We start from the raw sequence: 72089 nt of genomic DNA, 5'->3' as shown, positions 1-72089 counted from the left end.
TAACAGAGGAGTCACTGCTTTAGTGGGGAGGGGGGTGATAACAACCCCTTTTCAGAAGTGCCAGACACTCCAGTTGTTAATGCAGACACGTAACATCTGCCTTTAAAATGTGTGGACACATTTATCTAAAACCGAATTCAAGTGGCAATACTGTCAACTGGTAGACATTTCCGCATACATAAACTAGCCAAGACTAAGAAATATTTGCGGCCAAATTAGACACACTCTGGTTCCCATTATTCAGGAAAGACTCAGCTCAAACTATTTTCTATTAGCCCAGCTGTATCATTTTTCTGCACCATATACTTTTTATTTGTAATACACCTGGCAAGAATATGTGGCCCCCCCCAACAGTTTTCCATTAGCCCAGCTGTGTTACTGTCATGCAGCATAGACTTTTTTTTTTGTCAATATACCTGAAAAACATCAATTTAAAGTGAACTAATAACCCAGATATTCCAAGTAGTGCTACTAGAAGCCTCTGCTTCTATCTATAATCCTGCAGAGCATGCTGACAGGCAGAGAGCCATGACTAGTCACAATCCAGATGACTAGTTCCCGGCTCTCTGCACGTTTTGCGCGCCAGAATAAAGGACTTTGAGCAGCTAAAGCTTCTCCAGAAGACACAGGGCACATGGTAAGGCAGCATTTTAGCAGATCTTATGGGCACTGCTAATAGCATTACCCGGAAAATCTAGGTGATTAGTTTGCTTTAAGGCTACATTCACATGATGTACTATTGCTTTCCTATTGTATATGACCTGTTAACTGTAAGTCCAAAAATGAAATTGTGTTGATAATTACTAGAATTTTTTTTATTTAGGCCATTTTCACACATATTGCATCACAATTTTACGCTGAGAGTTCCACAGTGAAATCTGCTGCAATGCTCTTTAGTGTCATCTCCTATGAACCTACATTCTCACAGCAGATTTTTATTCTGCCGCAAGAATGTAACCCACTTCCACCAGGCTAATACACTATCTGTCCGTACACTGGCCTGCTTCTCTGGCTCCCAGCTCCCTGAATTTCCATCAGTGCACTGTCCCACCGGAGCCACTGATTGGCTGAGCGGAACATCAGGGAGCTGGGAGCAAGAGAATTTGGCTAATCTACATAGTCCCGTAGGAAATGCATAGGGAAGTGTTTTCACACATGAGCACTGCATCACCATTCTCAAGATCTAGAGTCCCAGCAGTTGTACCCCTAACTCTCAAGTATGTTTCCACTAGCCTGTGGATGGTGGGACAGGCTCTTTAAATGTGACATAAAAATGGCAGCTCCATTATGTCTATGACAGTAACAAAATTTCGCTAAGAGTTTTTTTAGTGTCAAGGATCTCAGAGTTAAAGTATGAAACATGTTGCGATGTGATGTGAAGTGAAGATGGTCCCTTATGTAAGCAATCAGTCAGGTTCTCAGGTCATAGACTACTCTAACCCCCAAATGCAATCTTTTGATAACACGCTAGACAATGTCAAGCATTAAAAATGCATGAATATCCAGCTTGTTTGTGGACATTCTGCACTTTGATATGTGGTTCTTTTGTTTTCAGTTTTTTCTTTACTGGGATATATTTACAGCTTGCATGAATGCATCTAATTCCCAAAATCAAAGTCAAACAGTTTATAATGCCACCATTAAAACTACAACTGCAAAGCCTGTAGAAAGTGTTATTTCCTGTATCAAATGTATGATTTCATCTTTAATACGCATAAATACTGTTTCCCATTATCGCGAAAAACTTTTATCTTCTAAATACCTAGAAAACACATTATCCCATCACTGAATAATGTTCAATATTTAAAGGTTTACATAAATGCATAGGACCGCAATTATTTTTTTGCATTACCCTTTAGAGTTGTTTGTTATTTTTTGTCAAATAAATCTTTTCATGAGTACAGATCTCTTTTATGAATATCATGTTTTATTTTTTTTATTTTTATATGTCCATTAGGATTTCTGTTTGGGTGGGGAAAGGGAAAACAATATTTGTTATCTCAATGTGCTATGATGAATAACATCTAGTGGTAATTGGGTATCTCAAGGGTGAAATGTCACAATAGTCTACAGAAAAAAAAGAGTAAAAATGTATTTTTTTTTTGCATAATAAATAAAAACAAACTTTGAAAACCCCTAAGATAAAACAGTCTTGTACATCTACAGTAGGTCCTAGAGTATAGAGTATTTGAAGAGTCTGTGCTAAACAACAGACATGGCAGCAAAGTTAACAAAACTAGTACAAAAAGAAAAGTAGTTCATAATGGAAGCAAATAATACCAAAAACTATTATCCTCCATTCTTTCTTCTTCTACACAGTATACACTGGACATTAAAGCCACTTTAAGAGCTGATGATCCTTCAAATGATTTGCAAACAGATCGGGTCAGATGAAGTGAAGCTCTTAAGATCTATTGGCCTGCTGAATGAATTCTGTTAATTTTAATCGGCTATCTCAACCCCTTTTACAACCAAAGCTAGTCTAGTATTCTGGCTCTGAGGACTCAACTTCTATATTAGCAAAACAATAAATAATTGTTTTTTGTTTTTAATTAAGAATAACAATGTTTTATGAAATGGCAACTTATTCATATTAGGGCAGATTTATTAAAGATGCACCCCTGGTGTACGCCATGGAAAAGGCACAGATTGTTACCTTTTCTGTGGTGTATGCCAGCCATAACCTCCCCTCACTGATTGGTGGAAAGAGGGACTGCAGCAAGGCGGGGAGGAGGCGTGACTTTCTCCTATGCCTAATCTATGATGGTTTACATGTGGAAACCGGTATAAACCATGCAAAAATCTACACTTGCTCTGGGAGACTCCTCCACCGATCTAGCTAAAGAGGTGGTAAGTCTGCCACTGGAAATGAGGTTTACAACCTTTGGCAATAAGGCATAATGCCCATGATTACTTTTGAAATTCCACTGCAATACCACTTGGAAATCACCCCACAATCCTGTGAGCACAATATGGTTCCATTTTTAGGGCTGGGTTCACACACAGTATATTTGCTCAGTATTTCGGTCCTCATATTGCAACCAAAACCAGGAGTGGATTGAAAACACAGAAAGTCTATGTTCACACACTGTTGAAATTTAGTGGATGGCCATAATTTTATGAAAAATAATTGGTGTTATTTTTATAACAATAGCCGATGTTTTAAAATAACGCCAATTATTTGAAATTAAATGACGGACCACTGACGTGGAATGCCTGTAAGGGACTCTCCCCCACCCGGGCCACATCTGTGATTAAATGCGTAGAGCAGGGGAACTGTACAGATATGCACCGCTCTGTAATGATAGTGCCGCACGGCTGCTTCATTACAGCGTGGCGTATATCTGTACAGTACAGTTCCCCCGCTGTCAGCATCTTATTAGAGATTATGCCTGGGTGGGGGAGAGTCCGTAACAGGCATTCAACGTTAGTGTTCCGTGATTAACACAGAACTTGGGAATGTAGCCTTACTGTCATAACTTTCATAAACTACATCAACTAAATCAATTTATTATTTTAAGTTATAATGGGAAACAGGACACTTCTAAACACAGGAAGTCCAGTGTCCAGTGGTCATCTGTACTCACAGACAAGCAGTCATGTGATTGATGGACACATTGAGCGGTGACACTCTGTAAAGGTCAGACTTCATATTGTTTAGTCTCTTTTTTTTTTTTTTTTTTTCAACAAGCACAAGACTAAAAATCTGCCTTCGGGAGACTGGACTTGGATTTCTGGTATGTATAGCTTTGTTTTACAGCATGATAACAAAACACAACAAAACAAAAAATAATGTAAGTGGCAAACTTGCTTTATATTATATCACATCTACTGTTGATTTAGTTTTTGAAAAGTACACTTTGAGGCTATGTTCACACTGCGTATGTTTCCGGCCGTAGTGCGAACCGCGAATATACACACGTAGTTTTGAAGTTGATGCGTTCGCTTGAAAGTATACGATATACGCCCGCACAGTGCACACTACGTATGAGCTTACGGCCGGATCGTATACGGTGCCGTGAAAAATGAACAAGACCATTGTTTGAGGACGGAAATGTTGAAACTCACGGCCGTGGATTTCCATGCGGTCCCGTATAAAGTACTTATTTCAGCCAAATTGAACTTGATTTTTCGATCCAAAAGGTTCTGTGTGGTTTACGGGGCTAGGCGAAGATTTCCAAGTAAATGACCTGTTTCAGATCGCTTCGAAACAAGCTAGGGAAGCATAACTCTACTACGGGCCTATGTTCGCAGTTCGTACGCATCCGGCCGCATGCCTATTTTCCCACTCCCGTAGTTTCAACCGCACATGTACGGCGGCGTACAAAATGCGGCCGGACTCATACGCAGTGTGAACATAGCCTAAAACATAATTAGGAATATTTGCCAAGCTAGAGATCTCTCCAAAAAGATCACTCAACTGTAGACAGCTATTTTGGGGTTATTGCTGTTTGTCGGTTAATAGCAGGGTGTTGGCTGACTAGTGAGAGGCCTGTTGTTGCGGGATAAAAGAGGTTAAAGGGAAACTGTCACCATGAAGATGCTACCATAGCTATTGGCACCATGTTATAGAGCAAAAAGAGCTAAACAGACTGATGTATACATTTATGGAAAAAGATTCAGTATAACGTAATTTATTGATTGAAATCTCTGATGTTTCCATGCTAAAGAGTTCAATCCATTGAGTGACACCGCCCACTGGACTCCTTAACATAGAAAGATCAGGGATTTCACTCAACATGTTACAAGTTATACTGAATCTTTTCACTCAAAGATATATATCAATCTGCTCAGTTCTTCTGTTGTCTTGGTGACAGGTTTCTTTTAAGTTTCTTTTTGAGAAAAGTGTCATAAAGACATGTGGAGGCTAAATGGCTTGTAAGTTTCTACACGTCTCCACAATTAACCTATGTTATGTTCTCACTATGTGAAAATGACAACCATCTTTGGTGGAACATGGCATTGGTAGATAGAAAGAGACATGATGTTCTAGATGTGCTCTGTTGCATTTAGGTCTGGTGATTGGACAAGCCAGTCCATAGCTTCAATGCCTTCATTAAGCAGGAACTGCTACAACACATAACACCTGGCATTGTCATACATCAGAAGGGACCAAAGGCCCACTGAAGCTACATACAGTATGGTCTCACAACAGGTCTGAGGATCTAATCCTTGTAGTCAGGGTACCTCTGCATAGCACATGGAGGGCTGTGAAGAAATGCCACTCCACACCATTACTGACCCACTGCCGAACCAGTAATGCTGGAGGATGTTGCAGGCAACAGAGTGTTCTCCACACCGTCTCCAGACTGTCACGTCTGTCACATGTGCTCAGTGTGAACCTGTTTTTATGTGCTAACAGCATGGGGCTCAAATGTTGAATCTGCATATCTTAGTGTTCTTTGGAAATAAATGCCAATCGCCCTGCATGATGTTGGCTGTAAGCACAACACCGACTTGTTGATGTTGGGCTCTTATACAGTTTGACCAGCCATATGGACATCTCTGGCACTTTCTGTCTTATACTCTTCGGCTCTCCTGTTCCTCCTTGCACAAAGGACAAGGTAGGGTCCTGCTGCTTGATTGTTGCCCTTCAATGCCCCCTCCAAGTCTTCTGGTGTACTGGGCTCTCTCCTGGTGTCTACTCCATGCTTTAACAGGCAACAGACAACTTCTGTTGGTTATAGACACCGCCCCATGCTACCACAAGGGATGAAAGCAATGACAAAATGCAAAAGTGACCAAAACAAGATTAGTGACCAAAAAGGATAAAAATTGAAACATGGGCTGTGACCACCACCTGCAAAACAAGTTTTTTTTTTTTTTTTTTTCATTTTTTTTTTTTTATAGAGGTTATCTTGCTAATTGCCTGTGATTTCTACCTGATGTCTGTTCCATTTGGCACAACTGCAAAAGAAATTGATTTACAATCAGTGTTGCTTCATAAATAGACGGATTGATTTTACAAAAATGTGACTTGAGGTTTCATTGTGTGGCTTAAGTGTTCCCTTTATTTTGTTGCAAAAAAAGAGAACCTGTTGAGCCTCATTTAAGAATCTTAAAACACAGGACTAGCCAGATATCCCTCTGGGAAAGGCCCAGCCAAGGGGTGGCTCCTGTAGGCAAACCACCAAAACCACCATATTAAGTGGCCTTATAAGTCAATATAATGTGATCTGTTTCTTTTATTCCTTTATTTTGTTGAGCAAAGTAATAATATATTGCAGTAGACTTACACTATCCCCTATAACAACCATTATGGTAGGGTATACTAGGAATACTAATATGGCAGTCATAGAGGCTTTCAGAAGACCTTTACAATCATGACAACGTATTGGCTTTCTATAATTGTGCATTGTGGGAGTGATTGGAGGCTGGACAGGTGTGGCAATTGGCATTGCTATTTACAGTGGCACCTAAGGGGATCTGAGTTATCTCCAGTGCTGGCAGCTGATAATGGGTGTCAATAGACTAGGTGGTGGCTGTTAATATTAGGCTAATATGAAATAATTTCGTAGTGTAAACTATGGGATAACTCTAAAATTCCACAGATGTAAAGCTAGTAAAGTTTACTGAAAGGAAAAGTAAATCAAAGACCGAAAAGTAACCTTATGTTCATATACTTGTTAAATGACTGTTTTTTACAGTCTGTTATTACTAGAAATTGGATTGCTTTTAAAACTAATGTGGTCTGTCGGGCAAAAATGAGTGAAACCGCAAAGCCTGGAGGAGCACTAATTACTTGTTTTAATTAGAAGCAGATTTCACAGGAGTAAAATCTCCCCGTAGTCCTCTTTTTTGGTAGGTGTGGGTAAAATGAAGTAAAACAAACCAATAAACTCTTCCTTGCCTGAAATTAGAGCAATGTTGGGATTTCTACTTGAGATACATTTACTCCACACAGATTTCAAGTCTCTGAAGAATAACGTCCAGCAACATAGACTTTTCATTCAAAGAATCCTTGCAATCAGTATTACAATGACGCCTCTTATTTTATACTGCTACATCATAAAAGTTCTTTTTGTTTCATTTACTTCCACAAAAAGAGCCCTAATCCATTCCCTTTCAGGCGAATTCCAGGGGGACATACTATTCGTCAGAGGACTTGAAATGGCCCACTCAAAAAACAGCATGCCGAGCTTTGAGCTTTTCTTTCCATGTCACTCCAAAAAGAACAATAAATTGCACTTTCAGTCCCTTTACCAGTAGGGTAAATCCTTTAATAATAACTAAAAATGCATTTTATCAACCTTTATTATCATCAAATTAGACACCATCAAAGATTAGCAAAAAAAAAGTTAGCTTCTGGGATGATATGGCCAATGACGTGCAACATTACTGAAGATCTTTATAGTGCAGAGAAACTGAATTATAATGAATGTCATCTCAAAGAAATGACATCAAGTCACAGTACGCCCATATTATCAAAGGAACAGCCAACTAAATGCCGCATTATTGACTGTAAGTTTTTTTTTCCAGGAATAATTTTTCGTACATAGGAAAAAAAGTTGTGCTTTGGAATACTGTAATAAAAAGACAATATTTAAATGAGAAAAGTATTGGGTGCTTATGACTGCTGTGTTGGCCCCATTGTTGACATTGCTGAGCATCTCGCTGTGGGTGGGATAATAGTTCCGCTGGTGTGATTGACAGGATTTCTCTGAAACATCAGTTCTGAATTATACCACAGCCCCCATATGGGGATGACTGGGAACTGGGAAGATTATATTTTTTTTTCCCATTTTCAATGAAAGATGCAACAGATAGTGGTCAACTAAATAAATAACGTGCCCTCTATGTCCAGCAATTCTTTAAGAGCCAGTAATCCTCAATAAAACATAAAAAACACATAAATAAATGGCCTTCCATTTACTTATGCTGATGTTATGTCTGCTCTTTTTAACCAGCCTCCTCTATTTTCATCTGGAGACAGACTAATCTCAGGAGAGTTCATCAGCATGACATCAGAGCTGAAACTGGAAGAATGATAAAAGGGAAAGGACTTTGTCCCCATTGCCTTCAATAGGCATATTTAGTTTATAAATGTTGCCTATTGCAACTTCAGAGCACGTATTATACCTGGCATAGGTGAGTTTTGTATATTAAGTGTGTGACTGTGGTTTACTTTTCTATTTTTGTGTGAAGTTATAGATAAATATTTACCTTCCATTAATAACAAATAACAGAACAGCAAAGACCACAATCGAAGTGCTGGGAAAATGGCTCTTTCATGCAAAGCCTTACCAGACTTTCTAAGATGCTGAAAGGCAAATGTGGCTTGCTATAGTATCATCTGAGAGCAGGAAGGGAATTTTTAGGTTACTATTCACAGGTTATTGACAGGTTACTATTCACAGGTCTCTATTACGGCTTCATATCATTATCCAATTTTGATATCCAGCTTTTTCAGGATGAAACGAGAATCTTGCAAGCTGTGGCACTTTTTTAGCGCAAGATAGGGGGTTAGAACTCACTAAATCCCTATATGTTTTGTTACAAAGCTTTACTGGGACCCTGAATGCAAAATCTGTCTAGCTATGCTGAAGTATGTATCCAGGATTTGTTACTAAACAACTTCACTGGGATTTGCACATGCTTTTCCAGGCTCATGGATAGCATCTCTGACAAGTTATTCTAAGACATGTAAATTTATATATGCATAACCTGGCAGATCCAGCATTCTGCAGTCTGGGAAAGCTGGATAACACCCTCAAGTATGTAAATGCCGGCCCCCTTAACCCGCCATCGCTGAAACATAGTTTACCTGGTCCACGCCCCGGCTTCATCTGAGCCTCCCAGCTCCCGGAGGTTATGACCAGCCAATCAGTGACTGCATCGAGGCTGTGCACTGATTGGCTGAGCGGGACCTATGGGGAATGGGAGCCTTAAATGCAGCCGGAACGTGGACCAGGTAAGGTATGTTTCGGGCGGCAGCAGGTCAAGGGGGTCGGCATTTACATACTTGCAGTGGGATGACAATCCAGCTGTGAGTATGGAAGGTATCCGCAGCGGATTTTGCTGCAAACTCACAGCGTGAAATCTACTGCAGATACGGTACGTGGAAACCCACCTTAAAGAGCTTATTTTGAGGTGTGCTTATCATTTATTAATTGCAGTGGACTTTTTTTTCACATATTTATAGGGGGAAATTTATCAACAATTGTAGTTGTAAAAAAAAGGTTTGACTTTTAAAAAAATGTATGGCGCTTATGCTGACACCAATTGTGGGAATCATTAAGAACCACTGGTAAACCTGATTTACCACATGCAACTGTATTTGTCACAAAATTGTCACATACTGACCCAACACCAGGGCTGATGTATTCCTCAGCGTAAAAAAAATGAATATGTGGTAAGGGGTTTAGATATATGCCTGAGACTGTTTAAGTTGTGTAAAATTTTACAACAATTTTTGAAAAAAGTTACATGCAGCAACAAGCCTCTGGCTCACCTACAGTCTGTTATTCACACTGCAGCAAAAGACCTCATACAAAGGAATTATCTGAGGTGTACGCCAGCTGTATCCCCTGCTTGTTTGATTTATCAAGGTTTATGCTGGGAATCAGGCGTAAACCAGGCAATAATTTAAACCCTCCTACTGAACAGGTGTGCATTTTTGTGCAATTCTTGTGCTAATTGCAGGTCCTGCCAGACTTATGCTGCGTTTACACGGAACGATTATCGTTCGAATTTTTGCTAAAACGATCGCATTTGAGCGATAGTCGTTCCGTGCAAACACAGCAAACGCTCAAGCGACGAGTAAAAAATCTTTCATTTGATCTTTCAACATGTTCTCAAATTGTCGTTCGTCGTTCGCTAAAAATTCGCAGATCGCTTCTTGTAAAAAGTCTTTCAAAGATTCACCCTATGAAAAAGATGGGCTTAAGCGATCTTAAAAACGATCGCAATAACGATTTTTCTTACAAATTTTCTAATGATTTTTCTAACGATTTATTCGTCTAAACGCTGATCGTTCTAAAAACCAAATTGTTGCTTTAAAATTGTTAACCGATCAATTGGGCGAATTATCGCTTCCTGTAAACGCAGCATAACAGAGAGGTGTGTGCCTTAATGAATCCAGCTGCGTAATTGGGGATGGAGCCTAGTTTAATAAATAACCCCCTAATGCATGAGTCTTCAAACTGCGGCCCTCCAGCTGTTGCAGAACCACAATTCCCAATGTGTCTAATGCTGGGTTTACACGGAACGATTATTGTTTGAATTTTTGCTATAACGATCGCATTTGAGCGATAATCGTTCCGTGTTAACACAGCAAACGATCAAACGATGAGTGAAAAATCGTTCATTTTGATCTTTGAACATGTTCTCAAATCGTCGTCCGTCGTTTGCTAAATATTCGCAGATCGCTTCGTGTAAACAGTCTTTCAAAGATTCACCCTATGTAAACGATGGGCTTAAACGATCTTAAAAACGATCGCAATAACGATTTTTCTTACAAATTTTCTAACAATTTTTCTCTGTCTAAACGCTGATAACGCTTATAAAAACCAAATTGTTGCTTCAAAATCGTAAATCGTTTGATTGGGCGAATTATCGTTCCGTGTAAACCCAGCATAAAACTGCACTTTATTAACCCTTCAAGACCGAGCTCATTGATGCCCGGATGTCTGGGTCTAATTAATGCAATGTTCCTCCCCGCCTTCTAAGAGCCACAGGGCTTTTATTTTTCCAACTACAGGGCTGGTTGGGGTGTCATTTTTTGCGCCATGATCTCTGGTTTTTATTAATATAATATGGCTATGTACACACAAAGTGAAAAAAATATTGAAAAGGCGGCCGATTTTTATATTTAAAAAAACTTCCATTTTTGCCGCGATTTAACTGACTGCAATGGCAATGCATTTAAGTCAAAGACGGACTTCCAATGCACACAGTGTATTGAATAATGGAAGTTTTTGCCGCGGACGTCAAAATAATGAACATAAATCATTATTTTTGGACGTCTTTTGCAAACAGCCTTTTTTTTTTTTTTTTTTTTTAGTAGTTCACACACAGTTTTTCTTTTGTCACCGTTCTTTTTAAGTTTTTACTATTAAGTTCAATGGAATTTTCAATTAAACTGCATCCAACAGCAAATTAGTAATCCCAAACTAGAATAATGTGCTATCATCAGTCATTGCACTAAGGGGAGGTCAGACAGCTAAATAACGTCTGTTATTTTAGACTCAAAATAACGGACGTCATTTTAAATGACGGAGCTCAAAAGATGTTGTGTGAACATAGCCTATTGGTGTAACAGAAAAATTTTGATTGCTTTTTATTAATTTTTTCTAAAACATAATTTAAAAAAAATCAGCAATCCTGGTGTTTTTTTAAATTTTATTTTATTTTTTCCCGTTTACTCGGTTTACTGTGCGGGAACAATAATGCTATATTTTAATAGATCAGACAATTCCGCATGCTACAATATATAATATGCTTTTTTTTATAATTGGCAAGGGGGTACTTTAAACTTTTATTGGGGGGTTATAAGGGTTTTTTTTTTTAAATACTTTTAAAACTTTTTTTATTACACTTTTTTTTTTTTACACTTTCTTTCACTTTAAAGTATGCAATCAATAGATTGCATATACTAATCTAGGCTATGCCTGAAATCTGAAATATACAAAAAATTTAAAAAATAAACAGACTTTCGAAAAACAAAATCCACAGCTTCTGGATGGATAAAAAAAAAAAAAAAACAACCCAAATTGGAAAATGAGCAAGGTTTCTTTAATTTAATTTAATCTTTTTATCCAGACATTAATGAGGAAATTTAAAAAAAGTGCAATTCTTAGCCCATATAAGCTTAGACTAGACAGCCTAAAGGCTCTTTTACAACAAAAGATGTCTGATAGATTATCTTACAGATTTTTTTCAACCAATGCCAGAAATCGATTTGAAAAGAGGAGAAACCTCAGTGACATGGCTAGAGATTTCTCATTCATCATCTGATCATTGGCCCGTTCACATGAGCCCATTATTAAACTTTGGATCTCCTACCATTGAACAACACATGCTTTGTACAGACTGTAATGACTGGAGTCGTAGATCCACTGAACGGCCGCTAGCATTGGTGTAAGCTGCACCAGGGAGCACTGGGCTTCACAAGAGCCTGCCAGATGGCAGGATGGATTTGCTACTGCAAGCGATCCCCTGGTCACTAACCCTGGCTTGGCTTGCTAGAGGTGGTAGACGAGGTGCAGCTGGTGACATGTAGTCAGGACAGCAGGCGGGAACACAGCAGGTGGGATTCATGGATAGGAACCAGTAGTCACGGGCAGGAAAGCTGGAACCACATTGCTAGGTTAGCATAAGCAGAGGCTCAAATAGGGGGGTCAGGGCAGGTGAGATCATTTATAGGGAGGTGCTGGTGTAAGTAACCAATTGGGGTGTCCTGCCTCTTTAAGACTGAAAGAGCCGGGGCACCCTAGGAGGCAGGGATGCACATGCCAGCCAGAGTGAGTGGGAACCTGGCCAGGTGAGGTACCAGGGAGGGACAAAGAGATGGCGGTGCCGAGCCCCAGCAGGAGCCGTCTGGATACACAGCGCAGGGAAAAGCGGGTGTGGCGGGAGACTAAAGCATGCTCTGACACAGACGTTGTGTCTACGACTACAAAGTTGCTTAACATCATATACAGATTAATATTTTGATATGTTTTATGTAAAAAAAATGATAATGAAGAACAACTTTTAAACAGCATAAAAGGTTACAAAATAATCTGACACAAATTGTGTGACATGTACAATGAAAGAAAAAAAAAAAACCCTAGACATCAGAGCTTCAACTGTAAATAATGGCCTATGACATACAGGCAAGAAAAAGCAGTACGCCGTTTCTTTTTTCTCCATCTTTAAGCCACTTTCTGTAAGTTTGTGGCTCGTTTTAAACCATGGTAAAATGTTATTTAAAAAGTGTCTTTGGATGAAAAGGCATGGTAAGTCTAAAAGGAAATAAATTCCTAATCCTCTAACCCTTTGACTTTTGCATCTTGCTGAACAGCACTGTGCTTTCAACCATTAAACTACCTTAACCTTCTGAAAAGACAAATCAGTTTACATTGATTGAAAATTTGCACAAAACCACATAGGATTTCATTGATTTCTACTTACACACTGCATTACAGACAACAGGCGGTCAAGATATTTCCTAACAAGCAAACAAGATTTCTTTATTTTGCTTTTGAGTTTTTTTCTTTTTCTGCATTTTCTTAGTATACATTATAATTTATTATTTTTATTAGTATACAATATAATTAACGTTCAGTATTATTGTGCTTACTAGAAATCAATATCTGGAATTTTCATTCTCTGGCAATTTAATATAATGAATTTGTAATATTTTATATTGTATCGTTATTCAGACTTATTTTCTGAGCATATCAGCAATGTTTCTTGCTCCCCATTATGGTCGGCAGGAATGTTTGAAATGGCCTAAAAGGCATGTAGCTTCATGCATGCAAAGTTGCATAAACTGGACACTGATTCTGACAAAAGAAAACATGGGCTAGGTTTACACACCGTCTTTTTTTGGCCGTTTTATGACTGTCTTTTTGGATGTCCGTTATATTAGGTAGGGGGAAAATGTGGGCTGCATTATGGGCTTGCAAGTATTTTTCGGCACGGATTCCAGCCCCAACACACATCCTTAACACGTCCGGTTGTGTATGGAGTCATAGAAATAAATGGGTCCGCATCTATCCACATTTGTCGGTCCACAAACCGATTTAGCAGATGTGCGAAAAAAGTTTTACTCTTTGAAAATTTCTTAGTAGCTCTTGGAAGAAAGGATATGCAAAAAAGCTCTCTCCACCAGCTAGCACCTTGAGAAGATGGTTTTCTCTTCAAGTCAGTGTTTCACTCCAACCAGGCGTCATAAAACATGGATAGGTATACTGTATACTGTATACTGTATATGCAAAGCCAAAAATCTCTCCAAAAGAACTACTCATCTGCAGAAACCTGTTTAAAGTGACACTGTCTCCCCCTTTTTGCATTCTGACTTCTCTACACTGGTGTAATGGGTAAGTTTAGCAGTTTTCATACCCTATTTATATCAAACGTCATGCTGCTTGTTCAAGTAAAAAGTGGTATTTTATCAACTGCAGATTGTGCTAAGTGGGCGGGGCTTCTCGGCATTAGTGCCACTTAGCCCCACCCACAGCACCATCATTGGCCCCGCCCCTCAATGACGTAATAGGCGTACGGTGTATGCCCCACCCCCTCTAGGTAGGTCGGCCCATACCAATGGGTGTTGAGAGGACGGGGTGACGTCGGTGACATCACAGAGGGGGAGCAGCGGTGGTGCTGTGGGCGGGGCTAAGTGGCACTAATGTCGAAAAGCCCCACCCACTTAGCTTAATCTGCAGTTGATAAAAGATCACTTTTTATTTGAACAAGCAGCATGATGTATGAAAACTGCTAAATTTACCCTTTACAGCTGTGTAGAGAAGTCATAATGCAAAAAGGGTGTGACAGTGTCACTTTAAAGGCCAATATCTGCTCCACTGTCAACCCAAAACAACTGTCAACAGATTGGTAACTCTTGTGGAAAAGGCTCTGATTTTGTTTGCATACTTCTTTAACCTCTTTCCGACATATGACATACCGGTACACCATGAAAGTCAGTGACTTCCCACAATATGCTGTAATGTATGCCATATTAAGCAGGGGCTCTATGAAATGAGCTCAGGAGCTGAGCTCACTTCATAGAAATTGAGGACTGGCTGCTATCAGCGGATGGGTCCTCAAGGTAAATAACGGGCAGCAGCAAGTTAAATGTCAGTGATAGGAATGGTACCTGTCACTGACTAGTCACAGGGCACTGATAGTTTTCCCTGACTGCAGGAGGTAAAATAGTTACCTCTGTGCAGTCTGATCAGCAGTTTGATCATAGAGTCTGTCTCAGGCAGACTTTATCAATAGAGCGCCAATAATATTGATCAATCCTATGCAATGACATAGCATTGAACAGTATAAGCAATCTAATGATTGCTTGTAATAATCTCCTAGAGTTTTTAAAAATATATGATCTGCCTTAATAAAAATCCAAATCACCCTCACCTTTTCTTACTCTACATATTAAAAAAAAATTGAAAAGTAAGTTTACCAGATATCCCTGTGTGTAATTGTCCAATCTATTAAAATGTAAGGCTATTTTTCATGTGTGGTAGACAGCATAAGAGAAAAAATTAAAAAAACAAACAGCCTAATTGCTGATTTTTTTGGTCACATCATATATTATAAAAAATATATATAAAAAAGTCTACATCAAAACTAGAGGTCATGGCACAAATAAAGAGCCCCCAAACAGTCCCATTGATGAATAAGTAAAAAGTTTATAAGAGTTAAAGGAGAGGATTGTATTGCCCCTCAGAGTTAGACAAATCCCCAGTATACACTTATTACGGGAAATGCTTATAAAGTGCTTTTTTCCCTGCATGTACCACAGTCATGGCCAAAATTTTTGAGAATGACACAAATATATTTTCATATGATCTGCTGCCCTCTGGTTTTTATGTGTGTTTGTCAGATGTTTTTATCACATACAGAAATATAATAATAGTGGGAGTCTGATAGGGTATAGTTTCGTTTAGTTGCAGTTGCTATTACAATGAAAAAAGTGGAAAAAAATCTAAGTGCAAAAATAGTGAAAAAAAATTAGCCAAGGTGTAAGTGATTACACGGGACATAGGTCACAAAGTTCCTTGGACCCAGGAGGGTGGAAAAAAGACATTTGACAGTGGAACCAGCAGCAGTAATAGTACTGTATTGGACCCAGTGTGCAGGAGGGGGAGGAGGAGGCAGTAGCACTTGATTGCAAACAGCCCAGTATGGTTAAAAAGAGACTATTTGAGGAGGAGGAGGAGGCAGTACCTGATTGCACTCAGGGCAGTATTATTGAGAACAGACTAGTCATGGAGCAGGAGGATGGTCAGCCTTGGAGTGGTGGCCTGGGATTCCTCGCTGATGATGTTGGTTACCGCACTTTCCAGAACACGGACGAGTGGGATGATGTCCTTGATGCCTGCTCAGAGTCGCGTCCTCAAAAGGGATCAACAATTGGCACAACATGTTCGAAGAAACCTGTGCACTATGAGGTTTATCACATGTGCCATACAAAGTGTATGACGCAGCTCTCCCTGCTGCACTGCAGAGACAATGTTCCTCCCATTGTCGGCTACAACACTTCCCACCGTTAGTTGACCTGGGGTCAGCCATTCATATATCTCCTCCTTCCTGATGGTCCGGAGGAGCTCCTGCCCACTGTGGCTTCGTTCACCCAGGCTCACAAAATGGAGGACAGCCTGAGAGCACCGGGCCTGACATCATTGTTAAGACACCAGGGCAGGTTGGACTGCAGTCAAAGCGGTGGATGGTTGCAAGCTGGTGGAAGCAGAACTTGTGCAGAACTGGCCCCCTAAAGCATCGGGGAGGTGACAGTGGTAAGAATGGGCTAACTTTCTGGTGGACTTCTGGGGGAATGTTGACCCAATGGGCAGTAACAGACATGTACTGCCCTTGCCCATAATTAAAGGACCAGACATCAGCACTGGGGTGCACGGTCTTGGACACCAAGATACCCAATGAGTTGCCAACATTTTTCTACACAACTCTGCAGTGATGGGACAGGCGATGGGGCAGCTGATGGGACTTTTTTTTTACTTTTTTTTGTTTCTGGGACAGTGAAGGGACTTTTTTTGTTTCTGGGACAGTGATGGGACTTTTTTTTTTTTTTTTTACTTTTTTTATTGACTTTTTGTTGTTGCAGCTAAACGGGGTTCTTCTATTTTTTTAACCTGATTTTAAAGATATGAACTGATTTTACCTTAATAAATTCGATAAGTTTGAACATTGAAGTTGCTTTCATGTGTCTTGGTTAATACTCACAGACAGCTGTCACATTACATTTTTGATTAGGCAGCCCCCAGGTATATCTGAGGGGACTAATTTAAAGTGACTCTGTGATGCAGTTATTGTCATAAAAACAGCTTTTAATCCGGCAGCTCTGTGTCTTAACGGTCGGGGCTTACATTTGTATATGCATTAGGCTGGCACACCCTCTCTGTCCTTCCTCCCCACCCTCCTCATCATTAGGAAAGCTCCAGGCAGATTGCTTTCTATTCCCCACCTGTGTGTATAATGAACATGGGCTGGATCGTTAATACACCTGTGCAAAGCTCAAACAGCAGTAAATGTTCCTGGATCATTCCTAATGATGAGGAGGCTGGGGAGGAAGGATGGAGAGGAGGTGCCAGCCTAATGCATATACAAATGTAAGCCCCAGCCGTTAGACACAGTGCTGCAGGATTAAAAGTTGTTTTTATGACAATAACTGCATCCCCTGCTGAACGGACCCCAGGACAGATCTTGGATTAAAAGTATCTATCTGAAGGTACAAGTGGTTTGGGGGGGGACAGATTGTGAGTACAGAGTCGCTTTAAGGTCTCACCCTAACAGGGGTGACGTCACACATCTTGATATTCACAGAAAACCAGAATACAAAGGATTATAGAAGTAATAATCCCTTGTATCCTGGTGTATTCTGTGAAAAAAGTACAATTTTGCATCGCCGTTGATATTTTTAACAGATTCGTAACTAACTAAAGTAACTAAAGTTCCGGTACTTTTTCAAAGTTCATAAGGAATCTGGTTCGTAACGGTTCGGTTCGCTCATCCCTATTCAGGACCTCTGCAATTCTCCCTGGCATGCTCTCAATCAACTTCTGGACCAAATCCTGACTGACAGCAGTCCATTGTTGCACAATCAATGCTTGCATTTTGTCAGAATTAGTTTTTTTTTTTTCCCACCCGTCTCTTGATTGACCACAAGTTCTCAATGGGATTAAAATCTGGGGAGTTTCCAGGCCATGGACCCAAAATCTTTATGTTTTGTTCCCTGAGCCATTTAGTTATCACCTTTGCTTTATGGCAAGGTGCTCCATAATTTTGGAAAAGGCATTGTTGATCGCCAAACTGCTCTTGGACGGTTGGGAGAAGTTGCTCTTGGAGGACATTCTGGTACCATTCTTTATTCATGGCTGTGTTTTTAGACAAGACTGTGAGAGAGCCAATTCCCTTGGCTGAGAAGCAACCCCACACATGAATGGTTTCAGGATGCTTTACAGTTGGCATGAGACAAGACTGGTGGTAGCGCTCACCTCGTCTTCTCTGAATAACCTGTTTTCCAGATGTCCCAAACAATCGGATAGGGGATTCATCAGAGAAAATGACTTTACCCCAGTCCTCAGCAGTCCACTCCCTGTACCTTTTGCAGAATATCAGTCTGTCCCTGATGTTTTTTTCTGGAGAGAAGTGGCTTCTTTGGTGCCATCCTTGAGACCAGGCCTTGCTCCAAGAGTCTCCGCCTCACAGTGCGTGCAGATGCACTCACACCAGTCTGCTGCCATTCCTGAGCAAGCTCTGCACTGCTGGTAGCCTGATCCCACAGCTGAAACACTTTTAAGAGACGGTCCTGGTGCTTGCTGGTCTTTCTTGGGCACCCTGGAGCCTATGGCAACAATGGAACCTCTCTCCTTGAAGTTCTTGATGATGCAATAGATTGTTGACTGAGTTGCAATCTTTCTAGCTGCAATACTCTTGCCTGTTAGGCCATTTTTGTGCAGTGCAATGATGTATGCACGTTTTTCTTTAGAGATAACCATGGTTAACAGAAGAGAAACAATGATGCCAAGCACCAGCCTCCTTTTAAAGTGTCCAGTGGTGTCATTCTTACTTAATCATGACAGATTGATCTCCAGCCCTGCTTAATGCTTTAATAAAAATTTTCGGCGGACTTCTCTAAAATAAGACCTTTTTAAGAGCATTTTTATATTGCAAAAAAGACCTAAAGTATAAAGATAAAATGTTGGTTTTACCATAAAGTGCACTGCACAAAAATGAAAATCGCCAACTATTTTATTATTTTATTTTCAAATGTTCACAATGTTTATGCAGCAGTTAAAAGTAAGATTTAATAAAAAAAATTACAATGTTTTCTGCAAAAAAAAAAAGTTATAATAACAATAAGCTATCAAACAGCACTGTACATGGAAAATTAAAAGAGCTATGGTTCTTAAAAAATAGAGACGGAAAAGTGAATTTGGCAGGGTAATTTGGGGTGGTACCTAATTTAAGAGTACGCTGGTCTTCATAAATGCCCCCCTTAGACTTTAAAAAAAATTTCTATAGATCTAGCCTCTGTAACTTTAAGGGCCAGTTCACATGAAGTAAATTAGTCGGAATTAATTGAAATCCCACCTGATTCAGTGCCACCGTATTTACTTCGTGTGAACTGGCCCTTAAAGTGTACTTGTCGTTATAACCTTCGTAGATGTGATATAAAGCAAGTTTGCAATTTACATTCATCATTTATTTTTTAGTTATCATGGAAAAAAACGGCACTTCCTGTTTTCTGACTCTTTTTTTCTCAAAAAACAGGTAACAGTCAGAAAACTAGATGTCCTGTGTATCCCACGCCATCTGAGCGCTCACAGAGAAGGCAGTCATGTGACTGATGGACACATTGAGCTGTGAATTTCTGCACCGGCCGGAATTCCCAGGCACCGCCCCAGCGTGAAGCACTGGGGCGAGCCCGCCTGCCCCCTATTGTAACAAAAGCCTCTCCCGTCTGTGACGCGGCTCAATTAGAATCAATGGAGCCATGTCACAGAGGGGAAGGCAGATCATCACACTGGGGGCAGAAAGGCCCACCTCCAGTGCCTCAGGCCGAGCTGATGCCTGGGAATAGACTGGCAGTGCGGCAACCAGGCTGAGGATCAAAAAAAGGACCACAGAACAGGCATCACCACACCGGCGCCGGTCTATTCATGTAAAAGCCTTGAAGTGATGTACTTAATGGTACATTTGCTTTAAGCCCTATGCTGTGAATACTGTGTATGGGACATTACTTCTGCAGATGAGAATACTTTAAGTAAGTGTTGATTTGCTAGATCAGCTTACAGTCGTGGGTTGGCCTGTCTATAAGGACCCGTCCTCAAGTGGAAATTTGCATAAAGATCATCATTTCATAAATCAGTGTGTGTGAACAGCAATTTAATTATTGTAGAAAAATATTGTAAAAAATGTCTATATGGTAATGAGATGGGAAAAGGCCAGGTTGCAGCTAAATAACTATTAGTGGCCTTTAGTGGTGTTAAGCATAAATTATATGCTTTTGCTCTGTTTTGTACACATAGTTGACCTGTTTACATACACTGCTAATGATGTATCTCCCATTAGCCTACATATTTTAATTAGTCTCAAGGTTCTATAAAGAACATATACAGAGAAATGCAGCTGATAATTTTTTATTTATGCTACTAACAGTAAATCATCCTCATAACAAGGTTCCCATGAGGACACCCCACCCATGGACCGTTATGGAGTATCTGTGAGATTCTATATGTGAGTTATCATTCACAACTTTATGATCAGAAAGTACAGAGGCAGTAATTGGATGTAAATGTATTACAAAAAGAAGCATAATGCTTAATAGTTGCAGGATCAATATTAAAAGGCTTGACTTGAAGAACAGAACAACTTAATAAGTGGTGGTTAACTACCGCACAAAAGGTTTCCAACTGCTCCCCGTGGCACCACTCTGGGCAGGAGCTCTATGCGAGCATTCTCTGTTCTCTGCAGCTACTCAATGCATAGTTAAAAATTCTATCAATGTGGTGAGCGCGGTGGTTTGCAACAAGTGCAGTGCTAGCTGGGTGCAGCAGTATATATCCCATGGCAGGGTGACCATGCTAGAGCCCCTAGTGTACCATGCACATTCCTTCTCAATCAGTGATACAGAGTGCAGACGAATTACTTCTGACACTAGGATTCTGTGAAAGAACTTTACATTCTACTAAGCAGTTCTTACATTCACAATCACAGAAAAACTTTGCAGATCTCCCTTAACCCTTTGAGGACCAGGCCCAAAATGACCCAGTGGACCGTGCAAATTTTGATCTTTGCGCTTTCGTTTTTCCCTCCTCCCCTTCTAAGAGCTCTAGCACTTTCAGTTTTCTATCTACAAGGCCATGTAATGGCTTATTTTTTACAGGAATAGTTGTACTGTGTAATGGCATCTTTAATTTTACCATAACATGTATGACGGAATCCAAAATATATTATTTATGAAGATATAAATAGGTGAAATCGTAAAAAAGAATGCAATATGGTAACGTTTGGTCGGTTCCTGTGTCTATGTAATGCACTATATGGTAAAAGCGACATGATACTATTACTCTATAGGTCATTCTGAACACAACCATGCGCAGGTTAAACAGATTCTCTAATGTTAATTTTTTTTTTTTATGAAATCCTTTTTTTTGGGCAATTAAATATTAATAAAATGGGCCTATTGTGACGCTTATAATGGTTTTAGTTTTTTACCTACGGGGCTGTATGGGGTGTCATTTTTTCCGCCTTGATCTCTAGTTTTTAATAATACCATATTTGTAAAGATCAGATGTTTTTATCACTTTTTATTAATTTTTTTAATATATAATGTAACATCAAATCGGTAATCCGCGCACTTTTTTCCCTCTTTTCGTGTACGCCGTTCACAGCTCGCAATGACGCTTGTTATAGTTTAATAGATCGGACAATTACACACGCTATGGTATATTATATGTTTATTTATTTATTTATTTTTATATGTTTTATTTATATAATGGGAAAGGGGGGGGTGATTTAAACTTTTATTGGGGGAGGGGTTTTGGGGTTGTGTGTTGGTGTTTTTAACTTTTTTTTTATACATTTGAAGTCCCTTTGGGGGACTTTTACATACAATACTTTTATTTTATACACTGATCACTGCTATGCCATAGGCATAGCATTGATCAGTGTTATCGGCGAGCTGCTCATTGAGCTTGCCTGTGCAGGCTTAGTGCAGCAGATCGTCGATCGGACCACACGGAGACAGGTGAGAGACCTCCGGCATTCCGTTTTACCGATCGGGACTCCCCCTGTCACTTACACTTAAACGCTGCGTTCGCGCCGCGGCATTTAAGGAGTTAATGTCACGCTGCAGCGCGATCGCTGCAGCATGTCATTAATGGTGAGGTCCCGGCTGCTGATTGCAGCCGGCCCCCACCTGCTATGACGCGCGCTCCGCTCCGGAGCGCGCTTCATAGCTCATGACGTACCGGTACATCCAGGGTCGTCTGGGGACAGACTTCCAGGACGTACCGGTACGTCCTAGGTCGCCTAGGGGTTAAAGAAGTCACCATTTGGGAGTGACTATACGCGTAGGGTTCGGTCCAGTGTAGCTTACAGGGTCATGGGTGACTACTAGTGATGGGCAAGCATGCACGCCCGAGCTTGGTACTCAATTGAGTATTAGGGTACTCGATGGTACTCGTTACTCGGACGAGCATCTCGTGATACTCAAGGAAATCTCATCATCTGTTTCCTGTAAGTTTGGGCGCTATTTCTCAGCCAATAAACATGCAGGAGACGCTTTGGTACATCCTGCGATCACGTGGGACCCATACATGTCGATAGCAGCGATTGGTTGGCCAGATCAGATGACCCTGCCATATAAAACGCGCAGCCGGCAGTACTCATTTTAGACGCATGCTGTGAGAGATTAGGGACAGAGTTGCTGCTTCTCAGGGAGAGCGTCAGTGTAGGATTTAGCGTTCCAGTAGGCAGGCTATATACTAGCAATACAAACAAACAGCCCTTTTTTAGGGCTTAAAAGCGTTTTTTAATACTATTACTACAGACTGCTGGCTGGGAGTTGCAGTACTGCTACCACGATTTCAGCAGCACACTGTGGTGACTGGCTGCTGGCAGGAAGGGGACATTAGGTGTTGCATACAGACCCCTAAGAAGTGCTCAGTGTACCCCATTTTTTTTATTTTGGGGCTGGTGGTGCTGCTGTACTACATTGTATTGCTGGAATTTGTAGTACACCTGCATAGACCTTCACTGCTCATTGAATGGGGGTGTCAGAGAGTGTGTCTAGGTCCAGCCACTACCACATTGTACCGTACAGCCCCCCCTAAACTAGTGGGTACTACACTGTATTGCTGGGGTTTGTAGTTCACCTGCATAGAACTTCACTGCTCATTGTAAGGGGGTATCACAGAGTGTGTGTATAGGTCCCACCACTACCAGATTGTACCGTACAGGCCCCCTAAACTAGTGTGTACTACACTGTATTGCTGGGATTTGCAGTACACCTGCATAGAACTTCACTGCTCATTGTAAGGGGGTATCACAGAGTGTGTGTATAGGTACAGCCACTACCAGATTGTACCGTACAGCCCCCCCAAAACCAGTGTGTACTACACTGTATTGCTGGTATTTGTAGTACAACTGCATAGAACTTCAATAGAAAGTTAACCCAACTGCTACAGTCAAATTGAAAATCGAAAGGGTGCTGGGGGTAGAAGGCTACTTGTTGGCTACTGCTGGGCCTTAACTGGCATTCATGTTGACTACTGCTAGGCCTTTACTGGCATCCATGTTGACTGCTGCTGTGCCTGCCCTTACCTTCCTTGTCTTGTCCATTTCAAACCATATTATCTGTGGATGTCATCTTATCTTCCAAGTGTCCTATGCCATTCTTTCACCAGTACCTTCTACCTTTTTTCAATGTTGTAGCCGTTTTTAAGACAGGATTGACTAGAGCAGTAATGGACATCCATGTTTACTACTGCTGTGCCTGCCCTTGCCTCCATGTTGGCTATTGCTCGAACTTCACTGGCATCCATGTTGACTACTGCTGGGCTTTTACTGGCATCAATGTTGACTACTGGTGTGCCTGCCCTTGCCTCCATGTTGGCTACTGCTGGGCCTAAACTGGCATCCATGTTGACTACTGGTGTGCCTGCCCTTGCCTCCATGTTGGCTACTGATGGGTCTTAACTGGCATTCATGTTGACTACTGGTGTGCCTGCCCTTGCCTCCATGTTGGCTACTGCTGGGCCTTAACTGGCATCCATGTTGACTACTGGTGTGCCTGCCCTTGTCTACTTGTTGGCTACTGCTAGGCCTTAACTGGCATCCATGTTGACTACTGGTGTGCCTGCCCTTGCCTCCTTGTTGGCCGTCCATCCGGGGAAAGCAGTTCAACATGAAGATTCTTGTTATCTCCTCTCCTCCTCCTCCTCCTCCTCTTCCTTCAATTCTCAACCAGCAGCCAAGTCTCCTTCCGCCATGCAGTGTCTGGCCTAATTATTGGGAGGCTCAATTGCTTCCTCACTTTTAATGGTTTTCTGTACCAGACAATCTGCGGATGTTAACTTGCGGGTGTTCTCTGCCGTCCTTTCATTTTTTAGCTCGGGGCCTCTTAAGAAGACTGTATTGTTATTCTTCGTCCCTACCTCCAAAGAGATGCCTATCACGGAAAACTGCATAAGGGTGTGAGGCACAATCTAGCCATAATCCGGCTATTTTAGTTTTAGGCGCAGCAGCACTGCCATGGGTAAGCGCCAACAGGCGGTGCTCAAACTGATGAACAGCACCTTCTACCTTCCTTGGATGTTTTAGCTGTTTTAAAGACAGGATTGACCAGGCCTTTTACCAGTAGCTTCTTTCCTCCCTTGGATGTTGTAGTAGCCTTTTTGAAAGCAGGATTCACCAGGCCTTTCACAAGTACCGTCTACCTTCCTTTGAAGTTGTAGCCTTTTTAAAAGTCGGATTGACCAGGTCTTTTTAATACACAGCCTACATACATAGCCTCTTGATTAAGCGAGCAGCGAAACGTGCGTCAAGGCGCACGTGGTATAGGGTTACTTTGTACCTATGGGTGAACGGGTGGTATGGTGAGGTGTATGGACTGCAGAGTACAACTCTACTACTTTATGCTTGTATCTCACTAATATATTTATTATTGCTAGTTATTAGGATTAGTTCTAAGCACTTGAACTTTACTTACCTCTTGCAGTTCTTTAACCAGTTACTTATTTGTTTTTCACCTCCCATATATGTTTTTTACACTTTTTCTCATTTATGTCCAGTGCTATACATGTACGATCTGACATTCTATTCTGAGTACCAAATCTTGGTTTGTACAATTATGTATTTATGCTATATATTCACCACCCCCGGTTGAGAGACATCAGGTGTACCCTTGATGGTGACTGACAGCTGGCCTAGCCAGTTAGCTGGCTGTCACAACCCGGGTTCGTGTCCATTAAATATCCCAGCCCCTGGACTCACTCCAATTTTTGGGTGGGCTCACTTGCTTCCTCACTCACTTTTAATGGTTCTCTGTGTACTCAATGCCATGCAGTTGCTGGCCTAATTTTGGGAAAGCTCACTTGCTTCCTCACTGACTTTTAATGGTTCTCCGTGTGCTCACTGCCATGCTAGGTCTGGTATAATTTTTGGAAGGCTGACTGGCTACCACTTCTACCTTGTTCACTCAGTCCTCAACGCCATGCTGTGTCAGGCTGAAATTTTTGGTTAGTTCATGATATGCTACCTCTGTTTCAATGGCTGAGTTTTTGGGTGGTCCATATGCCTACCTCTGTTTTAACCCGGCTGTTGCACAGAATTAGGCATAATGGTGCCATTAGGCAGCCTCAGAGGCATGCATACATGCTGCCCCTGCTGTTTCCTGTCCATTTCCGTGGTGTTTCTATCATTTTCTGAGGTAGACAGGTTTTCACACGACCTTCCCTCTACCGAACTTGGGTCCCCTGCAAAAATGCTTGAGTCTCCCATTGACTTCAATGGGGTTCCTTACTCAAAACGAGCACTCGAGTATCGGGAGATATTCGTCTCGAGTAACGAGCACCCGAGCATTTTAGTACTCGCTCATCACTAGTGACTACCTTTCCATGTGATTTGCACTTTATTGTTCTCACTGTTTCTCTTGATTTCTTTCTTTTTTTCTTGTACTAGTTGTTGCTTTCTTTTACTTTTTTCTTTATTTGGGGACATTTATATTATACTATTGTGTGTGGTTATACTTAGCACTAGCACTTTATTGTGGTATTAGTGATTTGTTTATAGACAATAGGTTTCACAGCACATGCTTCAGCACTTGCTGTTTTGCAATTGCCCACATCCATTGGTCTGTGTGACCCATGAATGCAAGCAGCTTGCTAAAGGTGGGGACACAGTAGCGTGGCAAGATGGGCATGGTAGTGGCTGTGGCTTTTACCAAATTAACTTACTTCCATACATGTGACACTGCAAAAAGAAATTCTGCATTGACAAAATTCTTCAGTGTATGCTTCTAAGTAGGGATGAGCAAACTGAACCGTAATGAACCAGATTTGTTACGAACTTCACAAAAAGTTTGGTTTGTCACCAAACCAAACTTCAAGAAAGTGCGTAACGAATCTGGGATATTTGATATTCGTACGCATATCTCCTGATATTAATATTTGATCGAATATTCAATCCCATTAAAGTCTATGGGAAAAAAGTATTCGATTATTACAAAACATCTATTCGACCACTTGGAGGTCTCCAAGTCCACAATGACACCTCAGGAAATTATGCCAACACCACTGGAATGCAACTGGGACAGCAGGGGAAGCATCTAGCACCCGAAAATCGCTGGTAATAAAGTCTCAAGTCGATGTTATACAGGTGAATTACCTGTTTATTAACACGGCTGTATTATGTAGCACGTAGCACTTGGTAAATAGAGTGCCATATAGTAGAACAGCAGCCTGATTGTACCACCCAGTGTATTTATGTATGACGTAGCAGCACATAGCACTGGATGAACACTCGTACTACTTTTTTTTTTCAGATCGAGCAGTCTAGCACGTATCAGCAGCACAAAGCACTTGGTAAGCAGAGTGCTTGCACTACCCTTTGTAGATTTGCTACTACATATTTGAATGGAAACACCCAGTAGCCTTGTTTGCTGTCACTGAATGGAAACACCCAGTAACCTTGTTTGCTGTCAATGAATGGAAACAGCCAGTACTCTTGTTTGCTGTCAATGAATGGAAACACCCAGCGACCTTGTTTGCTGTCACTGAATGCAAACACCCAGTAACATTGTTTGCTGTCACTGAGTGGAAACACCCAGCGACCTTGTTTGCTGTCATTGAATAGAAACACCCAGTAACCTTGTTTGCTGTCAATGAATGGAAACTCCCAGTACTCTTGTTTGCTGTCAATGAATGGAAACTTCCAGTGTCCTTGTTTGCTGCAATGAATGGAAAAACCCAGTACTCTTGTTTACTGTCAATGAATGGAAACACCCAATAGCCTTGTTTGCTGTCACTGAATGGAAACACACAGTAACACACTTGCTGCCACCAATTTTGGGATGGTTTATATGCTACCTCTGTTTTAATGGTTCACTGTGTGATCAATGCCATGCTGTTGCCCAGAATTTGGCGTAATGGTGCAATTAGGCAGCCTCAGAGGCATCCATGCATGCTTCCCCTCCTGTCCCATATGCATCCACAGGTGTTGGCATAATTTCCTGAGGTTTCATTGTGCACTTGGGGACCTCCAATTCGTCGAATATTGATTTCCAGGTCCCAAGGATTTTTTTCCCATAGACTATAATGGGATTCGATATTCGTTCGAATAGTCGAACACCGGGAGCTATGTGAATCTAATCCAATCGAATCCAATATTTCACTATTCACTCATCTCTAATAACCAGGTAATTCGTGTTAGATGCTTCCCCTGCTGTCCCAGTTGCATTCCAGTGGTGTTGGCATCATTTCCTGAGGTGTCATTGTGGACTTGGTGACCTCCAAGTGGTCGAATAGATGTTTTTCAATAATCGAATACTTGTTCCCATAGACTTTAATGGGATCGAATATTCAATCGAATATTCGAATATCAGGATATATGTGTACGCATATCGAATATTCGAATATTTCACTATTCGCTCATCACCATTAGCAAGGTTTGTTTTAGGTTCGGTTCGTACGAATCCGCACTTCACGAAAGTTCGCCGGATCTAACCGAACCAAACTTTCGAAAGTTCGCTCATCCCTACTTCTAAGCAGTGTGACAAGAAAATCAGCAGTACAATACCCAAATATAGTTTAGAGTGCAAAGCAAGGTATTTCTTAGCCATACGACAACCTTATTCAAACAGCAGCTGGAAAACAGGTACAGGGATTAGAGCCATCCCCTCTAATTAGAGCAAAGCCCCTAATAAAATAGGCCCCTCTGTGTAGCATGCCCCTATATAAAATAGGCTCCTATATGTAGCATCCCCCTAGATAAAATAGGCTGCTCTGTATAGTATTCCCCATATATATGGAAACGCCACTACTTCTGTTAGGAGTATGCATAGGGAGGAGTCGTTGTGACAATTTCAGACAAGGTTCTGCCATTGGTTTAGCCCGATGATGTGTTTTGCCGACGCTAGAATGGTGACTACCTAGTTTACAGCTTTGGCAAGGCCCCCATAATGGTGTTTAGATGGCCCTGACTGGGATGGTGCATTAATAGACCCTGTCCTGCTTAACAGCTTAAGAAGCTTACAACCCCAATTATATGACCCACCTCAGCAGATAACAGGGTCCAATGATATTTGGCACTGCTGCTTTTTACAGATACAGATGTAGTGCCATAATAGTGCTTTATCTTGGTAGCATAGTCAGACCACCACAGATACTGTAGGTACGGAGCAGACAATTTCCAGCCAGCTGCTGTCCAGGGAGCATAGCATGTGTGAGGTAATTGGCAATTAGCAATAAGTAGCAATAAATTAGCAATCAGTGTTGATGATTTAGATGCAGAAATGCTGCAGACTTGCAGCAGAATTCACAAGTGTGAATTATTAAAATCACAAGGGAGAATTTAAGAGAAGGAAAAGGCTTACCTCTGAACTGACCGTAGGGATTGGCATCTCAGGGATGCATGCTTTGGCAGCCATCACTGGTAATCCAGTCTGTTTATGTAACGACTTGAGTCATAGATCCACTGTACCACCGCTAGCGATGGCATATACCGCACCAGGGAGCGGAGACAAAGGGGCCGCTGATCTTCACCAGTTCCCGCCGCAAGGTGGGATGGGCTTGCTGCAGCAGGCGACCCCCAGGGTCGCTACCCTTGGCTAAGCTTGCTTACGGTGGAGGACGAGGTGCAGCTGGAGACACATGGGCAGGCAGAAACTAAGCAGGAATTGCGGCTAAAACCGCAGGCAGCAGGAATGCAGCAGGACACACGGTGGGAACTGCAGGCAGCAGGAACACTGCAGAACTAGCAACTGAAACTGTAGACGGCAGGAACCACGGACAGGAACAATGTAGAGCTGGGGCCACACGCTAAGGAAAGCATGCACAGGCTCCAAAAAAGCAAGGACAGGACAGATGCAGGTATATATAGTGTGAAAGGGGATTTGGTGCAAACCAATCAGGAATGCACTGTCCCTTTAAATTCAAGCAGAACCGGCACGAGCACCAGGACCATGTGGGAGGAGACAGCAGAGGGGGCTGGGGATTCCCAGGACCACGTGCCGCCAAGGAGAGGACAGCAACTCAAGCCAGGGAAGACAGCATGGCCGTGGGAGGAGGTACATTCTGTGGTTGTTACAGTACCCCCCCCACACCTTTTGGCCTCCCCTTCTTTCTTGTCTGAAGGAATATTTTGATGAGACCAAGATGTTGGCTTCTGACTCCGGGGTTCTCTCTTTAGGGCCAATACCTCTCTAGTCGACTAAGAAGAAGTATTTTTCCCTTAACATTCTTCATTGCCAGGCTGTCCTTTATGGCATCGATGTCATCGGAGACTGCTTGCAGAGGAGAAAGGGAGGATTTACTGTAAAAATGGTTGAGGGCCACTGCTTTCAAGAGCTAGACATTAAAGTAGTTTGGGATGCGCATGGTGGGAGGCAGGCATAATTTATAGGTGAGCGGATTGATGTGCTTCAGTACCGTGAATGGTCCAAGGAACCAAGGAACTAGGGATATTCAGCCGTACATACTTGGCTGATAAACCGACCTTTATCTCCTGGAGCAAAATTTATGACAGGCCTCCTCTTCTTGTCTGCCTGTACCTTCATCTGACCGGTTGCATATACTAGGGATTGGCGTGTCCCCAGATGGACTTAAAGGGAATCCGTCAGCTCCCGGACACTACCTGAGGTGGTGACAGCGTGCTGTAGCTGACAGTCCCCCAGTAAGCATGGTGCCTTTTTTGTAATTTTCAGTGCAGCAGATTATGTACAATCTTATGTCTCATACTGTCACAGAGCAGTTGTTCATGCCACACTTGTCATGCATTCTCCTCCCTCTTCATGAAAAATCAATGCTGCCCGGCTTCCTGCTTGCTCAGCTGTTAGATTGCAGATCAGTCCTCTGTAGGCAGTTTATGTTTGAAAGAATCTTTCCTCTGTAATGTGTTGGATTTGTGGTCTAGGGGTAACTCACTTGTCTAGAGACTTGACAGCAGGTCATTCTCTGGTTCGAATCCTCTGATGGAACTTAGATTGATGTCTTTTTCTCCTCATTATTGTATCATTTTTAAGGCTATGTTCACACACACACAGTATTTTTGCTCAGTATTTTGGTCAGTATTTTGCAACCAAAACCAGAAGTGGATTGGAAACACTGAACGGCTATGTTCACACACTGTTGAAATTGAGTGGATGGCTGTCATTAAATGGCAAATTATTAGGGTGGGTTCACACTGGGTTCACAGTCAAATGCATCCGTTTTTTGGAATCCGTTTTTTGCAAAAAATTGATCCGTTAAACGGATGCTGAAAACGCAGTGTGAACCTAGCCTTACTGTTAACCTAGCCTAACGTCCGATATTTGCCATTAAATGACGGCCATCTGCTTAATTTCAACAGTGTGAGAACATAGCCTTTATGTGTTCTCAATCCACTCCTGGTTTTGGTTGCAAAATACTGACCAAAATACTGGGCAAAAATACTGTGTGAACATAGCCTTAAAAATGAAAAAAAAAAAAAAAAAAGACATCTATTTAATTTTCATCAGGGGATTTGAACCAGAGAGTGAACTGCTGTCAGGTCTCCAGACAGTTGAGTTACCCCGAGACCACAGCTCCAACACATTAGGGCATAGAGATTCTTTCAGAGATAACCTGCCTACAGAGGACTGATCTACAATCAACTGACAGCTGAGCGAGCAGGAGGCCGGGCAGCATTGATTATTCATGAGGAGGGAGGAGTATGCATGACAAGTGTGGCATGAACAACTGCTCTGTGACAGTAGGAGACATAAGATTGTACATAATCCGCTGCACGGAAAATTACCAAAAAGGCACCATGCTTACTGGGGGACCCCCAGCTACAGCACACTGTCAGCACCTCAGGTAGTGCCCGGGAGCTGACAGATTCCCTTTAAAGTCTTTTACCAATTCATCCATGGCCGGTACATCAGAAGATGTAATCAGAGTCAGCTGAGGAACAGGGTGTCGACTATAAACAATGAAGAATGGTGACCTGCCGGTGGAACTGGAGTCCAGGTGATTATAAGAGAACCCTGCCCAGGGAAGAAGACTAGACCAGTTGTCCTGGCAGGCAGAAACAAAATGGCGGAGATAGTTCCCCACAACCTGGTTGAGTCTCTCTACTCCCTCATTAGTTTCAGGGTGATAGGTCAAGAAGAATTCAAACTTGACCTGGAGCTGGAAACAAAGAGCACACCAAAACCTGGAGACAAACTGAGGTCCCCTGTTTGAGACAATATGTTGAGACAGGCTGTGCAAACGGAAAACATGCTGAAAGAAGAGGCTGGCCAGACGAGGGGCAGAGGATAAACCGGGAAGAGGTACATTTTGGAGAACCAATCCGTAATTACCCAGATGACAGTTTTACTTAGGAGGGAGGAAGATCGTTAACAAAAGTCCATGGCTATATGTTTCCAAGGATGGTTTGGAAATTGCAAAGGCTGAAGTAGGCCTTTCTTTGATGAGGGGAATTGTTTTGGGCACAAGTGGTGCAGGAAGCTACAAAGTCCTTGATGTCCCTGCATAGATTTGGTAGTGACGGGAGATCATCTGCCCGGTTTTATGGGCTCCAGGATGCCCAGCAATCAAAGAAGAGTCATAATTTTCCTTCTTAGTACAGGGCGGACATAGGTCTTCCTGGAGGGAATGTTTTGAAGAAGGGAGGTGGCCACCGGCATCTGGTAATATGATGTTGCGAGGAGTGTCCTCTTGTCCAAGGAGGTCAGAAGCTTGCGAGAGAGCATCAGCCTTTACGTTCTTCTCCGCTGAATGAAAGTGGATAACAAAGTTAAAACGGGAGAAGAAAAGGGACCACCTGGCTTGCCTGAGCTTAAGCCCTTGGGCCAACTGGAGGTAAAGGAGTAGTCCGTATAGATTTATTGGATGCTCTGCCCTCTCTAAGAGATGACACCACTTTTCCAGGGCCAACTTAATCGCCAGTAACTCACGGTCCCCTATTGTGTAGTTCTTTTATGCCGGGGAAAGGGTCTTAGAGAAAAAGCCACAGGTCCTAGTCTTGCCCGAAGAGTTTTTTTTGAGTAAGAACAGCTCTGGGACTAGAGCACAAGCGAAGGCTGACTTCAATCTGGTAAATGCTTGTTCAGCCCCGGGTGCCTAACGCTTGGGGTCAGCTTTTTTTTTTTTATAAGAGCCACGATCAGTGCAACCAGGGTGGGAAAATGTGGAATCACTCTGAGCCCAAGGGGGGGGGGGCACTGAAGGACTTCCGAGAATTTTGCTGGATCCATCTGTAGACCATGATTATAGACTATGTACCCCAGGAAGGGAAGACTAGACTGATGGAACACGCACTTCTGCAATTTGTCATACAGGCAGGGGCGTAGCTAGGGTTCACGGGGCCCCATAGCAAAAAAATTGTAAGGGCCTCCCTTTTCCTACGTACAACACAAAGCACTGTGCATATGTATATGCTCTATGATGTAAACAAAAAATAAAGAACCAAAGAACCAATGGCTGATTGCTCTGTCAGTCCACTGTATTTAACTATAGGGGCTCATTAGGAGCCTTTATGGTTAAATACATAGGTGTAGGAGCAGACTACCTTCTGCTTAATCCCTTTTGAACTGCAGTGTGTACATGACCTATTGTTCAGAAGACAAGGAGATCTCTTCTTTACTGCTGGTATACTGATAACCCCTGACATTTGATAGCCTCTGCACATTTTCCTACTTGATTGCGTCAGGCAGCCAGAGGTCAGGGGTTATTAGTGCAGTAAAGCAGAGATCTCTTTGTCTTCTGCTTATTAACTCTTTTTTTATGTTACAGCATAAAAGTAAACATTGGGTCACCTACACAATGCAGTACAGAAGGGGTTAAGCAGAAGGACACAGGACGGCCCTTACCTTCATCCCCTGGCCCTGCACGGGCCCCATAGCAGCTGCCCACCTTGCCCCTATTGTAGCGACGCCACTGCATACAGACAGTTGGCTCTTAGCCGTCTTAGCACTTGGCACACTTGAGTCACATGGCTCTGCAGATAAGAGGAGTATACCAGGATGTCATCCAAGTACACGATGACACAAACGTAGAGGAGTTCCCGGAGAATATCGTTGACAAACTCTTGGAAGACCGCTGGAGCTTTACAAAGGCTATAAGGCATGACTAAATACTAGTAGTGCCCATCTTTGGTGTGGAAGGCAGTCTTCCATTAGTCGCCCTACATATCCTGATCCAGCTTGGTAAAGATCCGGGCTCCAGGAAGACAGTCAAACAACTCAGAGATTAGTGGTAAGGGGTAATGATTCTTCACCGTAACCTCGTTCAGGCCTCGATAGTCTATACCAGGCTGAAGGGACCCGTGCTTCTTCTGGACAAAAAAGAAGTGTATGAAGTTATTGATTCTAACTGTATATAAAACCTGAGAGCTGCAGCCATCTGGTAGAGAGGTTTGGACCTATGGTAAGGACGCTTCCATAGTGTAGGCCCAGGACCTGGTCTCTGTCAGATCGCTGGAAGCCTCTCCCTAGTTGAAGTTCTATGACAGATGAAGTATCATTATGTTCCTGGTAGTGATTTGTTCTCTGTCCTGCGCCGATTTGTGGCTGATGTTTGGTATTGGCCACTTGCGGCTTTGCTTGTGGCTGATACTAGAAGGACAGATGATGTGACTATGCACTAATGAAATAAGTACTTAACCTTTGTATTCATATCTATGCAAAAGTGTATGCAATATCATACTAAGAACACCTGGTTATTGTATTTCTGATATACCATCTGTATATAATCCTTTTATAGATTTCTATCATCTTTTTAATCATTTGTTTAATAAAATTGTGTTGTATCTTAATTGGTTGCTTTCTCTAAATATGTATCTGAACCTTTTGCTCAAGAGTTAGCAAAACAAGGCCCAAAAAAATGTCCAAAGAGGAACTGGAGAGAACATAGAGGGCAATATTTTCAGAGTGTAGCGACCTACTTGAAGTGTCACCAGTTCAGTCTGGTACTGGACAACTTCACTGAGAGGCTCGCCGGTGACCAAGGAAATACACAGTGGCCTGGGAAGTCGGACCAAAGGGAGATGCCACTTCTAGACCAAGGAGGCCGTAATAAAACTGCCCACAGAGCCAGAGTCAAGGAAGGCAATGTTTCCCATAAAAAGCAAAAACCATGATCAGCAAGGACAAATGTGGAGATGATACGTTCACACCTAGGGAGGCCTCTCTACCGACCCTAAGTGCAAGTGTTTCCTGAGCGATGTGGGAGCAGAGGACAGTTCTAGTGGAAATAGTTGGAGCCGGCACAATAAAGGAACAAGTTCTGCTCACAACGTTGAGCTTTCTCCACATGCATAGGCTCCTAAGGCATTGGCGGAGACAAAAGAATTGTTGGGCTCCAGAAAGCTGGTGCCAACCGGAACATGCGATGAGGACAGTTTGGCTCGCGATCATGTGGAACCTCCTCCTCCTTTTTGGAGAACCAGACATCAATCCGAGTGGCCAGATGGATCAGGTCATTTAAGGAGGTCGGGAGGTCACGGCTGGCTAACACGTCCTTGCCGTCCTTGGAGATATGGGGCCACATGCTAAGGGAAGCATGCAGAGGCTCCAACAAAGCAAGGGCAGGACAGGTGCAGGTATTTATAGTGTGAAAGGTGATTTGGTGCAAACCAATCAGGGACTCAATGTCCCTTTAAATTTAAGCAGAACCGGTGCGCACACCCTAGGAGATGGGGATGCGTGCACTGGACCATGTGGGAGGAAACAGCAGAGGCTGCTTGGGGAGTTGGGGAGAGGAGAGCAACTCAAGCCGGAGAAGACAGCGCGATCGTAGGAGGAGGTACGTGCCACGGCTGTTACAGTTTACTTGTGTTGCACTGGGCTTTGGGCTGTATATTTTTGTAATGCACTATTAATCATTGCTACTTACTTTGATACTGAAAGCTCACATTTTCTCGTTATCTTTATTAGTTAGCCATTAAAACGTGTCAGCTACTGAGACATCTAACATTTTATAATTCAGTCCCAAGAGTACTTCACTGGGGGCCTAAAGTTCAATTATGTCCTGAACAGAGAAGGGTGGTTCAGTACTCTGACAGTCCTTGTCGGATCTCCCCCGGCCTTCACATATCCAAATGCCATTTTTAGTGGTCATGGCACCCATATAATCACAAAGACCCCTACCTACCTCTTTAATCGAATTGATACTGGCTGTGCCAGGCTCCTATTTATATATTCTAGGAAAAAATATTAGGTGATCAGAACCCCTACCTAGTAGCCAAAATTAAGTAATCTGATTAAACAAATTGCATCTACTGGAAATATTGACTGCTCTTCCAGAGAGTCCAAAACCAGGTTATCGTGCCACAATATCATAAATATTTGCTTTACTGCTCTAGTTCACGGACTCCACATAGTTAACAACCCTAATGCTTAGCTGTAAAAGGCATCCATCAACCGGTCTAAAATATCCGTAATAAATTGTTACGATATATTCTGCAGGTTCTTACAGCAGGAAGAATTTTATTCAATAAAGCAGTGTTTTACTTGGCAGCATTCCACCACCCCCTGCTGCTAACAAAACTACTATTTCTTGTTTGAAGTGTCTTAGAAGATGATCACACCAAGCAAAGACAGTGGCCATAGAACATTTACCGCATTTATCTACAAATTATTATTTTCGCCAAGCACCTACGCTACACACCTTACCTAATCTTTAAATTATAAGAAAACACTAGGAGTGTATTTTTAAGATTCAGAAGCTTAAGAGACATTAGAGGTTTAAAGCTCTCTGATGTCAAAGTCTGCGAGTGACCTACAGCACACCAGGACTGATATCTCCTCTTTCTTATTCATCATAAGTGCAGCTGTCTTCAAATAAACCTCCAGAGCTCATTAATGCCCATCCATCCCTTTGTGGTAAATAAGCACAGCCCGAGCCGTACTTTGTAATTCTCCACTGTTGTGTGTTGAAGAGAAAATTAGATTTTCACTTTATTTTCTACAAACAAATTCAATTACTCTGTCACTTCAGCACGGGTGATTATAAAATTGTGCTAATCCAGAATATACTGTATATTCCGGCATCTAATTAAAAATATCATGTTTGAAATATTATCTCCTTTCTTGAAAATAACAAAATGCACTTCATTTTCAATGTTGCCTTTAATCTCCCCGAGTACAAGGTGGCTCTGCGCATAAAGCATAACTAATTAAAAAAAAAAAAAGGGAAAGAAATAATGAAGATGTATTTAAAGGTAAAATGAAGAGTTGAGAATGAGAATCAGCTAGTCCCACTTCAATTTGCTTGGCGTTAATAAAATATGCATTGTTTTCTTTCTTAGGAACTTATTAGTGACAACACATTCTTTGCAAAGCTTTGTCTCTTTGGAGATGAAGCTTTTGTTTAGACATCACCAATGGTGTTTTGTGCCATTGTCTAGTCTGTCAGATTAGATGAGCATGTGTATTTAGGGGTGCAAAAATGTGCTGCCACACCTGCTGTGCAAAGCTGTGAATTCACAACTCTTCAGAGTATTTAAATGTGTGGTGCTGGGAGCTCTTTTGTTGTAATTGAACTGTTGGTGATTGCATGCCTGAAGTGTCACAAGTGTCCGCCGGTATTAGATCACAATAATTGCTCCGAAATAGCCTCTTATTCTGAAAATGTTTGGTTACTATATAGAACAGAACAGCATATCCCACCTCTGATTCTTATCAAAAATGGCAAATCAAGAACAGATATTGGCATCTATATGATAGGAGAGGGGGCATGGGCAGAGGGGCTGGCAAAGCCCATCCTCTCTGCACCAACTAATTAGTCCTCAACACTTTTTTTTTTTTACGCTTTAAAGCTATTCACTTATATTTGAAATTGCAAAGTGAAAACTTTATTTTTTTTTCTTAACTTAATGTTATTATGGGAGCAATTATATTCTAAGGTTGAAGTACTTGATTTTGAAACAAGAAAAAAAAATATAGATCATGGGTGGCCATGGAGTGGCAGGTGGATTGCTGGACCATTGTGCTATTGTATTATCACAGATGTTCAAAGATGGGTGGCTTATTTTAGCCTGGAATCCCATGTGCAGTTTTTGTGTCAGTCTTGTATGTTGCTATGTTCACACTCTGCATATTTGTTGTGTCTTTTATGCTATATTGGTGACTTTGTGGCAATTTCATGAAAATTGCTCCAAAATCGATTCATTTTTAAACAAATTGTGCAACTACTGTAAAACTGAAACTTTTTTTTCTCTTGTGCTGGGATTTGCAAATTTCTGCAAAATTGTGGCAAATATATATGAAAGCTTGTGTCAGAAAGTTGTAAAGATTTATAAGTTATATTTAAAAAAAAAAACAACTCAAGCCTTTAAATATTTAGCTGCTGTATGTCCTACAGGAAGTGGTTAATTCTTTCCAGTCTGACACTTTGCTCTCTGCTGCCACCTCTGTCCATGTCAGGAACGGTCCAGAGCAATAGCAAATTCATATAGAAAACCTCCACTGCTCTGGACAGTTCCTGTCATGGCCAGAGGTGGCAGCAGAGAGCACTGTGTCAGACTGGAAATAATTCACCACTTCCTGCAGGACATACAGCTGCTGGTAAGTCTTCCGATTTTAAAACAAGTAATTAACAAATCTGTATAACTTTGTTGCCATTTTCTTTCTCTGGAGAACCCCTTTAATATTTTAGACAAAAGTATGCGTCCAAAATTTAAGAAAGGTCCTTTCCATCCCCCCATAGATATAATGTGCAGGTGTCCATATGCCGTATATATCTGTAGCATTCAAGCAGTTTCACTATGTCCCTTTAAGAGATACATTATTTGATCATAAACAGAATTTAAATATAGAGTTTAAATACAGCATTTATTACATGCTATTACATGAAGCCAGGTTTCAGATAATTTCTTCGTCTTTCATTGATCCTTCCGTCCGTATAGAATATTCCTATTATCTTTGCAATATTCAGCAGTGCACAAATTGATTGTATACTACACAATAGATAAATATTATTATGTTCAGTGCTGACTTGAAACAGATGTATTCCGAGACTACCTTGCTATCTCACAGATTGAAAGCTATAGAATGAATACATAAGAAAGGTCAATAGCTGTATTGACAATCTAAGAGGCCTGCATTACTTTCCAAATGTAAAATGTATTTAAATAAAAAAAAATTACCACCGAATTCTATTGTCTAGCAGCCAAATATTTCATATTCTATTCTCCATAAATATGAGCCTTCTACTAGAGTGCATAGTAAAATACTTTTCCGATAGCATATTTCCCAAAGGAAAAACTCATGATGTCTACAAAATACCAAGCTACAATAAAATATACAGAAACTGGTGGTGTCATTTTTATAATGCTGCACAGATCACTGTGGGATTAATAGTTCATAATCTGAATAGGTCTTGCAAGGGACCTTAGACCTAAAATGCTTCATTAATTCAAATAGTACATGACAGTTCAAAGGTAGAGTCTGGAGCAGGAGATTGAACAACTTTATAAAAGAAATCTAACATGTTTATAATAGTGGAGACACAAAACTCTATATAAATCTTGGGCAGGCGGAACTGATAGATAACATATTTTACTTTATTTGGAAAGGAACATGTCATACGGTGCGCTTGTAAGAGGATTGTATTTGTTCTTTTTTAGGAGTGGAAACAGAAATGGGTTATTTATGAAGAGGAGAATAAAACACAGTGGTGTTGCCCCTAGCAGCCAATGATAATCTTACAAGCATCTAGGTCTACCTAGGGACAGCAGTGCACACATTGCCTTATTTATTTATTATGGTACCCGATGTTTCATAAGCTTACACTTATTGGTCCATTTAACCCAGGCTTGGGCAAAAGGAATACAAATATCGACATAGAACGTGGGAACTTTCTTATTGTTTGGCCAGATTTCGATGGCAATTAAGGTGTTTGATGAAATGTCGATGGCAATTGGTCAGAGATGAATGCTAATGGATAATAATTGGGTAAACAACTATAGTTTTTATTTCAACCCCTTGTGACATAGTTACATAGTATGGTTGGAAAAAAAACACATGTCCATCAAGTTCAACCAAGAAGGGGATGGATGGTGGGAAGGCAGATGGATGATGGGTAGGTTCTATACATATGCATTTATACTATTTTGTTCTAAGAATTTGTCTTGCCTGAACATCATACACAATGAAACAATAGATTTATCCAATATTTATAACTAGCTTAATGGGGAATTGCTGTTAGATAAATACATGTTGAATCATTCCCCCTCCTGGAGATTAACAATTTGTTCCATCTTTTTTTATTATGTTTTCAGTCTCCTACCCCCAGCCACAGAAAACTGAGTGTGAGCTGTTAACTCTTTCTTCCTTCTGAACCCCCTCCTCCCCCTCCTTCCAAGATGTAAACAGTGTCTCTTTCCAGCTAGCACTGCTCTCTGTAATGGAGGGTTAATCACAGTAAGGTCCTCAGCAACTTGGCCTCCGATTCCCATCCTGGTGTTACAGTGAGGAGCCTGGAGTAAAGTGTGACAGCCAGCCAGGGACACTCTTTACATGTCTCAGAGGGCAGGGGGGAGATGCTTTAGAGTGGAGACAGAGAGAACAGCACACACTGTTTTCTGTGTCTTCAGCGGAAAGCAGCATGCTCAGAACTAGGGGAAGGAGACTGAAAAGAAATGGAAAAAAAAAATCCCTTTTCAATTGTTGTTCCAGTGCAATAATTTTCATCTAGCTCCAGGTCTGAGTTGATCAAACATCAGCAGTTTTGCCTTTGTGTATGTTCCCTTTCCACTTACAGAATTTACAATGAGTGATAAATAACATGACATTTTCATATGTTTCCACACATGCTGATATCAACTATATTTTAGGTGTCACTTTCGTTATAACTTTCAAAATCTAAATCAGATGTGAAATAAAGCAAGTTTACAATATACATTAATTATTATTTGTTGTTGTTGTTATCCTGCTGTAAAACAAAGCTGAACTTACCAGAAATCTCAGTGCAGTCTCCTGAAAGCAGATTTTCTGACTTGTGTTGATTGAAAAAAACTGAATAAACACAGGATTTCCAGCCATTACAGAGAGTCACGGATCAATTATTATTATTATTATTATTATTATTATTATTATTATTATTATTATTTATTTATAAAGCGCACTTAATTCCAGAGCGCTATACAGGCGGCAAGGGTAACAAACAAGAACATTACAAGATCAAAACACATTACATGAAGGCAGATGGCAGACTGATACATGGGGAAGAGGACCCTGCCCGCGAGGGCTTACAATCTATAAGGTAATGGGAGAGAAACAGAAGGAAAAGTGCAGCCATTCAAGTGTGATGCAGAGTTATTGTAGGTTGTAGCCATGTTTAAAGAGATGGGTTTTCAGGTCACTTTTGAAGGACTTGTTGGTGGATAAGAGCCGGATGTGTCGGGGTAGCAAGTTCCAGAGTATGGGGGAGGCTCGGCAAAGTCTTGGAGGCGGTTGTGCAAGGTACGAACAAGGGGGGAGTGCAGACGGAGGTCATTGGAAGATCAAAGGTTGCGTGAGGGACGGTAGCGGGATATCAGGTCGGAGATGTACGGAGGGGACAGGTTGTGGATGGCCTTGTAATTCATGGTCAATAATTTAAAGTGAATACGTTTGGAAATGGGGAGCCAGTGGAGGGATTGGCAGAGGGCAGAGGCAGAGGCAAAGCGAGAGAAAAATTGGATTAGTCGGGGGGCAGAGTTAAGGACAGACTGGAGGGGAGTGAGGGAGTTAGAAGGAAGGCCAGAGAGGAGGATGTTACAGTAGTCCAAGCGGGAAATAATGAGAGCATGTACCAGCAGTTTGGTGGAGTCAGGGGTGAGAAAAGAGCGGATTCTGGAAATGTTTTTGAGGTGAAAGCGGCAGGAGGTGGTCAGGGCCTGAATATGCGGTTTAAAAGACAGGGCAGAGTCAAAGGTGACCCCAAGGCAGCAGACTTGGGGGACAGGGGACAGAGTGCAGCCATTGATAGAGATTGACAGATTAGATGGCAGGGTAGAGCGCGATGGGGGAAAAATGATAAGTTCCGTTTTGTCCATGTTGAGTTTTAGAAAGTGGGAGGAGAAGAAGGAACATATGGCTGACAGACACTCTGGAATCCTAGATAGCAAAGAGGTGACATCCGGACCAGAGAGGTAGATCTGGGTGTCATCGGCGTAGAGGTGGTAGCTGAAGCCGTGGGACTCTATGATATGTCCCAGGCCAGAAGTATAGATGGAGAAGAGAAGAGGCCCAAATACAGATCCTTGGGGAACACCAACTGTGAGCGGACAAGGAGAAGAGGTGGTGTGAGAATGGGAGACACTAAAAGTGCGGTTGGAGAGGTAAGAGGAGATCCAGGAGAGGGCTGAGCAAGTGACGCCAAGGGATGAAAGAATTTGTAAGAGGAGAGAATGGTCGACTGTGTCAAAGGCAGAAGATAGGTCAAGGAGAAGGAGCACAGAATATTGGCGTGAGGTTTTGGCAGTTAGCAGGTCATTGGCCACTTTGGTTAAGGCAGTTTCTGTGGAGTGGTGGGGGCGGAAGCCAGATTGCAGGGAGTCAAAAAGTGAGTTGGATGAAAGGTGGGAGGATAGTTCATGGTAGACATGCTGTTCTAGGAGTTTTGAGGCAAAAGGGAGAAGCGAGATGGGGCGATAGCTGGATAGGGAAGTAGGGTCAAGGGATGGCTTTTTAAGGATGGGTGTGATGGTTGCATGTTTATATGGAGATGGAAAGATTCAAGAAGTTATTGATAGATTGAAGAGATGTGTTAGTACTGGGACAAGTGTTGAGGAGAGGTTGGGGATAAGTTGGGATGGTATTGGGTCAAGTGCGCAGGTGGTGAGATGTGATGTGAAGAGTAGTTTGGAGAGATGTTCTTCCGTGATGGTGGAGAGGTGAGTTAGTGGGGAAGAGCACTGGACGGGCATGAGGGGGGTCTGAGGGGACTGCAAGGTGAAGCTTACTCTGATGTCATTGATTTTCTGCTTGAAGAATGTAGCAAAGTCCTCAGCAGAAATAAGAGATGTGGGGGGTGGCAGTGGGGGGCGGAGAAGAGAGTTGAAGGTGTTAAACAGTTGCCTAGGGTTGTGAGATAAGGAGGATATGAGGGAAGTAAAGTAGTCCTGTTTAGCAGAGGTGAGAGCAGATTTGAAATCAAGGAGTGCTTGCCTGTATGTCTGGAAGTGTTCCTCGGAGTGAGACTTCTTCCAGCGCCGCTCAGCAGCTCTGGACACTCGCCTTAGTTGTTTGGTTATGTGGGTGTGCCAGGGCTGTCTGTTTATGCGTCGTGTTCTCTTCTTCGTAAGGGGGGCAACAGAGTCAAGAGCGGAGGTTATTGTGGAGTTGTAGAAGGTTGTGGTCGTGTCAGTGTCATTCAGCGAGTGTATGGTGGAGAGTGGCGCGAGGCAGTCAGAGAGTGTTAGGGTGTTAAGGTTTCTAAAGTTCCTGCGAGGGTGGGCAAGGTTCTGGACTGGGGGGGGGGGGGCAGATGAGGAGAAGAGAGAAGAGAATGTTAGGAGGTTGTGGTCAGAGATGTTGAGAGGTGTTCTGGTGAGGTCAGATATAGGGCAGAGGCGGGAAAAGATGAGGTCCAGTGTGTGACCCTTTTTGTGAGTGGCCATAGAGGACCACTGTGTGAGGCTGAAGGAGGAGGCTAGGGGATATTGAAGTCGCCCATGATGATAGTGGGAATGTCTGTTGAGAGGAAATGTAGTAGCCAAGTGTTGAATTGGTCAAGGAAGGTGGTTGCGGAGCCTGGTGGTCGGTAGATGACGGCCACTTGGAGGTTAGAGGGGGAATAGATATGGATAGAGTGTACTTCAAAGGAGGTGAGGGTGAGGGCAGGGACGGGAGGGGTTGGGGTAAAGGAGCAGTTGTCCATCAGTAACAGGCCAACCCCACCACCCTGTTTATTGCCAGGGCGAGGGGTGTGAGTAAACTGGAGCCCACCGTAGCAAAGTGCAGCAGGAAAAGCAGTGTCAGTAGGGGTCAGCCATGTCTCAATGTGTCCATCAGTCACATGACTGCCTTCACTCTCTCTAAAAAATTGCAAACTTGCTGTATATCAAATCTACTGTTGATTTAGATTTTGAAAGTTATAACAATAGTGATACTTTAAGGATTTTTTAGGTGTGGGGTTAATCCCTGAAGGATTGAATCCAAATTGTTGTTAGGATTCAATGATTCAATTTCATTTAAAAAAAATGGCAAAAGTAGGGGGGGGGGGGTTATAATTTTTAGGGGTTATATTTTAAACAGCATTTTTTTTTATAGAGGACCTGTCACCCCCAAAGCCGGGGTGACAGGCTTCCGACCCCCCACTAGAGCCCCTCATACTTACTTGATTGTGCCGGGTCCCGCTTTTTCGTCCAGTCCCGGGACCGAGATATTCCCGCGGGAAGCCCGGCGCGCAACATTGAGATGAGTCCGACGCTCATAGAGAATGAATGGTGAGTCCGACGCTCCAGACATTCTCTATGAGCATCGAACTGGCCGAAGAAGCGGGACCCGGCGCGATCAAGTAAGTATGAGGGGCTCTAGTGGGGGGTCGAAAGCCTGTCACCACGGCACCAGGTGTGACAGGTCCTCTTTCACTTTTTCTTTTTACACATTTTTTAGACCTCAAGGGGACCTATAAATGTGAATGGGAGATTTGCTCTTGCATACTGATATATCATTGAGAAATGGTGCCTGTGTCAGGGTTGCGGCAGCATCCTATGCTGTGAGCCGAAGCTACCCCCGCTCCCAGCTTACAAGGCTCCTCTGTTCTGGCGAACACTGGAGCCCACATGCCAGGGCCTCGCGCCGCCTCCTATTCGGCCCCTGGGAGCGCCATACCTGTCTCTGCGCCTGCTTCCCTCTGCTCGGCTTGGTGAGCATGCCCCTGCCTCCTAGGGCATGTGCACCGACTTTTAAAGATTTAAAGGAGCAGTGTGCCCTTAATTTGTTAATTGCACTAAAGTACCTCCCTGTTTTAGAAAAAGTTTCTTTACTGCTGCCACTTTAAATGCTGTCTGCTTCACTGGTGTGTATTACTGTTCAGAGACCAAATTGTAGATGCATAGGATCTCAACTGTGGACAATCAGGTGCTTGAAACTTGGTGCAAAGAAATGGTATTCAAGCAACGCCAATAAAACCCAGTCCTTTATTTAGAAAAGTTCATCTTAAAATCTTTACAGACAAAAGGACATAGTCTTCATGAGTCAGATGCGTTTCAGCCTGCTTTAGGCCTAGATCACGGCCTAGAGCAGGCTGAAACGCGTCTGGTCATGCTTTACCGGATTTTATTGGATTTGCTGGAATACCATTTCTTTGCACCTACCTCCCTGTTGGAGCTTCTGCATGCTCACCCCTTTAGTGTTGCAGTCCCAGCTTTCCTGCCTGTGGTTCCTTCTCCGTGATTGCTGCCCATGGTTCCTGCACTGTGTCTTTTGCTCATGGTTCCAGCCCTGCTTCCAGCCATGAGTCTCCTGCTGTGGTCCTGCCTGCTACCTACATGTCTCCAGATGAACCTCGCCTCCACTAGCCAACCCACCTTGCGGTAGGCTATGGTGAAAGCCAGCGCCACCTTAGTCTCGGCTCCCTAGTGCAGCTTCAGCCATGGCAAGCAGTGGTTCATTGAATCCACTACTCGTGCCATTCCAGTCTTTACCTAATAATGATCTGTTCTACTATGAAGGAAAAATTTTTGTATAATAAAAAGATCCCCATCCTTTTTGAAAAGTCTATTTTACAACCTGTTTGCCCTTGCTTGCATTTCAGTAAGAAATTTAGTTGTAATTACTATCCCCCGTGTATCTAAGCAAAAAAAAAATAATTACTTGACAACTGAATTAATTTGCCTAGAGTGACCTCTCAGCGCCGCCACTTGCACAAATGTCACATTTGTGTTTTTCTACTTTACAATCAATACACACTATGCTTTGAGATAAAATTATTTTCCGATCGTAAAAGAGCTCAGCCTTCCTCCTCCCAGCATTCAAACAGTCTTGCTAATTATATTCTCATTTAAATGTCTGAATATCTCATTTAGCCCATCTTCATTCTTTCGCGCGACTTAAACCGGATTGGTTTTCTGTTATCATAATAATTTGCACACGTTTCAGACGACGTGGATTGTTGTTAACAGTACATAAGAGCGGAGGCTTTTATCCCAATCAATAGTCTTTAGCCTTTGAACTCAGGTGACTAAAAGGCTCGTCCATCACATTCTGCTCTACCTGACCTCTGTGGCTTCCCGATGCATAGTGCCATTTAAAAGAGAAAAAAATATAAGCACACAAACTATTCTTTTTTTTTTTTTTTTTACCCGAAATGGCATTCTTTATAGCTGTATAGATGTGTGACTGTAATGATGATGTTAAGATGAATTTTCTTGTTTCCTTTCACTGGGCTTTGTATACCTCAAAGGAGACCCATATGGTGCTCTTTGTCCGTGTCATTACCTCGTTACAGGCTCTGTCTGGCAGCCAAAGGTAGAACACTGCAGCTGTAGACAGCGATACAACTAGAATTGTCTAAGGTCAACAGTGCTGTAATTACTTTAAAATGTCAGCGTACAATAAAATACAACAGTTCATCTGGCAGAAAGCAAATTAGCTTTGACCATAGCGTAATTACCCTTTTCTCAGGACCATTAGAAGAGATCAAATCTCCACATTCACTGTTTGAGGAAAGGCCATCAGAGTACACTCTACCTGACAAGGATGCACATTTGCCATTTTAAGATGTAATTAATTGTCCCTATAATAGAAATTTTTATATTTGACTCTGGAATAGAAATGTGTAATAACCTCACTGCCTAAACTATTAACCCCCTCCAACCCCACAAGAAAAAGAATATTTCACAGGTGAAAGTCTATGTCAGTGGGGGCAACTGAAACATGTCGATGACCACTCCTTGGTGAACATTTTCTGGTAGTGGGTTATAGTGTACAAGCAGGGACGAGGATAAACCAAGTGAATAGAGAAGATTGAGACATCTCTGTTTTATTAAATGTTAGAAGCAGTTATCTTATTTATGTCACTTTTATAAATGTTATGACCTATATATAAAATCTACCCTTGCCTTTGGCTGCACAGTGAGTGCCTTTTAGAGCAACTATTTCTCATTAGGCTTATTGGAAATAAATCTGCAAATGTATGATCGGATATAGAGCTAATTTCTCCCTTCATGAAGTTTTAACTTTGGTTTATCTTATATTATATATAGCTAAGAGGTTTGCAAATGCTGATCAACACCTAACCTAATATACAGTAGTTAATTGATATTTAGTCACTAGACCATGGGTCTCCAAACTGCGGCCCTCAAGCTGTTGCAAAACCAAAATTACCATCATGCATGGACAGCTTACGCTTTAGATTTGGCTGTCCAGGCATGATGGGAAATGTAGTATTGCAACAGCGGGAGGGCCGCAGTTCGGAGACCCATGCACTAAACCAATTTTGAAGTATTTTGCAAGACTCTGGTCCACAAGGGAGCAGGTGAGCTATAGTGTCCTATGCGTGACGCCAAAAAAAATTATCATGTCCCTTTGGTGGTATTATTGTAATATGCTGAGGGTATTGTGTTGCTGGGTGGTGTAGTGCAACCTTAGGGCTCACCTTCTGAAACCTTCCTGTCACAATGGGGTCCGAGGGTGCTGGGGCCCTTGTCTTCTTCAGTATAAACGCAGGGACATATAATTTTTAATAAAAGTCTTCACACAATAACGGTGAAAGTATATCAAGACTTTACTTGAAGGACAACTATATACAATCCAATACAGGGGCATCTGATGATGGCAAACTGTTGGCTTGATCAGAGTCCTTTGCTTCAGGGGGAGGGTTACCTTGGTTACTATAACTTAGACTTGGTAGATAAATAGGATTTCAAAGAGACAGACCTGTTCCAGAGACTTTATAGCTTTCCGCCTTTATAAGGTACGTGTGAATAGGTACTAGAAGTTACTGAAGAGACTTGACACTGTCAACGCTTGCTATCATGGAGGAGGAAGACGCATGGACACACTGACTTTGAAGCCAGGAAGATGTGGACGGTGAATGGGAGACCTTCTATCACTTCACCAATCCGACAGCAGGCACTAATAAATACAGAGGATGTCCTGCTGAGACTTAGAAGACACGTATTAGTCCTTATGGCTGACTGGAAACAGGTTAGGGGTTGAAGATGGAGTCTGACAGGATTACTGAGGTGACGTAGGGAGGTTAGATGTGACTCTGGCAATGCCAGACTACCAACTGACACTGAGGAGACCACACAGCCCCTCTGAGTAGGAGGTGGGCGGAGCTAATTTTTCCCTGGCCAATCACTAGAGTGTGATAGGTTGCAGGGGAGGAGCACTGATCAAGCTCAACACTGGTATTATTAGCGATTAATACATAACAACATATTGAATAAATATATAGCAGGAAACAATAACACTACAAGAGAGCTAAGGAAGAGCAGCAAATACATAGGCCCTAATACAGACTGTCTAAGGTTGCCAATAGCAACAATACATTTCCAGACGCCTGACAATAAATACCGTTCTGGGCCATAACAGAGCCTCTTAGGTAGTTGTGTCTAGTTTGAAGACATGGTTACTCGCTGTAACTCCTTGGATGACTGACTGGAAGTGTCAAAATGACAAGATGTCTAGGCATCTTGTGTCCTGTGTCAGTGTAGCAGTGAGCATATATATATTATATATATCTGCCAGCGAAGCACGAGTATATGGGTGTCGGAGCTATATGACTAGCTAGTGTGTTCTTCTGCTGCCTCCTGTAACCTGCCCATTGGCTGCCATCTAGCTAGGATTAACACAGTTCCAAAAATGTAACTGAAAGTCTTGAACCAATAGTCTTTAGAAAGAAGAGCATGTCACGGCCGCCGCGGCATCCCGTGCTCAGGGCCGCCGCAACCTCCCCCTGCCCCATGCAGTGCCGGGGTTCATGTGCAGGGACCTGGCGCTGCTACTATTTCGGCCCCGGGGGCGCCTTACCTCGCCCCGCTCCTGTCTCATTGTGCCGCCCGGAGCGCGCGCCCCCGCCAGCTGTCTCAGAGTTAAAGGGGCAGTCCGCCCCTAATTGGTTGCTGCCCACTCACTCTCCTATAAATTCCAGCCCTGCCCCACCTCAGGTGTTGGAGCCTCTACATGCTTTCCATAGCGTTTGGCCCAGCTCCCTGTTGTTCCTGACCTCAGTCCTTGTTCCTAGTTCCTGTCCACTGTCCCGGTCCCTAGCTCCTGTCCGCTGTTTAACCCGTTGTTTCCTGAGTACTGTCTGCCACCCGCGGTTACGCCTACAGACCTCTGCCTGTACTATCTTCTGTCTACTGCTCCTGCCTCACCTCGCCTGCTGTCACTAGCAACCAAGCCAGGGGTAGCGACCTGGGGGTCGCCTGCCGCAGCAAGTCCGTCCCACCTTGCGGCGGGCTCTGGGGAAAGCCAGCGGCCCCTTAGACTCCGCTCCCTGGTGAGGTTAGTGCAATCGCTAGTGACGGTTCAGTGGATCCACGACTCCAGGCGTTACAGAGCATAACCTCTTCATAATATGTTGAAGTTATCCTGGTTTTCACAGGCTTCTGTACACAGTGTGATGTCGAAGGGGTATTTGAAATGGGAAAGTGGTATGTTTGATTGAGAATATGCCATCGGCCGAGGAATGTTCCTTGTATAACGCACAATACCATACAGTTTGATTTGGGGGATAGAACTACAAACAATGGGAAAAGAACTTGCATTAGCCTAAAGCATGGGTCTCCAAACTGCGGCCCTCCAGCTGTTGCGAAACCACAACTCCCATCATGCCTGGACAGCTAAAACTTTGGATTTGGCTGTCCAGGCATGATGGGAAATGTAGTTTTGCAACAGCTTGAGGACCACAGTTTGGAGACCCATGGCCTAAAGGATTTGGGTGAAGTTTGTACTATTATCTTCCCTCAGAAGTTTCATCCAGAGAAAACTTTCGCCATTTAACCCTTAGGTTAGTGCAGTGGCATGTGCCCTATATGCTGGTAGTGCCGATCCTAATCTATACTATGTAATATAGTGGACCTAGAAACATGGAAAGGCTTCCTTTTATTACATTGGTCCAGAAAAAAAACAAGCCTCCATATGGCTTCAACAGCAAAATAACCAAACCTTGTCAGATTGTTAGCAACCGATAACTTACTATTACGTTATAGTGATGGAATGGTACTTGCCATTGTGCCTTTTCAATAAAAAATGTTAAGAGCCCTCCTTTATGTTCATGAGACCTGCATAAGACCTTTGCATGGAAATCAGCTCTACTAACATTTGATAAACTAGTGGTGGGCGTCTGGTTATACATGCCCAGCTAATAGAACAAATTAAGACCCAAGTTAAAGAATGAAGTAGAAACAGAGTTGCACTGGATAGACAAATCAATATCAATATTTTTTTTATTTCTACTCCAGCGAGGAGAACACATTTCATGGGACCAACAAATCTCCACATACATTACACATACTGTATGGTTATTGTAGATATACCAGTTCAGGCCTTGGGGATTCAAAAATCACTTATCTTTACTTTTTTACAAGTTGGTACCTAATTTCTTTTTAAGTTGATAAAGTTGTATGAGACATAAGTTTTTGAAAGATGAATTGTACTTTCTTTAGGTGATATTCATCGGAACATATTTAATGCATGCCACACTTTATATACTTATAACAATCACTTTAAAATGAATGAATCACTTACTGTGCATTATGATATAGTTACAGAGAAAAAAATCATCTCTATATTTTTGTAGTGGGTGGCATTTATGGTATCAACCATAAATATTTTGCTTCCTTAATTGTTAGTTTCATTTTTTGCATGTACGTTTTAATGCCAAAGGGAATTGTATATTATTATTATTATTATTTTTCCCAATAACGCACTAGTATATATCTCTGACAATTCATTGGCCAGCATAGTAGGATCTACATAGGCAATTGATTAGGCATCTATAAGTATGTGTTAACAAAAAGCATTGTGGCTATACAAGACTAGTTGTGCAGATTATGTCACCTGGTGGGATGACTAGAGGTGAGCGAACCAAACTTCCTGTTCCAAACTTTGCAAAAAAGCGCAGGTGTAAAGGATTATCTATAATCCTTAGCAGCCAACCCATCAGCTGCAAACTCTCCACCCCCCCACCCGACAGAACACCTCCTTCTGTTTATATGCAGGGGAAGAGATAACTCTGTGAAGCAACTGTCAGGTTAAGTAGAGTTAAGTCAGGGAAGGGCCGGGGAGGACCAGCTGACTTGCCTGCTTGACTCAAACAGTCCTAGGCGACTGTGGACAACCACAGTGATGATCCATTACCTGAGGCTAAGGTGAAAACATAGAAAAGAGACAAGACACACTAACTCCAAGGATAGTTGTACATGTTGAGGTCAAACCAAATGGTCAATTTTGCACAGAATCAGGATCGAAAAAATGGGTGCGGTAAGAAAACCAATTACTGAGGTAGAAAGAATGGAGCAATGTTCATACTGGAGCAAATGAAACACAGAAAATAAACACTAATTGGCCAAAAGTGCAGTCTTGGTCGTGCCAGGAAAAATGGTTGCACAATTGATCGTGGTGTGGTCTTAGCAATAGAGTGCAGCTACCTGTAAGATCCAGTGGTCATATTTTTACCAGCCAGCCTGAAGTCTTGGATTTGTTGATACAGAGCTCAAACTCCACACTAGCCAGTAGCTAAACTGGTTCTGCTACACTTCCAACGTCAACTGGCTGTTTTAGGCATTACTCGGTCAAAGAGAGTGCTGTTACTGCTACCGTTTTTGATGGTAAACTGTCTGTTCTAGGCACTATTAGGTCAATGAAAGTGCTGCTACTAGTTCCACCATCAATTGGCTGTTCTAGGCACTACTGGGTTGAAAGGCAGTGCTGCTACAGCTTTCAATGTTAACTGTATTTTTTTGTGTGCCACAAAATTGCTTTTCAATGCCTGGAACAAGCAGTGTGTGGCATGTCCCTTTTTTCAGCACGGCTTTAAAACTTGCATCTTTGCAGCTTCTCCCATTAAAATAAATACAAATTTGAGGTTTTGCCACAAAAATGTTTGTTTTTTGTGTGTGGAAGAAGAGCCCCTATAGTCCCACTATTGTTGTTGCATTTGCTTTAGTGAAGTTCGTTTAAGGTTCAATTCTGCTAAACCTGCCAAAGCAAACTTTTGAAAAGTTTACTCATCTGTAGGGATGACAACGAGGAAGTAACTTATTATAACTTATTATAGATATTATTATATCTATTATTATAGATATAATGAACCAGTTATATAGTTTACATTTCTTCAGGATATGTATGTAACATGTTAATATTGTTTAAACTCACTGTTTTCCCCAATGTGTACAACTAGATTTTTTTTGCCTATCATGCACCAAGCTAAATTTTAATGTTCTACTTCTTAGATAAGACTAGACACATTATATTGGTCTTTTCTAGCTTGAGATTGCTGCTTACAGGGCAAATTTCACAGTTCATTGAGAATTATAAAACAACTTTTTTAAGAATCTTGCTGACACTGAAGGAAAACAAGGAACAAAGACATAAACTAAATGATTACATTTGGATTGTGCGATAACATTGTCCTCAAGTTCACTGACTTCCTGCTGTTGGAAACAATGTATTTACTTTATGAAAAATATATATTTTCATATAAATTATTGTACATTTAGATACATTTGTAAAAACAAAACAAATGCCGGTGATGTAACACATCTCATTCAGCCGTATACACAAAAAAGTGGTGTAGTATAGACCCCAAACAAGCAACAGACCTCACATTCTAAAATATATATAGACCCCAAATTTCAAGAGAAAAAATTATCAGTAGAGGATAAAAGAATGAAAATAAGTGGTACTATGATTTTGGCTAAAAAAGACTGACCAAAAGACAGACAGACATACTATGTGTGAACATAACCCATTTCAAGGAGACCATTATATAGCTATCTGAAGATAAATGTAAATTGAAGGTTATTTTAGGCGGACTGTATTCATATATCACAGAAAACACTCTCACATACACACTCACGACATTTACATGTTCCATGCACGTTCTGTAAATACGGACGATGAAGGAAGGGAATTTGGTTGAATGCCCCCTAACATACATATACTCTTTATTGATCTTCCATTTTCCCTTCTTTTTCCAAGTCTTACAGTTACTAAAATTTGAGGATCTTTTGGTCACTTGATATCATCAAATGAGGCCTTGTTAAAGGAGAAGTCCGGCCAAAATTAATTTTTGATATGTTGTTACTTATGAAAAGTTATACAAATTTCTAATGTACATTAATTATGGGAAATGCACATATAGGGCTATTTCCCTTAATTTAGTAGATCAGGAAGTGTTAGAATTCTCTCAGATCCAGTGACGTCACAACGAAAGGTGTAGTTCCTATGGAGTGTCCAGCAGAGGGCGCTCTATATATAGAAGTCTATGGGACTTTATTGTGTCTATAGATGTCTATGTAAAGTAATGTAATGTAGTGTAGTGTAGTGTACAGTATGCTTTATTGAATGAATACATCTATGGAATACTTTGGGGAGCAAGGGTACTTGCTCCCCAAAGTATTGCATAAATGTATTCATTCAATATATTAGGATATCACAGTAAGCCCGCCGATCCGCCGCATTCCCGCCGTCCGCCGATCCGCCGCATTCCCGCCGCCCGCCGATCTGCCGCATTCCCGCTGATCCGGACTATATACACTGAACTACAGCTCCCATCATCTGCTTATAGTATGAACAGGTGATTGGAGCTCTAGCTGGGTTATGGATATGACTTGCCTGCCGCCGCTGATGCCACTGCTTATGCCACCGGGTGCAGGGGGGAGCCGCTCAGTACACAGGAGCGCTCCCCCCTCCTCCTCCTACTTCCGGGATACCTTCTCCCTATACCACTGCTGACTCCCCACCTGGCCGCCGCTCTCCGCTTTCATATACTGGCTCCTGATGCATCCTGGTGTCCGCACTGATGCATCAGGAGCCGGTATATGAGAGCGGAGAGCGGCGGCCAGGCGGGGAGTCAGCAGTGGTATAGGGAGAAGGTATCCCGGAAGAAGGAGGAGGGGGGAGCACTCCTGTGTACTGAGCGGCTCCCCCCTGTGCCTGGCGGCATAAGCAGTGGCATCAGCGGCGGCAGGCAAGTCATATCCATAACCCAGCTACAGCTCCCATCACCTGTTCATACTATAAGCAGATGATGGGAGCTGTAGTTCAGTGTATATAGTCCGGATCAGCGAGAATGTGGTGGATGGGCGGGCGGCGGGAATGCAGCGGATCGGCGGGCTTACTGTGATATCCTAATATATTGAATGAATACATTTATGCAATACTTTGGGGAGCAAGAACCCTTGCTCCCCAAAGTATTCCATAGATGTATTCATTCAATAAAGCATACTGTACACTACATTACACTACATTACATTACTTTACATAGACATCTATAGACACAATAAAGTCCCATAGACTTCTATATATAGAGCACCCTCTGCTGGACACTCCATAGGAATTACACCTTACGTCGTGACGTCACTGGATCTGAGAGAATTCTAACACTTCCTGATCTACTAAATTAAGGGAAATAGCCCTTTATGTGCATTTCCCATAATTAATGTACATTAGAAATTTATATAACTTTTCATAAGTAACAACATATCAAAAATAAATTTTGCCCGGACTTATCCTTTAAGGTCCTCTGGGTGATGGCAGGGGTGGGAAGTGTCTGTATATTGCAACTCTGTACCCCTCCCCCCTACAGATGTATGTAGGGCTGTGTGCTGCCCTTTCTTGCAGACTCTATAATCTGCCATCTGAGGTGAGATTCTGTCACTTCTTAGGTAAATCTCTTTTATCCATGAGCTTTATCACCATGTTTATCCCATGACATATCATAACTAGGGATGGTCCGAAACTGCCGAGGTTCGGGTTCGTATGAACCTGAACGCTCGGCATCAGATTCCCGCTGTCTGCCTGCTCTGTGGAGCGGGTGGATACAGAGGGAGGACCACCTGGAAAACTGGGATACAGCCTATGGCTATGGCTGTATCCCAGTTTTCCAGGCGGTCCTCCCACTGTATCCACCCTCTCCATGGAGCAGGGGAAGGCAAACAAAATAACCAATCCTTACCTGCTATCAACTGTGTGACCGCCTCCCGGATCCCCACCGAAAGGCATTTTCCCGTCCCGGCTGATGGACTGGTCACTCAGCCAATCAGTGACTTCAGTGGCTTACTGTCCTAGTCACTGACTGGCTGAGCTACCAGTCCATCAACTTGTGATGTCGGCTCTGGTGAGATCCCGAAGCTCGTGGGGGTCCCGGAGCAGCGATCTCACGCTGGAGAGGCACAAGCAGGTGCCCCAAGTGATTTTTTAAATGTTTTTGTGAGTTTTTTATGTTCCACCCTGCCCCTGCATTTTGGAAAAAAAATTTAATGGCGAGGGCTGCATGGACATTGTTAATTATGTCTGTGCAGCCCTTGCTGCACGATAACTAATCCGTGTAATAGGTTCTGTATAGTGAGAGTCAATCAAGCAGATCGGTGCTCACTTACCCAGCATATCGAGATGTCTAATACGGCCCTAAGCTGTTAGTGACACTGAACCAACAGTGACTGCTCTGACTCCCAGCAGTGTCCCAGAACTGTAAGGATGAAATGCATGAGATAGCAATCAGTATATCAGGACAATAATTCTCTTTCTGTAAACTATATGAGATTGTAATCATCATATCATGTATTATTACCAATGTTAATATTACAGTAAGTTTAAAATATTGTAACTTGTGAGTATAACACTAAAAAAACCTCTGAATTATCCAGACAATGAGCTTGTAGTTTTGGTCCATGCTATAGCTCATTCTTGCCAGATACAGCGCTTGGTGCCCACCCAGTTGTGGTGGAATTGTTGCATGCTTTTACCTAATGACTAGAATACATATATTAGTGTTTTTGTAAATTAATGTTAATGCATATAATGGTTCCAGGCGAGTTTAGGATGACTGGGGAAGGCAAGCTCAGTCCTATATATCTGGTAATAAAGCATTCATTACTTGTCATTTTGACTTTGTTTCAGTAATTTTTATGATCTGTGATACTGCAGCAACTTGTGATTCCCATTAAAGTTGGAGCAAGTCACAAATGCGCAGTACGGCTTGAAGGAAAGTACAATAACGTGACTACATCATAATGGCACACCATGACTTGTTTATTATCCCATGGTGACCTTTACCTGAACTGTAAATATAAGCCTACTTAGTCATTTGGTAACACAAAGCCGAATGCGGATGGGTTCACCGAAAGGTCAATCTCAACGTATCGTGTTTGAAGTTCATCAATATAACTTGCTTATCAAAAAGAAGCCAGAAAGAGATTATGTGCAGTGGCTCAGTGGTTAAGAGCACTGATTAGAAAATGACATCTATTTTGTCATCCACTCGAGACCTTTACTGTACAGATTTTCACTGTATTTAAGACATCAAAAGTTAGATGGTATGGCTTATCGTGCAGAAATACTTTAGAAAATATAAAGAAGTTCATCACATACAGATATGATGCTTTTAGTTTGCATTTATTGTATAGCGTTCTAGTAACTTCGAGTATTTTATTATCAATAAGAGACTTCTAAGAGACTATACAGGTTGAGTAGTGTCATATTAAGATCTCCTGAGAGTGGTAATATGAAATTTCTTATATTAACCTCATTATCAGTGGTATAATTGAACTTGTATTTTTTAGTACATAGAATATTAACCTCTAAATGATCTAGTTATGATGTGTGTGCAGCTTTTATTATATTTGCTGCCCTTTTTAACCCTGGTTTGTATGCTGTAGAGTTTGCCATGCTAAAGTAGAGATGCACCTGCAAAGGATACTTTTCCTAAAAATCTACCTATTGAATTTGCCACTAATCTTTGGGGGATCTGTAGCAAGGCCTGCATGCTTTCATTGTGGATTTACAGTGCATTATATTGTGATTTCATCCATTTATGGATATGTTGTGGATTTTAAAAAATCTGCATCACAGGTCACTATCAATGTGGGAAGAAAAACTGCAGCAGATGGATATGATTTTGAAATTTCATCCACATGCACAATGGTGTACAGTTTTTTCCTGGTTGTCTGAACAAAATAAAAAGTATAGGATATAAGAATGTGGTGTAAACGTAATAAACAAGTTATACTGTATGCACCTGTCCCACTTCCCAACAGCCACCTTACCGCCCATGTCACCTTACCGTCCTTCATTCGTCTCTTCTATCTTCCGATTCCTGTGATGTCATGGCACCACAGTAACTTCCCATTCAGACAATCAGTGACCGAGGTGGGACTCTGTTGCAGCCACTCATTGGCGGAGTGGGCAGTTATTGTGGTGCCATAATTTCACAAAAATCATAAGAGACCGGTGGGGGAGCAGGATAGGCAGTGGGGTGACTGTTGGGGATTGGGAGGGGAAACCACCAGGGGACTAGAAGCAGAAGAGTTGCAGAACTGGGAGCAAGACAGGTGTGTAAAATTAGTAGAGATCAGCGAACCGGGTTTGGGTTCGAGCGGTGGCTGCTGACCTTGAATAATGCCCTAAGACTATGTGGAAAACATGGATATAGTCATTGGCTGTATCAATGTTTTCCAGACATCCTTAGAGCTTTATCCAAGTTCAGCAGCCCCCGCTAATCAAATGCCGATCGTTCGGGTTCGGATGGACTCGAACCCGAACCCGGTTCGCTCATCTCTAAAAATTAGTTTTTCATGTTTAAAACAAACTCCTACTGTCCTGCAAATATTTTTAATTATAGGTAGCTTAAAGCTAACCCTATTACCTATTACCCTATTGGCCACACGTGTTTGAACTTTCCTGGCACTGCATACCCTGCTGCTGTTACCCGGTACTGCGTACCATGGCTAAATGTTCAAAACCTATCTGGTAGTAATTGCAAGAAAGTATTGTAACCAAACCAATGCCACCATTTGAGCTTTTGAATTGATCTAAATGATTATAGTTACAGCAATTATTATTATATAATAATAATATATAATATTATATAATATTATATAATATAATATTATATAATAATTATTGCTTATAAAACCAACATAGTGGTGGTAGTTTGCACATATTCCACACCAAAGAGACCAAATAGAAGAATAGATAAAATAATAGTTACATAGTTTGTAAGGCTGAAAAAGAGCATCCAGTTCTGCCTATTAAGTATTAGTCTAGTAAAATTTATATTTACATAGCATATAATTGTATTACCTATATAACTGTGCCAGACATATAACCGTGACTATAAAACAATGAAAAATGAGTACCCACCACTAAAGATGAAGAGCAAACAAACCACAGCTAAATTATTGCATTCATTTAGCTGTTTTAGTGTGGTTCACAAAGTTCGCTCATCTATACTTTCCTGTCCATGCTCCCTCTATGTACTCCTTCTCTGGTCTCTGATGTCCCCATCAAAAGCCATCAAAATTCTGCACCGCCAATCACCAACTGAGACAGGACAGCAACACGGCCAGTAATTGGGTGATTGGGCAGACTGGACTGTCTGTCTCAGTTAATAACTGGCTGGAGACAGTCGAGGCCCAAAGGTGCAGACCAAGGAAGTGCGCACAGGTGAGCATACCATCTTTTTTGTTTTTTTAAGATGTGCAGCCAACATCTTTATAAACTGATTCCGAACTCTACAAAGAGTTTGGTTCTGTACCCAACCAAACTTTTCGCAAAGTTTAGAACAAATCACAATTTGGAGGGTTCAGTTTACTCCTCTCTACCCATTACATATTAATTTTTTCTTTTTTTTCTTTTCTTTTTTAATTTCAGAAGCTTTTTTAAAATTTTGAATTTTCTTTTCTCATAGGAAACTTTTGTAAGTAATCATTTGCTTTGCTTCTACAGCTCAGTGCCATGCTATTGCACTGCATGTGGCTATGAAGACTACCAGTACAGCCTGTCTGAAGCAGACTATACTAGTAAAGTTAATACGTATGTAGACTGCCATGGTAACGAATTAGCAACCTGGGATTGTTTTCTCGGGGTTAGGCTCAGAAGTCTGATAAGGAAGACACCTGTGAAACAGCCACTAACAGCTATCGATTGTAGCATTTAAATGGTTAAAAAGACATGGCATTAATAAATTATTAAAATGGCATTATTGTAATTGCTAGTGTCAGTCATACCTGTTATGTATAGAACTGGCTCAGCATCACTCCATATTCCCCCACATGACTGCTAATGTATCTACAAAAAAAAAAAAGAAAAAAGTGCAATAGCAACCTGCAGGTGCAAGGGCTTACCATACAAACTCCCATGCATACCGTACACACAACAAAACCCTGCTCTGTAGATCAGGATCTGGTCATAGAGTAAAATGTCACCACGTTACGGTGTCCTCAGAGACATGGTCCTGCTCTAGCATTCCCACAGTAGCAATGGCCACTTCTGGGCTAAGATTAAGCCTACAAACTGGGCAGATAGGATCCAACTAATCTCTATTTTAACACCCGCAGGACATGGGTGGAGTGCAAGCCAACAAGAGGCAGCCACATACAACAGAAAAAAAAAACAGAAATTGGCAGAACTCCAATGCCTCTGTTCACACTGCAGGTTGCCACATGTGGCTAAAGTACAGGGGGGAAAAGTGCAACAGCAACCTGCAGTTGCAAGGGCTTACCGTTCATATTCCTCCCGGCATACACATGACAAAAGCCTGCTCTATAGATATTAAATAATGATCAAACCATTTGATCAGAGTATACCATGTCACAAGGTTAAGGTGTCCTCAGAGACATCGTCCTACTCTAGCATTCCCACACTAGCAATGGCCTCTCCTGGGCTAACATTAAGCCTACAAACTATGCAGATAGGATAGGATAGGATAGGAGTTTTGTGTCTTCCGTGGGGGGGGAGTGGCTGGTTGGTGGCGAGTGTGAAGGGGGTTGTTGGTCTCACCATGGGCAGCAACATATTATGGGTTGTGTTTACTGTAAGTGGAATATCCTTTTAACCCTTTAAGGACCAAGCCCGAAAATGATCCAAATGACGGTGGCAATTTTCATTTTTGCGTTTTCGTTTTTTTCCTCCTCCGCTTCTAAGAGGTATAGAACTTTCATTTTTCTTTCTACAGAGCTATGTAAGGGCTTGTTTTTTTTCAGGAACTTTCTTCATTGTACCATAACATGTATGATGGAATCCCAAAAATATGATTTATTAAAATATAAAATGGTGAAATTGGGAAAAAAATGCAATATTGTAACTTTTGGGGGGATCCTGTGTCTTCTCAATGCACTATACGGTAAAAGTGACATGATGCCATTATTCTATAGGTCACTCCGAACACAACCTTATGCAGGTTTACACAGATTTTCTATATTTTTTTTTATATCCTTTTTTTTTTTTTTTTTTTTTTTTGCAATTTATTAATTTATTTATTCACCTATGGGGCTGTATGGGATGTCATTTTTTTAAGCCATGATCTCTAGTTTTTATTAATATCATATTTGTGTAGATGGGGCATTTTGATCCCTTTTTACAAAAAAAAAATTTAAAATCTAAAATGTAACAAAAAATCTGTAATCCTGGCGCTTTTTTCCCAATTTTTGTTTAAGCCGTTCGCCATGAGGGATCACTATTGTTATATTTTAATAGATCAGACAATTACACATGCCATGGTATATAATATGTTCATTTATTTTATTGCGGGTTTTAAGATATTAATGACAGGCTGCAGTGCGATGGTAATGGTGAGGAGGACGCTTCATAGCAGATTAGACATCCAGGACGTACATGTACGTTCAGGGTCTTCTGGTGACAGGCGACCAGGACGTATATGTACATCCAGGGTTGTTTAGTGGTTAAAATGTAGTTTCTCTCATTAGATCACACTATACGTGACAATTTTTGCTAAGATCTAAGATCCTCATTTTTTAACATCTATAGAGCAGGTTTTTATCGTGTGTATGCCGGGTGGAGTATACATGGTACGCCCTTGCACCTGCAGGTTGCTGTTGCACTTTTTATTTTTTGTACTTTAGCCACATGCAGTGAGCAACTTCTGTCAATTTCAGTTTTTTCCCCCTAATATATCTAGTCATGTGATGGTTCCGAATGGGTTAAAGGATTATATTCTTGTTAGACTCTACAGACTAAGCTCAGCACTGCAAAGTTCTATCAGGCAGAATCAATTTGTGATTGATCTTTTCATGATACGTATTTTAATATGTGACAATACAGAAAACTGCAAGGAACATAGGGCTGTCTTAGACTCTGTTTACTTTGGTCTTTTTCACTATTCCTTAAAATAGCAAGAACAGCCTAAACTGTAATGCTATTCTTACTGTTAATTAATTGGAATCACATTACAAACTTGGCAGACACCATTATAAGCTAATGTGAGACTTAAGAATTTATTGGGATCTGTTCAAAGATGAATCTGCCCTATCCGTCACATGGTTTGAACATAAGCAATGATGCAAATTAGCACAGAACAGGCATAAATTGCAGAAATATATGGTCCAGCCCAACGTGTAAAGGGAAAATCTTATTATATTCAAATAAATAAGACAAAATATGTTAATATCCAGACAAATAAGATATAAAAATGAGGACCAAAGCCATGGCCTTTCCATGTTTTAGGCTACATTCACACAACATAAAATATTTATTGATCACGGCTATTGTAACTGCAGTTTTACGTTGCACTTAAGTCAGAGGGAATCCCGTCTGGAGTGTATACACATAGTATACGCTCCGGCCAGGATCCCTAGAGACCGCAGTAAAAACTAACATGTCAGTTTTGTGCAGCTGCTATTCGTTGAATAGCAGCTGCACACCACTGACTGTTCACACAATGGAAAGTGCAGCCCCGGCATTTGACACAGCAGCAACTTAAAGGGGTTTTCCAGGCACATGTTTTTTTGGGGGGTTTTTGCTATATTTTTTGGGCACAGGTTAAACATAAAAAGGAAACTATATTTATTTATTCTGATTCTCCACAGCTTCAGGTCTGACGTCTTTCGTTGCTGTTCCTGTTGACATGTCATCTCATCAAGAGCTGTCCGCTGATATAAGGTCACTTAAATGATCATTATGGGCCACACATTGTCCTGTGTAAACTACAAATGTGCAGCCAACAATAATGAATTTAAAAGGCTGCCCAAACAAGCCAATCCAGCTGTGTAAAGCCTCAGTAAGTTTGTTATCAGCATCAGTGTAGCTTAACTAGGTTTTTAGGTGGGACACCCAATAAAGACATATGTTTAGGTAGCAAAGGAGCCAAACCAGAGCCCTTTTTAATTGCCTTTTACCCACTAACTGACCGTGATTTAGCTAAATGTGACTCAACAACAAAATTGGATCCCTTGTATCCAGTTAAAACCATGTCTCAATAGGCTCCTCATATTATATTTTCTAATATGAGGAAAATTGATCCCTCCTCTATCCTAAGGAAGCATAAGTTTCTTTTTAACAGTTTTAATATAGAAACTATTTTAATCTTCCTCCTTTTTTTAAATGGCTAGTAAAACTAAATTTCTTAGTTATAACTATTTAAATCAATTAAAGACAACATTTTTACATGGCAATATAATTTTGACATAGCACAATGAAGTAAAAACATAATAGCTGAAAGTATTGCTGAAAAAAAAAGTGTTATGACATAGATAAGAAGTCCCAATTAAATCTTTATAGGGTCATTCATTTATGATCACAATATAGATCTCGCGGATTGTGAAGCGACTTTCAAGATTGATCTGAAACACTAACATTAACATAATCATACTCCTTTCTAGAAGACCCTTTCACATCGTTCACTAAAAAATGTCTCCTTCTTTGCATTTGCTCAAAATGCATATGACAGAATTGCTAATGTTTTTCCCTTCAGGTTATTTCTTAATACTTGTAGTATTTTCATGTATCTAATTAGGCCAGTAATGGTCCCTGAAGTTAAACCAATTAAAATTATTTATTGTGACACATGGTGTATGGATAATTATTCACTTTCTCATCTAACTTGTGCTTACTTTGCAACACCATTTACACAAAAATAAAAACTGGAAACCGCTGTCTTTGTAATATTACTATTATTTTTTTTTATTATTATCATTATTATGACTGTTTAAAATTTTAAACAAACAAAAGAAAAGGGGGAAAAGTAATTTACACTAGTGTTGAGCCACCATGCTTGGTAGAGCTTTAGGGTGCTCAATTGAGTGACCATACACCTTGTCAATAACAGCTGAATTGTTTGGCCGTCAGTTAGATCTACCGCCTGCTGCAGTAATGTATCGCAGTTCTCTAATTTTTGTATAGTTTGTCCCTCAAAAGGGTGTGTGAATGAAAAATACAAAAAATAGGATGATAATAAATGTAATACTGTAAAGGTCCTGACACATGAGCTGATCAATAATGTAAATGAGCGCCAAACTACTAGATTATCATTTAGCAAGGGCTGCGTGGACATTGTTAACAATGTTCGTGCAGCCCTTGCTTTAAATTATTCATACATTACCTGTCTATGCTACCTTCTGTTCTCTTCCCAGCACCGAGTGCATCAGCTTCTCTGAGTTGACATGATACTCAGCTAATTCCTTGTCCAGGACTAGCGAGTGATTGGCTGAGCGGCCAGTCAGCTCAGAGAAGCTGCTGCATACGGTTCCGGGAAGAGAGCAGAAGGCAGCAGGAGACTAAGAGCATGAACAGGTAATGTATGAACAGTTTATTTAATTGTTAGCTGGCAGCCGCGAATCGCTCATACGCACATACATGTAGGGATGCACGGTCTGCAGCCGATGATTTCAGGTCTGGAGTGAAAGAAATGTTTAATAATCGTTCCAATCAGCCTGATCGGACGATTATCGCTCTGTGTAATAGGGCCCTAAAACACAATAGAAGTCTAGTGGCATGCCAGTAATTGACATACCTGGTTCACCTTTGAGTAACTTATTGTATTTTTTTGCTTCCAAACTTTTGTATATTTCATTTACACAAAATATAAAAGAAATTTGAACAAAAAATGCAATAGGTTTCTGGACGGTGAACCAGGAACCCCAAGTAGTATATCTAGTTTTCCCTAAGAACAAGTTCAATAAGATCCACCCAAAGTTAGCACACTTGTACACACAGTAAATTGTATTAGACATAAATGATTCATTATTTTAGAAATATAGTGTAACTGGATTATATATATATATATATATATATATATATATATATATATATATATATATATATATATATTTATAAATTCATTTTGCATAATTAGTGGCATAGGTAAATATATATTATATTAGAAATGTGACTTTAAGCTCCTCGGTTTGTGCCGGGCTGCTGAGGAGGCACTGAGTTTCTGTTTTTTTTTTTGTTGTTGTTGCCTGAATTGTCTTTGACTTTACCGGCCACACCTGCCTTGCCTGTCAGACTTCTGGCGGTGCAGGGGTTACTGCACTGCTAGGTCTGTTTAGCTGAACTTGGTGCTGGGATCAGGGCTGGTCCAATCAGCTGCTAGACCTAGTCTCTGATCCTGGTTAAATAGCAGCTAGCTGCTCACTTCCCTGCTGGCCATTATGTTTCATACCCTGGTCCCAGCTCCCCCTGTCTATTACTGCGATCCCCGTCCTGATTCTCTGCTATTGTTTGTTTACCTGTTACCTGACCTCTTGCTTCGTCCTCTGACCATCCGTTTGCCTCCAACTTTGTACTGCGCAACTCGTTTGTTTCTGACCTGGCTTGTTGACTATTCTGTTGTATTTGTATTTACAGCTTTTACATCAAAGTAAGAGGAGAGGGCCAACCAAGCAAACATGGAGAGGATGAATATGAATGAACATTTATAGCAATATACAGAGGTGCAGAGGAAAGGAAAAATACTCTAAGGCTATGTTCACACAACATTCATTGTTTGGCTCTCAAAAACAACATCCATTGTAGTGTGTTAAACAACGTCCGTTATTGCATTGAAAATTGCATTGAAAATTGCATTGAAATCAATTCACAATGGCCGGAAATGATATGAGATGTCAATTATTTCCACGCAAACAACGGCCATTGTTCAATACGTTGTGTGAACAATGGCCACTGTTTGCATTGACTTCAAGGCAACACATTTCTCTATGACAAGAACAGCTGTTGTTTTAATCGAAAAAAATGGCTGTTCTTTTTATTAAAAATATGTTGTGTGAATGTACCCTAGACATGAATTTATGAAATACATTACTTAAAGCGTACCTGTCATGATGTACATTGACAATAGAAGTTCAGATATCCATGGATACGACCACACAGGGTCAGTTCCAGGCACAAGCTCTACTGGATCAGAATGAAGCTTGTGCACAGTACTAACCTGGTGTGGTGGTATGCATGGATACCCAAACTTCTGGTGGCAGAATGGATTTAATGTTGATTGGGTCAGCTCACATGATAGGAGTGCTTTTATATACATCAATAGCTACCAAAATATTTCAGGAGTCTATTTTTTTCATTCAAAGTGAATTTTTTTAGTAGCTTTTTGCCAACTTGAGTAAAAGCAATGTACAAAACTATTTCATACCCTGAATTAGGAGATATAACTCTTATTTCAATCTGCTGCTCCAGCACTTAGATAGGAAATTAGAAGATAAAGCCCATGGGGGATTGCCCTGGGCTGCAAACATAGACACAATGCTAATATAACCCTCTGGCTGATTGAATACAGTTGATCCTTAAGGTACCAATACACCTTAAATAGTTGTAGGGCAACTGTTCTTTCAGCTAACAGCTATCTACCCAGTTCAGCCCATACACTTTAACCTCATCTGAAATTTGTGTATCACAGGAAAAGGGAAGATGAGCAGTTGCCAGACAGCTCTGGCCTATTCCTAGAAAAAGAAGAGGATCAAGCTGTTAAAATCCAACATACAACGTTTACCCCACAATCAGAGAAGTGTAGGAAGGTCCCAATACACATTATGTCTATGTTCACACTACGGATGAGACCGGCCGTTCCATGACTCCGGCCGGGTCACGGAAGGGGCGGTCTCTGGCCGGATCATCTCGGCTGGTACTTAAGTACCGGCCGGATGATCTTTCGGCCGCGGAGCTCTGATGCGGGCGCATCAGCGCGCACCTGCATCAGAGCTTCCGATAGCCCATAGTGAAGCGAGCGGCCGGAGCTGCTTGCTTCACTGTGTGAACTGACAGGTCTTTCTGCGGCCTGTCAGTTCTTTGCGGCACCGCATAGATCCCGGCCAGAGCGTATACGATGTGTGTACGCTCCGGCCGGGATCCCATTGAAAGTAAGGTTATGTTCCACCCCGCAAAACTGCAGCGAGAACTACGGCCGTAGTTTTACTTAGTGTGAACATAGCCAACTTTTTACTGAAGTATATGAGGACCTTTCGATCTTTTGGTTGGTCTTAAGCAGCACAAACATACACAATTAATGTAGGCAGATTCCACCAACAGTCCAATCCACCAATAACCATATATATCAGGAATTTAAACAGTTTTCCAATGGCAGGTGTTGAGGTAAAGGAGAGTTGGGCATTTTCTACCAAAAGACAATAATAATACTCCGCTAAAGAGACATTACAGGGAGGCTGAGGGAATTAATTGTTTGCTGAATGGAGGTCGGACAGATCAAAACGTATGGCTATTTTTTTTATCAACAGTAGGGGTAGGGGAAAAGATTTGTCTTACAATCCCCATTGAAAATTCAGTAATGCAGACCCCAAACTATCATGTTTTATTTGTAGCACTCCTCTTATATGGCAGAGGGGCTCAGGTGGGACTGCTAGACTCCCTATAGTTATGCCCCTGCATATACTGAACTTCCAACTACAGAATCTTAAGGCACTCAGAGGCCCATTATAGTTCTCTAGTGCATGGCTTCTCAAACTTTTTCTATTGGAGCCTCACCCAACAGACCAAGGCCATGCCTGGGCCTCACCAGACTGACCAAGAGGGTGCCTGGGCCTCACCATCTGTGGTGAAAGTCTATTTAAAAGATGAGAATAATGCTAAGGCTACCTTTCACCTGTCTCCTAAGCTCTATATACTAATAAATTAAGTACAAAATAAATTAATAATGGAGATAAATAAAATGGAGATTTCTGCAAACAGCAAAAAGACTGTGTTATTGTGTGAAAACTGGCTCCCCAGCTGGGCCTCACCAACAACTAGGGGGTGACTCACTTTGAGAAGCACTGCTCTAAAGTATCATATATCTGTAAGATATGGGTCCACAATGTGGTTCAAAAACCCCCACATGCATAGTGCACTATATAGGTATTGGTGTGAGCATGGTGATGCTTGTGTAAAGTTGGCCACACACAATCAGTAACAATCGTTCAGCTGTTCTTTATACCTATTGCCGGCATACCCCCAGAGTTCTATTGTGTCTTGCAAAAACCTATTATATTTTTGTATATTTTGTTTTAACATCCTTTTAAGGTAAAATATATGAAAATTAGAATAAAAATTTAATAGGTTGACCAGGCACCCTCCACTCTGTTGAGCAGGGAGCACCTAGTTAAATTCGTTATTCGAGCACTCGAGCATTGAAAATGCAGGACTTGAGTAGACTTGAGCATTTAAGTGCTCGCTTAACACTGATGTATATTTTGACAAAAAAAAAAAAAAAAAAACAATATGCAGCTCACTAAACTGCGCCACATAGCACCAATACCATCTATGTATTACTGTTCCCTCGAATGCTTATTTTGAGACATCTCTTTATCTTCAGTACTTTCTTTTGTGCATCAAAAAGCAGACTCGGCAGCTGACAAGATTATTTTGCATTCTATGACATAGGATTTGTGAAATTCATTTTATACATAGATAATTAAGTTAAAAGGACAAAATACGAACGGCAGTGTTTTTTTGGTTGCTGCATCTCCTATATGTTATTTGTATGAATACAACAGATGTGGCCATTCCGAACTCATAATTGATAATGCACCGCCTGTAAATGGGCATCGTAAGGTTAAGAGTGCCTCTTTTCACACGTTATTAACTCGGAGTGCAGTAAATAATGGGTTAAGGAGAAATGTAATTATGTTCCAGGTGATTCACTGATGTCCTACTTGATTGCTCCTGGAAATTGATTGGTTGTACAGGAGCTTTAAAACGTGTAAACACATTAGATGTCCTGTCTATGCAAATAGCAAACTGTGTAGAGCGAGACATGTGTAACATATCTCACAGACAGGAGCTTATAATCCTGTTCATTAATTTTATCACTAACATAAACTTTTAATATGCATATGATCAGTATATTGGACTTCCAGGGCAGCTTAAACTGATTGTAACCTATAATTACTGTTCCAGTACTTGATTATAGTAATCTGATTGCAATTATTCAGTGATTTTAATACAAGCCCCAAGCTACATAACAATAATTCAAGTGCAGCGATTGGGAACATGTTTCTGTTTGGCTGTGAAATGATGTTTTAATCCACACTAATTCAGGGATCTGGCTTTTTGTACATGCAATTAAGACTCATTTATGCATTCCAGCAGAATCTCCATAGTTTAACTTGAATTTCAGCAGTGTACAGAATATTAAAAGGGCATGATTTATCAAGCAGCGTAAAGAAAGTATATTAAGCCGTCATTGCTTTTCAAAGCGCATAAATATGTAAACATTTTACCGTGTTGTTAAGTGATAAATATATTTTGGGGGATTTAAAGTGCTAATTTCAAATGCGCAGTTATCACAGATGACCTGTAATACCTCTAATACACTATCTGAGGTTTTAAGAACTTGTACCTCCACTTTTGTATGCATTAGTTTAACTGTTTGCTTTATGAAAAACTGGCTCCAATAGACTGTTATAGCATATTACATCCAAGTTGGAGCAAATAGCGATGGACACAAGGAAGATAGAGTTCTTACTTTATTTAACAGTAACATGCAGTTGTTAGGTAAGCAGAAAAAAAGACAAATGATCGTCTTGTTTAACCTATTATTTTGCAATGTTGATCCAAAGGCAGGTAAAATACAACACAAACAAAACCCAAAAACAAAAATAGAAGCCAAGATAAAAAAAATAATTAATCCTGACTACAACTTTGGCAATCAGAGTAAATGCCCGTCTCAATGCTCACCAAAATCTAGTGACCACAGCAGACCTGTGGCCAACCAAATAAAGACTTTATTCTCTATACAAGTAACTAAGATAACTATGCAATGCTAAGCTCTACAAAGGGCATATAAGCCAAATAGGAAACACCTTGCCCATGCCAGAAACCTCTCTAAAACGTGCAGGGCAGGTACCTGAAGCAAGAGGAACTGACCCCAGTAGGACAAAGGTACCGTGAAAAGGTCTATGTATCCTATTGCACAGTGCAGGATGACTGGGAAACTTTGGAAGTCTGCTACACCCAGATAACTGACAACTGGGGATCGTAATACCCACCTGGGAGGGGTATCCTGCAACTAAGGGACATAAGTCAGTTCACAGCCAATATAGGCATCTGTGAGTATGAGTTTCTTCTCTTATCTTCTATCTCTTCACCTGTTCCAGTAGAGAACTTTTACTACTTTGTAGGGCTTCTCTTGTCTCTCTCTACTACAAAGCACCTATTACTACAAGCACTGGTTCTACCTCACTGTCAGCACCTATGTTCTATGTCAAGATTTGCACTTTTCTCATCAAGTGTACTGTTGATCCTGAGTTATTCTTTAGTAAAGTATCATATTTTTTACCAAAAAGCATGGGACTTTGGTCTGCTCTGTTAGAACCTGCACCTACACACCATGTTATAGTTGGGTTATCTCCCCTTTCTGTGAGTTGCAGTACCAACAACCCGGGGTGGGTCTACCACCACTCCAGGCTACCGTGACAAGTGCCTAAGTGACCCTAAACTCCCCAAGAGGTTACTGACATAGGGGCATCCAGTGGCTCATCCCAGCTTCATACTGTATGTAACGTTGCCCTTCCAGACATGATGGGATATGTGGACGTGGACGTTGGACGTTTATTCATATGTCTAATCATGTTTGGCACTTTCACTTTTCTATTCACATTGAACATTACAGCACAAGGCTGGGATAAAGATGTAATCTGCCTACAAGTTTTGACTCTTTTGTGGTCAGCTAAATTGATTTAGAGTCAAGGATGTTTAGTATGGTGGTACCTTTATATATTAAAAGCAGCTTAAAATGAGGCTCTGACCTCAACTAATAGGCTCTGGTGAGGAAATGTAAAATACAGTAACATCTTTGTAATGTACTTGTATAATCTTTTATTGATCCACTGTATATTTCAAATTGTTTTCTATTAGTGCATGATAGAAAGAGATATACTACATGGAAACAGAAGCTATTTAGGGCATTGTGTACAGATGTGAATCAGTTTGAATGGTTTTTTTATCATGCTTTTAAGCCCTGCATTACTAAAACATGTTACTTATTCTTTATAGATATTCAACAGCAACTAGCCTGCCTATATAGACTATAATTACTGGGTGGCAATTTTCTTTTTCTACACTGTACAATAGTGAGATAGAAACTAGAAAGGAAATACCAACACAAATTATACAGAGCTTTGTGTGACAGAGGTGGAGCTTCAATGTAACATATATATTTATATGACCCTGACCATTTCAAATATGAAATAATGATTGTATAGAAAAAATAAATAAATGTAAAAGGCCTAGTAGTAAATATGTGGTGTTTTTTTTTTGTAACGTTAATCAAATTTTTCCAGTATATGACAGAGACAAATGTAATTTTTTCCATTTTATTTTTTTCTCCTCACCTTCTAAGAGCCATCACTCACATCACAATTGTTGATGGATGAGGCTGTATAACGGTTTTGCTGGACAAGTTGTACCCTTTGATTTACCATAAAATGTAGTGCAAAACAAAGTAAAGTTATTTGAGAAATGAAGTGAACTGTAGTTTTTATTGGTAACATTTTGGGATGGATGGGACGTCTTAATCCATGTTTTCTGAAATAAGCAAAAAAAGGCCATTCTTGGATCATTTTTTTTTTTTTTTAATTATTCATTTATGGCATTTAGAATCTGGAAATTATAATGGTATATGTGACAGATAAATCATGGCAATATCAATTATGTTCACTTTTTTGAAATTTAGGTTTGCATTTTTAGTAAGAAAAAAAAATATGCGGCATTTAAAAAATTATTTTTTAATTCTAATTCTCTTATTTATTCTCTTATTTAGTCCTCCTAGGGGACCTGCCTAACTATGTATATTGTGCACTACAAAACTAACATATTGCAGTTTATGCTGCTCTCTGATTACACAATATGGAAGCAATTTCATGACAACTGATTATCACTGGACAATAGCTTCACAGGGAGCGGGGGGGGGGGGGGCGGATGCTGAAAATTACTGTCCCACCTTCCCTAGCCATCTAGATGCCATGGTTGTTATTGACTGCAGTATCTAGGAGGTCAACAATTGGTGTTTGAGATAATGCTTATGGTGGGTGTCTGAACACACCTGTACATATACAGAATGTGTTGCTGAGGAGTTACTGTTCTGTCAATGTTTTTAATGTATCACATAAATAGAGGAGCAGAAAACTCTTGCCACGGCGTGGCTTTATTTACAATGTGTATAACAGTCACTAAATATGTACCAAAGATCAGCAGTCCATGGGGATGTATATATTCATGAATTATAAGGTACACCCTGTAGCAAAGATTCTGCTCCACTGATAACAATAGTCTTATCTTCAGACTTTAAACAAGAAGCATAGAAAGAGGTTACCATGTGGTGGGTGTCCCTTTCCGTCCCTTGGCTGCTTCTGATTCCTTGGGCTCTTGCTCAACACGTTTCCTGTGCATACATTCACAATCGTCAGGAGCTGGTGAGCGTGTAGGTAAGGAAAGGCTCTAATGTCGGCCGTGCACTGAGCGCTGACTGCAGTGCTTTTACGGGATTCCCTACCGTAGCTCCGCCCCCCTTCAACATGTCTAAGTCAGCCAGGTCTCACCCAATGACGTGTTGATGACGTGGAGGTTCGTGGGGCGGGTAGCGGATGGGTCCCGTCATAATCTTAAAACAGTATTCGGGATCACAGGGTAAAACTCCTCCCCGTTCCCGGGCTATATATTACGTAGGCAAAATAGAAGTGTATATACATAGCACTAGCTTGTTAAGTGATGAATGTCTGACTATACCATAAACAAAGTAATTATGCACATAAACAGCGGTCCGGTCTTATTCTTGCTGCAGCGCTGACCCTCTCTAACACTGCAGATGAGATATATATGTGCCGCACGTAAAGTAGCTGGATGCCCCTATGACAACACTGCCTGTGCAGATATCTAAGGATAGTTCTGGTGTTGGCATTCCTGCAGCACTTCCCCTATCTTGAACTGCGGATGAAACATATACCACACGCAGAGTGCAGCGTCCAGCTTCCAGCACTTAGCATCGCTGGATGTCCCTATAATAACCCTGCTAGTGCAGATATCTATGGCCAAAGGTAAGTACCGTTGTCCATGTCTGTCTAACGTGCCGATATGCTCAGTGCACATGTATCACGCACTGCTGCCATCGACCGTACATCGGCCGGTATTGCCATATATTACATGAGGGGTATCTGCATCACTAAGTACAGCAAGCTAGCAATGCTAGGTCCTTTAGTAATCGTAAGCACTTAGTTTTGCTACGATATTACCTCCCCATAGTATCTCATAGTATCTCATTTTTAATGTAGGCATAGGTTTCTGTTTTTATTGGTATTTTTTGTTTACTTTTTTTAGTGGAAACAACATTGCATTTTACTTATGG

The sequence above is a fragment of the Dendropsophus ebraccatus genome, chromosome 3 (genome assembly GCF_027789765.1).
Source record: "Dendropsophus ebraccatus isolate aDenEbr1 chromosome 3, aDenEbr1.pat, whole genome shotgun sequence".
Classification (NCBI taxonomy): domain Eukaryota; kingdom Metazoa; phylum Chordata; class Amphibia; order Anura; family Hylidae; genus Dendropsophus; species Dendropsophus ebraccatus.
This window is presented reverse-complemented; position numbering follows the sequence as displayed.